The following is a 72,089-nucleotide window of genomic DNA, read 5'->3' as shown; positions in this document are numbered from 1 at the left end:
ATTTTATCACATATTTTAGATCTAAAAGTGAAAAGTTAAGAAAACAATTTTTCTCATATTTTTATGGTAATTATTGATAAATCCGATAAACCGCAACATTGTTTTTCTCGATAAATTTTCGAAATTTTTAACCTACGTTTTTGAACATTATGAGTGTCATGGTATTTTTCCAAAATGTTCATGAGTTTAAATTTCAAATTTATTTGAAATTTTTATGATTTATTTGAAGTTTATGACATAATATTGTTTTTTTAGTCCATTTATGAACAATATTAAGAAATATAAGTTAATTATTGTCAATATGTTAGTGGAGACTAATTTTGAGTCCTAAGTTTGTTAGGGTAATTAACTTGTACATAAATATGAATTTATATAATTATTTTGATTATAAAAGGTTAAATCACGTAAATCCGTAAAAACCGATTAATATACGATATTGGCTCCTTAAGGCGATTTAGCATAAATTGGGCATGTTCATACATATTATAATGCTGCATTTTATTTATGATTGTCATAATTTTAATTTTATGTAATTTTTGAATTATGTAATTTTACTTAGTATGGCCTTAGTTTTAGTTGGTATTACCCGAAATGTATGGGAATATCAATTCGGTTGTAATTTATTTGTGATCTCGTATCACCATTTTGTAATTTAATAGATTTATTTTACTTTAATTAAAAATGTATAATAGGAAATTATGTAATTTATTAATTAAATTTATTTATTCCGGAGTTCCTTGAAGACGGTGCCACTCGAGAAGGCGATCCATTAAAGAAAGTGTTGCCTTGAAATGTGTGCCAAGAACGAAGTTCAAGGGACCAAAAGAGTTGGTTTCCGAATTTGTAATAGTTTATGAGATTTACTATTCTAGGAAGGCCATACTAGGATTTTATTTATGCTTTGCATTTTATTTATATGTTGCATGCATCGCTAAATCGGCATAACTAAACATGCATTTTTATCGAGTTTATCGACCGTGTCGATAACAATTATCGTAGTTCACCGCTTTAGTTCACTTAAAACGTGATAGATAATAAATTGACATGACCTCTCGCTAAAACAAACAATTGAGACTTAGCCTTGCCAAAAAGTAGAAACCATGAAAACCTATTTCGTGAGGTAGTGCACTCGGCCACACCGGGGTACAAACCTTGTTACGTAGAGGAAGTGTGTGATAAATGTCTATCCATCGAATTCATGTTGATGAGGGTTTCATCGGCCACACTGTGCCCAAGTTAATGTGGGTTTGGATCATGGACACATTTATTCGAAATTTGGATTGAGCTCAACGGAAGTATTAGTGACCGTAGTCGCATGTGTTCCGGGCTAAAGATAAATATTAATGTAATTTTATCGACCAAGAGTTCTAAAAGTAGAATCGATTAAAGAGTTAATCCACCGAGTTATATTGATAAGGGATTCATCGCCCACACCGTGCCCAAGTTAATATGAATTTGGATCTTGGAATCATTTATCATAGTTGGGTAGAGGTCACTATGTAAATGCTTTACTTGTTATTTACAAGTATTAATAAAACGATAAATGTTAAGTTTTCCACTATTCCGTTAAGATATTGTTCTATTTCTTTACCGCAATTCATATACGATATCATTTCGATTTTTGATTCAAATCTCCATTAAAACATCGTAACTAAAGACAAATTTGAATTTTCTTCTAAAAACCTCATATTATCCATTGTAAAGATCTCTTGTGAAGAGTATAGATAAAAGTTATTCGTGATCAAAAGGGTTTTTGATTCTTGACTAACATATCTACTTACAATGAATTGTTTCTCATATGCTTAATTGAGTTAAGTACTTTGAAATGCTATATCATTTTGGTAACTAGATTTGTTGGAAATCAAAATTGACCAAAATATCGCAACCACTTCAATGAAAGTTTTAAGACTAAACGAACGAATGAAGAGTAGTCTTCATGAAATTCAAATTTTGCTTCTCTAAGCAAAGACTCATTGAAATGAGTGGGAGCATTCTCTTAAACCGTTAAGAAAAGGATAAGGTTCTAAGAAGTAAAATTAGAATGGAATTGATACAAGGCAATGTTAAAAGTAACGTATTGAGAATAACAATACTAAACCTATCAATCCCGACAGATAAAGTTTCCATTGTCTTAAATGTTAGACACTAGAAAAGAAAGTACCCCAAATTATTGAAGAATCAACAAGTTAGTTGTGGCACATCTAATGGGACCTTCTTCTTTAAATGTTTATTCAATTAACATAAGTTTTGCTAGTACCATTTCGTCAATATTAGAAACCCATGGTGGTTTTCATCATTGTATGCGATACATAGGATGATTAGAATATGACGACTAGCATCAAATAATATCGAGAGATAGAGTCATTGTGTACTCAATCTAGTTTAGGGTTTATAGTTATACTTAATTATGACTATTAAGTGCATAAACTCTAAATAAGAATATGAACTTGTTAAGATACAAAAGAGGTTTCACTTTTGTGACCCTATACACCATGATTTGATGTATGGCTAGCCCATTATCAAGGTGATTATATTCTAAACCAAACTAGAATGATACATCATGAAGATGATGCAAGACTCAAATTGGTAACCCAAGATTAAACCTTAGATTCTGGAGTGATGAACGCAAAGAGTTATCGAGTACTCTTGAAACCATTAGATCTTATGGTATATGCGTATCTTATATTCAAAACAAGATGTCTCGTGCCCTTTTTTGGTTGAAAAGGAGATCGAGGCTGTAAATCATTGATCCAAAATAGGTTGATCATTTTCTTTTACCAACAATTTAAGTTGACGCTAATGTGTTTACTTAATAAGGTAAATAGAGAAATCCTTGAAGAAATTCAATGAGTTCAAAGAATCACGATTTAGTCGTGATGTGATTATCAAAGTGAAGACCTTGATGTAAGCCAAAGGAAATGTGATATAGTATCACAAATTAATCTCTCTTAGCACGCATTATGGGATAATGTGTGGTTGGATAAAGAAATCAAACGCTATTCAATATGGTTTGGACTTCGATCAAGTTACTTTGAGTTACTTGATCCTCTTTGGTGTTTTATCATTTTGTCTAAATTATTTTTCCATTAAATCTAAAACGAATCATATGAGATATGAAATGGTAGGGTACCATGTTTGTAAGTTTTCAAACGAAACAAATGCTCATTTTTCCTTACTATAACCACGAGTACAACGGGATTGTGGCTCGTGAAGCTGTCTTTCTAAAATACAAGTTTATTTATATAAGACAGAGTGGGAGAAATTATTCAAGAGTCACAAAGAATGTTATGAAGCATGAAACTAGTCTTTCCTGGCTACATGAGACGTTTTGTGTAAAACGTTGTTTATTCAAAACCTAGGAGGTTAAATTCATCACTTGTTGAAGATGATGAATCCATGTTACTTTTAAGAAAGTAAAGAGCTTACAACTTACAAGGAAATTGTTTGATTCAAGTTACTTCTGGAAAGTAATGAACATATGACTTACATGAGAGTTTTTAAGTCACAACTCAATACAAGGCTTAGAGCCATGAAAATCCGAAATTAATTCCAAGTGAATTGTTATCAAAGCTTGATTGGTGGCAAAGGGTTTTGCACTAGTTGAAATGCTTAAGTCTATTTGGATCTTTTAGGGATTGTGTTTCATTATGATGATATACATATAGCGAGTGAATCTAAAACCCACTTCTTCAATTAGAAGGAATGTATTCAATACATATCTTGAGTTTTGTATATTCTTGCCATCCTAAGTTAATGTGAAACTTAAGAGGCGGCCTTGAGTAGGACATCAATGAGTTGGAATCAATGATTTGATCATGGTATGAAAATTTTCCCGATAAGTCGAGAAGTTGTGTTTATACATGAAGTTTAGTGGGAGTTACGGAAATTTTAGTAGTCTTATATGTGGATGACATATTGATCATTGCGAATGATTTAAGACTTTGGAGAAATATAGTACATCTTTAATATCCGGATTTATGGAGATAAATCCACATGATATTAGCTTCAAATAAGGAGTCTTATGTTAATAAGATTCATGACTAGTTCAATCAAATTGAACATATTTGATTGATTCCATTTGCTTCCGCTGCCGAATCAATTAAATAGGAAATGATGTATAACACTTCATATACTTTGAGTATGATGAATTGTTTCAAATCGAATTTAAGTAATATTTACCAAGTAAGCCATAAAGATTACCCTTAAGTACTTGCAGAAGCATTAAGGATGTAATGCAAGGTGTTTTTGAAGCAATTTTGTGTAAGGGTGTTATACAAATGACAATTGACAATTGAGATTGCACATGGTTTCTGACAATACCATAATCAAAACACATTAGGAAGGTTAAGATACCATTGTGGCTATGTTATCTAAGAAATAGATTTTCTAGAATCGTTCTAGGCAATAAAGAACAATGAGAAATATTTACAACGGAAATTGAGTACACTTGCAATCATGAGATGTGAAAGAAGGATGAGTCCCGCACACTGTGAAAACAGTGGGAGCTATTCTAAGGCTAGAGGGCCTATGTCTTTATTGGATCTCGACACGTACTCAAAAAGTTTTGTAATGCAAATGTATACATTAAAAGGAAAACGAGTATGTAGTAAGGTTGAGTAAGGTACAAGAAGTTGATAAAATCTACTAACCAAAGCCTTCTCATAGGCTTAACATGATGAGTCATGACATTTCAATTGAATTGAGATGAACAACTACATACAAGATCAAATTAGATTATAGAATATGGAATAATAATCAGGCATTGACTATTCATATGTGATAATAGTATTTGTCGTTCGAGTTTTATTTTAAAACTCTTTTATTATACTTTTTTACATCCAAACGAGTTGTATGACGATATTGAACCCCGTTAAAGTGAACCCGGATTAACATAGTATTCGCCCATAGTCAATTGTATGAGGTGTCGTCTCGAAGTGACTAGAGTGTGATGCGATTGATGGCAAGTTCAGTGCCATACAGTCTTGTGAGATGACTAGTCGATCACATAGGCAGACTGTTAGGAACACTTTGTTGGGCAGTGACCGCTTATAGAGTTCTGGCAAATTTATATAGCCTGGTCGTGGCGAGAGCTACTATAGTATTCTAATGAGTCGATTCTTTTGACTAATGACTGTTCGTCTAAGATGGCACAGTTTCAGATTAGCTTTGATTTATGTTACTACGACCTTCGTAAATGGGGTCAAATGGGAATATTTTGGGTTCTGATAGCTATGGCTAGTCGAAGGGAATAGTGCGATAGGAATTGTCTACCCCCTTGTCAGGGTTAAAACAATATCTCAGGGCCACTCGAGGAGTAATGAACTGGAAATGCGTGGCCACGCTCGGAAGGTTTCAATGGTAGAAAATTATGGTCAATCAGTTCTTCTCCAGATCGAGGAAATCACTCTCGATATGATCACTTGCAAGTACGACCCGAAAGACACCTTGCATTGAGTGGGAGATAGTAATTGAACAAAAGAATTGGTGACGCACACTTGTCGAGGACAAGTGGGAGATTGTTGGAGTAAGTCTCCTTGACAATAATGGGATCACAATTGTCGATCATAGTGATCACATATTTAAATCTCATATCAAGAATACGAAGGGATGATACATAACATATATAGTCAACTATCCACACATATCGGTAATGATTGGCTGGCTAGAGTTTGACATTACTGTCGTGCGACGGTAGTGATCAGTTGATCCCTTGAGGTCACACCTAAAGGACGATTCCTTTAATTGAAAAAGGTTAGTCAATTGTATGTCGATACAGATTAATTAATTCCTTAAAATTGAACAAATTATTATCATAAGAGAGAAAATGACATATTATTATAATGTGATTAAATAAGAGTTTATTTAGTAATTTAAGAAGTTATATTACTAAAATTAATCGGTGTTTGCGAAACACGCGAGATGAGAATGATAAGTTAGTTATAATTACAAGATGTTGTGAATTATACTAACTAGTATTTATATGAGAAACTAATTTTGAATTACTAGTCAATTTGTTAAATGTGATTTATTTAATTTGTAAATGATATTTAATTTGTTAAATTTGCATTTTAAATTAAAACATGACATACAATTGTACAATTGACAAAAATAAAATGGACTCTATATTAGACATCAAAACCGAAATTGGTGGGCAAATTTTAGAAGTTTTGTCTTATTCATTTGTCTTATTCATTTGTCTATGACACTTGATAGTGACATGACTATGGACAAAGGCTTACACAATTTGTCTTGTGAAGACAAAAAGGAAAAAGGAAAATGGTCCATAACCACTTAATCCCACCGGTGATTGGTGAGAAATATAGAGAGATTTTTCTCCATAATTCATTCTCTCATGTTTTATGAAAACCCAACAACCTTCTCTCTCTTGTTCTTCATAAAATCAAGTCTTATGAATCAAATTTGTACAAATCAAACACTAATAATACTAGTAGTAGTATATGAGTATTAGTAATCGATTTTACGGTAAACGACATTACAAATATCTAGTACATGTTAGTTTGTGGGATGTTGGGATAGTCTTGGGTGATACTTATTGGAGGGCTTCTATTTTGAAGTCATGGATGTTCATCCATTATTGGAAAGCTCAAGAACTAACAAGAAGGAGATCTTGTTGGTGCCCATAAAACCGAAATCATATAGTAAGAACAATGATTTCTTCTCTTCTCTTATTTATGTTTGCATGCATAAGATCTAAAATTTATTTTATGATTAAATAAATTGTTTCATATATGAATATGTAAATTAATGAGATTAATATTTGTTAACAGTAGGCTACTTGCCTGCGCAATCCCAAACATTCTTCTGTTGTGTGCCCTATGTCCATGTGGAATTCACACCATCTTGTAGTGTCGTTCCTTGAGTTGGGGTTGTCTGTCTTCTTTGGCCATTTGACAATGTCTCCCATGTTGTCAAGTCTTTTGATCAATCCTGCAATATCAACATCGAAGTTATATTCCTGGATAGGGGGATAAGTATAGGAATTACCTCGTTGTTCTTGTACATAGTTAACTTCTAATATGTTAGTCCTTGTATAAGGAGATGGCCTGGAACTGCTCCCTCTGTGGTTGTAACTTTTTCTGTTGACTTTGTCATATCCTGAGTTATTGTCAGTGTTATCTAATTTAAAGCCCTTATCTTCTTCCAGCCGAATATAGCCTATGGCTAATGCCTCGACATCTTCAAAGGTATGACAGGGGTTCATAGTCATTGCATCGTAGAAGTTACTGTCTAGGGGTAGCCCTTGCCTGAATGCTTCCACGGCTATTCCAACATCACATCTGGGGATTGACACCTTTTCTTTGTTAAATCTCGTCATATAGGATCTAATTGATTCACCAGGCTTTTGCTTCATCCTGTATAGATCACTGGATCTCTTCTCAAATTCCCTACTGCTCGCAAACTGATGGTTGAAGGAGTTGACCAGGTCAGCAAAGGATTTGATGCTTCCATTTGGTAAGTTTATGTACCATTGTAGGGCAGGCCTATACAGGCTTGTCCCAAATCCCTTGCACATGCAGACTTATCGTAGTTGACTCGGGATAGAAGTTGCCAACATCCTCTGTTTGTAGTAGGCTACATGATTTTGTGGATCTGTAGTCCCATCATAGATTCTCATCGAAGGAACCACAAAATTCTTTAGCAAATCTATCCTTGTTATCTCATCCACAAAGGGTGAGTTAGCATAGCTTTCTGGATTTGCCTCTTCAATGGGAGTGGGTACTCCAGAGATCTTTTCGAATTTTTCATAGAGTTTTTGAATTTCCAGGAGCATGGCCATCATGATTGCTGTGTTGGTTTGATCCGGTATAACTTCTTCATTGGGAATTTCTTCTGAGACTATCTCCTGCTCTGGACTTTGATGGATTAGGAGTACCAAAGTTGGAGAAATCAATGTTCCTCATGATTGAGGAGAATGGTGTGCTAGGTTGAACCTTCAATTTTGATCCCGGAGCTTTGTCTCCTAGCCTAAGTTTCAGGCTGGACTCTGATTCCTTTAGTTTTGCGACTTCAGCTTAAGCCTGGGCCATTTTCTATTTCAGCTGTTCCATTTCCAACAACTGTTGTTCGACGGCAGCCAGTTGTTGTTCAATGCTGTCTCCAGTCATTTTTTGAATTTTTGTGCTGCTTGGTTTTGGGTTTTGATTATTTTTAAGCTAGATGCCCCACGGTGGGCGCCAATTGTTTTAGCAGGGTTTTACTAAATAAGAATGTCCTACCAGGGATGATTTGAGGGGTGATCTAACTCAATTTAACTCGCCTTACTGATGTATCTAAATAAACAAATGAACAAAAAGTAAAGACACAAAGATTTATACGTGGAAAAACCTTGGGAATAAGGGAAAAACGAAGGGCACCAAGCCAGGAGGGATTTTCACTATGATTTTAAGTATCCTGACAGGGAATTTGTATGTCAGGCGTGCCAAGCTAAGAGTGTTGCTCAAAATCTATGTCTCTTCTCTAGTCTTCTCTTCTTATAGTAGCTTCAAAATGGTCTCCTCAAGTTTCTTTAGGGTTTCTTGGTAAATAGGACTCGTGCCCTATTTACCCGGAAGTGGTTGATTGACCCATTCTTCATTCCAGCCGTTGCCCTTGATCCTTTCCTCTATGTTCTTCCTTTGAATAGGTCTTCCTTGTTTATATGGATTTTTTTTTATACGGCCTGATTGTGTTTCTCTTGTCTCCTGTCCAGCTTTGATGATACTACCCTTGTGACTGACGTGGTGTCTTTTCAGGTGTAGATACCCAGTATCTGCACCTTCCGAAACCACCCGATGATGATCGGACTGTAACGTGTTTTTGATATGCGTGCGTGGATTGTCTATACATGAGACGGTTTAATGCACTACTTGGATATGAAAAATGATTTCAAAAGTTTTCTAAATTCATTTGCATAAAAATAACACTATTTAGAGTTAAAACCGTCTTCCGACCCAAAACCGATTCAGGAAACCTGCAACTCGAGTCAACCTGAGTCAACCCAAATCTTGAATGTAAAAAATAATGCCATGACTATCTTCATCATGTCATTTCCATTAAAATGACCCTAATTAGAGTCAAAACCGACACCGGGCCAATAACCGACTCGAAATTCAAATCCCGACTCACGCGGGTCAAACCCGAGTCAAACCCGAGTCAAGCACACAAAACACCTACCTCAAGTAACACCCAAAATCATCTTATTAGATGCCCATAATGTTACACGACATCTTATATGAATACCACAGATCAACAATGGATGGAGAATAGGCCACGTCCAAATTGAAAGGGACAATACACCCCATTGTATCACGAGGTAGCTCGCTCCTCAATGGGGTGTCTGCTTAACCTCCAAGCAAACACAACCGACCTACCATCCCACATTTCTCTATAAATACCAACCTTCACACACCACAATATTCACGCGAGAGTCCGTCCCCTCACATCTCCCTTAAACTTCTATACTCGACTTCCGAAGTCAACAAATCGACACGTGTTTACGACCTACCGATCGTAAACACAAGCCTTACACATTTTGTTTGTTACCGTCGCCGTGCATTCGACCGACCCATTCGACCAACTCAACTCATTAATCAACATGTTTTAATTAACATATTTTCAACTCATTTTCAAAACAAAATCCTTTTTTAAGGCACTCTTTTTAAACTTCTTGATCGTGAGTAGTCGCTACAAGAAAACTTGTCTCTAAAGTCGTCAACGTCGCAAAATATCAATACACGTAAGTTTGTGGGTGTAAACAACTCACTTTATTTCATGTATTTACTGTTTTTATTAGTCTATAAGCATGAACAATGCATAACACGATTCAAATATAGGTTAGACGAGCCAAAACCGAGTTTTGGCCCGAGACAGAAGACCTTTGGTATGCAAAGAGGCTCGCGCCTCATGTGGGTTGTCGGGTCAGACTCAACCGTGTTTGCTCTCGTCTTTCCTCTTTATTTCATTTCTTATTTGTAATCGGTTTTTACCATTTCAAATGTTTCAAATCATTTTTATGACAAGCTTTTTAGCCATAAATCAAAATCACCCTTGGTTCCTTATACCATGACGGTTAAATCCGTGACTCGGTGATATTAATTGGTTAATTACATTTTAAAGGAATTTCTATTCTTTTATTTACCATTTTAATTCATTTTTATGATGAACATATTTTCACCATTATAAAAATCATCCTTGGTTCTTTATACCACGGCGGTTTATTCCGTGTCTCGATAATATTATTGGTTAATTACATATTAATGGGTATTTTAACACCCTTTTCTTTTATTTAGCATTTTTCTCATTTGTTTACATTTGTAAACATATTAGTCATAATTCATAATCATCCTTGGTTCTTTATACCATGTCGGTTTAATCCGAGTACGATGACAAACTTGACTAATTACAAATAATTGAACTTAACATAATTAGTTCAAATCAAACATTTTCCTTTTACACATTTTATTATGCTTTTCAAACATGCAAATCCGACAATGAATATTACTAACATAATAGTAATTATTCCGAGTCATGGAAATCATATTTGCAAATATTTCATCATAAATACGGTTTTAAACAACCTTTTCAAAAACCAGGAGACGCCCCCTTGGGTCGGCTCATGGCTCGCGCCGCAAGGGACCTCCTGTTTTCACATTTCAAAACCAGGGCAGAGCCCCTTCCATCGCCAATAGGCTCGCACCCCAATGGGGCTGCCTGGCGCTATTCTGCCTCATTTTAGCACTTGTCTAGGACGATCCCGATTATGGTTAATTCGAATACGTGACGGATCATATTGACAAGTTTATGTTTTTACAATTTGTCATTTGACACCCTTTTTCAATAAATGGATCGTGTTAAGCATCATAATCCGAATTTGGTAAATGGATGTTTAATTTCCGTTTTCACATGCAAATCAATCTAAATGCAACTTGACATATTATGCTTGATATTTGGATTAACAAACCGACTTAGAAAGCTCACATGTTAGGTTAAGACTTTTGGATGTGCATTCATGCATATACACCGTTTTATCAACTCTTGCACTTAAACAACCACGATCGATCAGTAGAAGCCGCTAACGCGGGCGGGATTGGGTGTCCGATTAAAGGGCTTCCCAATACGTACCCTCACCCCTTATTCAGAACCTTTGGATAGTGGATGGTCTTATCCAGGGCGCACGAGAGTCATTTTAGGCATAGAATGCTAAAAGGGGGACGAGTCCTTATCTTTAGTACCTATGTCAAGCACCGCTTTTTGCCTTGATTGACCTAGGTATAAAGTGAATTTGAACGGGTTCCAAGCATCCCACAAAAGATTGGTGGTGACTCCGAACATCTCTACATCGCTTCGCGGCCCTTGCCGAGTACCGACCGATCTAAAGTGATCCGGTCGAAAGCAGTTTACGCCGCCGAGCGTGGCTTTCAAAGAGATCTCTGCATGTCCACAGATTGGCTTGGCGTGCAGGTGGCTCGTGACCGCGGATCGGCTTCCGGCCCAAATCCGCAGACCGAGACGTGGCCCATGTCCACAGTTTGGCGACTCCGCTGGGGAAATCTAGGACACTTGTGTCTGTGTGATCCTTAGAGGTGAAACTCGAACGAGGTCGTAGTTAAAATTGCATTAATTGATATTACGGTCATAAGTCGGGTTCCTTGTCCGGGCCCACAACCTAACCTTTTATCGACCAATTGGCTCGTCTCGTCGGCGTGAGTTTTCTCATCCCCGCGTTTCGAATCCCTATTGAGTCAAGCATACTATTGACGTTTCACATTTCTGTTTCGTCAAAGGGCTTTCATCACTTTCGAGCACGAGGCTAGGGACCCTCCTTACACATTTTTGTTTCGATTGGTATGCCTCTCCCAAATCAGGGTTTTATCGTTTGGTGTGTAACCCACCCTTTTAAGCCAAAACCCGTGTCAGCATTATGCATAATATAATGAACTGTGAGTGCTTATGTGTTATGTGATCATAAGTCCTTCCGTGTCATTTTCAAACTTTCAAAAAACACCCTTTTGCGCCGTTATAATGGCCATTTCAAACCTCGGTCTTTTGCTGACTGTTGCACGCCTTTTTAGGCCGTCGTAATGACGATTTTCAAACCCGGTTTTTTCAACCGTTCAAAACACCTTTTTGCGCCGTTAAAATGGCCATTTCAAACCTCGCTCCTTCACCGACCGTTTCACGCCTTTCTACGCCGTCGTACTGACAATTTTCAAACCCGGTTTTTGTAACCATTTCAACACGCCATTCTAGGCCGTCGTAATGACGATTTTCGATCCCGGTTTTTATAACCGTTTCTATGAACCTTTTTAAGCCGTTATAATGGCCATTTAAAAACCCGATTTTTATAACCAATTTCAAATGCACCTTTTCATACCGTTGTAATGACGATTTCAAACCTTGGTTTTCACAAACCATTTCGAAATACCCTTTTACGTCGTCGTGGCCGTTTCAAACCTCGGTCTGTCGATGACCGTTGCATTATCAAGGCGCCTTTTTACGCCGTCGTAATGACGAATTCTACATTCGGATTTTTAAAATTCGAAAACAGTTTTCAAACAAAAACGTTTTTCATACCGTCGTAATGATAATTTCAACCCGTGCAAGTTTCCAAATTTCAAATCTCGTTTTCGAAATAAAATTTGGCTTTACTAAGCCATCGTAATGACGATTTCAATTATCAGAATTTTCTATTTGGATACCGTCTTTCAAAGGTTAAAATGGTTTTCTAACCCGTCGTAGTGACGAATTCAATCCTCATGATTTCCAATTTCAAATCTTGAAAACGAATTTAACTGTTTTCAAATTCCATTGAAAATCAAATCATTTGAAAACGAATTTAACCGTTTTCAAATTCCATTCAAAATCAAATCATTTGAAAACGAATTTAACCATTTTCAAATTCCAATTCAAATCAAATCATTTGAAAGCCCATTTAATCGTTTTCAAATTCCATTCAAAATCAAATCATTTGAAAACGAATTTAACCGTTTTCAAATTCCAATTCAAAATCATATCGTTTGAAAGCCAATTTAATCGCTTTCAAATTTCAATCAAAAATCAAACATTTGAAAACAAATTCAACAGTTTTCAAAATTCAAATTCAAAATTAAATCTTTGAAAACAAATTTGACCGTTTTCAAGTTTCAAATTCAAAGTCAAATCATTTAAAAACAAATTTAATCGTTTTCAAATTTCAAATCAAAACTCAATCTTTGAAAAAAAATTTAACCGTTTTCAGATTTCAATCAAATTTCAAATTCTTTGAAAACAAATTTAACTGTTTTCAAATTTCAATTCAATTTCAAATCTTTGAAAACAAATCTTACCGATTTCAAATTTCAAATCCAACTTCAAACCCTTTGAAAATAAATTTAACCGTTTTCAAATTTCAAATCAAACCTTTGAAAACAAATTTAACCGTTTTCAAATTTCTAATCAAACCTTTGAAAACAAATTTAACCGTTTTCAAATTTAAATTCAAAATCAACCATTTGAAAACAACTTTTAACCTTTTCAAATTTCAAATTCAAAAATCAAATCTTTGAAAACAAATTTAACCGTTTTCAAATTCCAATCCGATTCCAAATTATTTTAATACAAATTTAACCGTTTTCAAATTTTCAACCGAATTCAAATATTTGAAAACAAATTTGACCGTTTTCATGGCCATTGTGATGAAGATTCCAAATTATTTGATTCTCGATTTTCGAATCCCTGATACGGAATTTCAAAAACCGTCTTCGGAAACAACACTTTGTTTTCAGAGTCGCCGCAATTTTAACTCAAACCGTCTTTTGAAAACAAACTTAAGACAACTCTTCAACTGATCGACTTTCGGAGATCTCTACTCTTCGGAAGCCGTCCATAAAACGACAAATGAATCTTTTTGAAAATTTCTATTTTCGAAAATTTCAGTCTACCTTTCTGATTCAGCCTCGAGTCGATTAGAATTTAGTCGATTTCGAGTCAAGTCGTCTAGATAACGTCGAGTCTCTGCCGAAGTTAGTACCTACCTTTCGGGCTAGGTCGTGTCGCCCAATTGTCGAGACATCTCCAATTATGGCGTTAGGAGAGTCAAAACCTCTCGGGTATTAAACCCATCTTTCCCCTAAATTACGGGTCAAAGGTCAAGTTTGTGTACATGTCTCGTCCAATGGCGTCACGCCATCAACACACATCGAAACTAAGTCAAGAGTCGTCTGTCTGGGCATCACTATGCCAAAGTTGACACTAGACTCTCAATTCAAGTCATGCACCAAGAGTTCAAACACAAGAGGTCATTCACGATCTTTAATGAACTCATAACCTAGTCACACTGTCGCGTCTTCACAGCAAAACTGCCTTTTGTGCATATGTGTGGTACTTGCCTTTGTTTGTGCCATCTCTAGCCAAGACAAGTTATAACGCCTATCGTTATGTCAAATTGGAATCCCTTGGGTGCCATCGATTGCCAACCAGAAACTCAAGAAGCTGATCAATCCGCATCCGCCATGACTTCCACCGAAAACAACAACATGGTCCTTCGACTCCTAGCTACCGTGGAAGAATTGAGCACTCATCTCTCCCAAGTTGAGGGCAAAATGATAACTGGGAATTTTCCCTCTTCTGATATTGAGCAAAGGGTTAAGCTTCTTGAAAGTCGGCTACTGGCCAACGACCAAACCAAAAACAGACGACCTCATAGGTCCTTCCCTGATCTGGGTATGCCTTATGCCACAGCCTTGGAAAGGCTAACCTCCCAAGGAAAACTTCAACCAATTAATCCAACTCCAGACCCTCTACCAAATAAACGAGGTCGAAGATGGGATAGAAACCTCTTTTGCCAATGTCACGAGGGCCATGGACACGATACTGAAATATGCCTCCCCCCTGAAAGGTGTCATCCTTGATATGATTAAAAAGGGAGAATTACCACTACCTCCCTCAAAAACCAACAAAATCAACCCTCCAGAAAACCCAGTTGGACAAAGTCAGGAACCTTCCTTAGACTGCTCTCACCTCATCTCTCCTGACGATGAGAAAATTTATGCTATTGACGAAGATGGCATAAAAAGCGCTATAATGATGCTCTCCGTCTCTATCTATAACATATTCTCAAAGCTGCAAGTGGCTATCGATGATTTGAACACTAAGGTAGCTAATTTGGAGAAGAGTTTTGGTGGTACAGAAAATGAACCTGACCACCATGGAGAAAACCAACCCTCCCTTCACCAACCAACAGCTGTTGAAAATGAGGAGTTATCCGATGGTTCCCTAACCCACGAACCTACCGACAAAGAACATGAAATGACCTCACCAAAATACCCTTCAAAATATCAAGCGACATCCCAAAAAATACCAATGTTGGAGTCATTGGAAAACATCAAAAGGTATTCAAAGATCTGGGAATAACATATGGCACCGCTCTGGAGTTACTTGCTTCAGAAGGAATGCTCCAACCCATTGGTCCGGCTCCGGACAAACATGAACATAAAAGATCCCGATTCTGCGATGATAATGCCTATTGCCAATATCATAAAGGCAAGGGCCATGGCACCAAAACTTGTTTCAAACTCAAGCATGCCATTCAAGATATGATTGAAGCTGGCAAAATCATAATTGCACCTCTCAGTCAGGACAATCCTCCTGAATGTCTCAAGTCAAACAGCAAGGTTGAACGTTCTCAAAGGACATTCACCAACCTCAACACAACCTATGCCGCAGCTCTTCAAAAGCTCATGACTGAAGGGAAGCTACAACCAATCGGACCCACTCCGGACCCATCTGAAAGCAGGAAATTCCGTTTCTCGGACGACAGTGCCTATTGCCAATATCATCAAGGGAATGGTTATGATACTGAAACATGCTTCAAACTGAAACATGCTATTCAAAATATGATCGACAATCATGAACTGATAGCTTCATCCCTATGCCAACCAAGTGATGAAGACAACCCTAATGAACATCTCTTTCTGCAAGGAGATAAAATCCTCATGGACTGTTGTCCTCATATCATCCCAAACAACGAGAGTGAAGTGCTCAAGTGGGCCAACGCTCAAGACCTGACATTCAAGCCGCTGGATGCTGCGAAGGAGACCTTCAAGGAGGAAAATGATGATTAGGAGTTCGTATCTACGATTGAGTCTGAGTCTGAGTCCGAGTCTTAGGCTTTCTCATATTTATCCTAGTGTCTGTCCTTGTATTCCTAACTGACAACTGGGGGCTGTCCCAATGAGTCACATGTACTCATCAAGTCTGTGCTAACCTCTTATTTATCTAAATAAAAGCACAATTTCCAGCTATCATATATTCTCCTCTTTACCATTTCCCGTTGACAACGAGAATTGATTTGAGAATTGATTTAAAACGAACAATATGTTCCAATTCAATGTGAGTACACTCGAGTGACGTTTCGTACCGAGTAAGCAGAGGACTCGAAACTCCGTGTCCATTTCTTTACCTATTCCATGTCTAGCAATAGAAATCTTTCATTAGCACCCGATTTAGAACGAGCTTCTATCAAAGGGATCCTACGACGAACCCAGATAACAAACATGAACATCTCCTTGTTCATGATCAATGACGGAAGGAAAGCCCATTCCCCACAAAAACATCCCATCACCAAGTATCAACCTCTCACCAACGGGTACATCCCCATCCGCACCTTTACCTGCCTCGAACGAAGGACGGCAAAGAACCAATAAATCAAAAACCAAGCCAAAACAAAGGCGAAAACCAAAGCCAAAGCAAAAGCCAAGGCTAAAGTCAAATCACAAACACAAAATAGTGAAATTCAAAATCGCTATTTTCACGAATTTCAAACGACGAGATCAAACACCGTCATTCTCAAACCACAAAAAAAACAGAATAGTGAAATTCGAATTCGCTATCTCTCACAAATTTCAAACGACGGAATCAAACACCGTCTTTTCCCAAACAAAAAAAGAAATGGCGAAATTCAAATTCATTATTTTCTCTCAATTCCAAGCGACGGAAATAAAAACCGTCCTTTCAAACCAAATACAAAATAGTGAAATTCAAATTCCCTATTTTCACAAATTTCAAACGACGGAAATAAAACCGTCAATTTCAAATCAAAAACAAGATAGTGAAATTCAAATTCACTATATTTACAATTCCAAACAACGGAATTAAAAACCATCCCATTCAAAAAACGAAATAGTGAAATTCAAAATTCGCTATTTTTCCACAATTTCAACTGAAGAAATTCAAAACCGTCACTTTTCAAAAAAAAAATGAAATAGCGAAATTCAAATTCGTTATTTTCCCACAATTTCACTTTTCAAAATTCGGACCAACAAGTCTGACACTAACATCCAAAGCCCAGGACCCATGAATCCAAAACACCCAGTCCAGGACCAACAATTTCAAAGCCCAGGACCCATGAGTCCAAAACACCAAGTCCAGGACCTACAGGTCCAAAGCCCAGGACCCATGAGTCCAAAACACCAAGTCCAAGACCTACAGGTCCAAAGCCCAGGACCCATACCAAGTCCAGGACAAACAAGTCCAAAGCCCAGCACTATTAAGTCCCTCCAGAGACTGTTACAAGGAGACCTATCTAGGATCCTTGGGATTCCCCTCAAGATCATAACCAAAACTGCTTCACCCCTAAGTCCTTCTAGAGACTGTTGCAGGGAGACCTATCAAGGCTTCTAAGGATTTCCCCTTAAGCTCGTAACACCACACCTTAACCTTTAAGGTTCAGACATGGAAATCTGATCCCATATTATTTACCAACCATTTCGTGCTCAGGCCACATCAAGCCGGAGACCCCATTCCACACCACACTACAAGCCGTTACCCTTCGGCCTAAACACCACAAAATTCTTGCTCCAGATTTTTATCTGTTAAGCAAACCCATTATTACCAAGCTCCACATTCCCTAATGTTGAAGCCATTTTTCACCACAATCCCCACGGAGTCCTCGAATGCTTTGCTATCGAGAATGGGACATACCTAATCTACCCTTAGAGTCCACTTTTTAGTGTGCTCAAATGATAAGGAACATTTTCACAAATTACACCTCTTCGATTCATGATCAAGAGGTATTTATCTCCAATCAACCTTCGAGTCACCAAACGGAATTTTCCGTCGTGACACTCAACTCCAGATTTTTATTTGTCAAACAAACCATTATTACCAAGCTCCACATTCCATAATGTCGAAGCCATTTTCACCACAATCCCCAGGAGTCCTCGAATGCTTTGCTATCGAGAACGGGACATACCCAATCTAGCCTTAGGGCCCACTTTTTAGTGTGCTCACATGATAAGGAATATTTTCAAAAATTACTCCTCTTCGATTCATGATCGAGGGGAATTCTCTCAAATCAATTTTTCGAGTCACCAAATGGAATTTACTGTTGTGACCCTCACACTTTAAGGTCCTAACAACTCGCTTAGGCACACATTCAGAACTACGATCTGGTTTGATTTCACATCACATGAATACGTAGGCAGTCCTTCAAGGACACAACCATACACCTCAAAATCATTTTAAGGTCCTAAAAGTTAACTTAGGCGCACACATTCAGAACTACGATCTGGTTTGATTTCGCAAACACGCGAATACGTAGGCAGTCCTATTACTAGGACACAACCACACCCCCACACACATTCAATTTTCACACTTTCAATTTGCAACCCATTGCACACACAGCTCAGAACTACGATCTGGTTTGATTTCGCAAACACGCTAATACGTAGGCAGTCCCCCAACAAGGACACAACCGCACATCCGTTTGAATCTCAACCATCAACATCAATCCTCAAAAACAGCCCACCCAGCTGTAAAAATACCTATTTACTGGGGGCTTCTTCCTTAAGACGTCGCCCATTCCTTATTTTGTCAAATTCCCACCTTCTCACTCTGGGGGCTTCTCTTTGAAGGCGCCACCCGTCCTTTATCCACAAGCATCTTTTGAGTCTTAACTACAGTCTAAAACAATACCGCCCATAGCCTAGTGCTCGGTTCAGACGATGACAAGGTCTTGGCTCCGCTCTCCGAATCATCATGCCTCAGAGAAGGATCTCAAACAAGCAAACGGTGGCAAAGATGTCTGGAGAAGATAATCAATTCATGTTCCCCATCCGAGCGGACCTTCTACCTCAGGGATTTGATACGCGCTGTGACCCTTTCTTGTCTAGGAGTTGCACTTACATGTGCAAGGTCTCTCAGAGTCATCCCCGTGTCGTGTCGATACTAAGTCTGTACCACGTTCACGACTGCCCATTTGTCAGTTAGTCAGTATACGTCTATGTGAGTCAGTGTCCCAACGGTCACGTGTCTCCAATCTATCAAGTCACAGATCTACGAGTAATAAGACTCGCCTTTAAGCTTCACAACATTCAAAATTTCTATCTCCCCTCGTGTGGGATATTACGTGCTAGTTGCTTATATGCTAACTGCTCACATGCTTATGTGCTTACGTGCTTATATGCTTACATGCTAGTTGCTTTTATGCTAATTGCTCACATGCTTATGTGCATACGTGCTTATATGCTTGCATTCAACGTGCTTGTCTATGCGACTGCGGATTTGTGTGGTCACTAACCATGTAGAGAATCTTGAGAAGACAAACTCACTCCAATTAAGTACTGGGTTCTTCCCAACAAACGGCGACCCATCAAGTCCAAGGGCTTTAACCCCGTCGATTACATGGCATACGCTACCTCCCAGCGAGCAGCAACTCATATCTCAGGCGAGTCCTGAGAAGTTTCTAACTCCCCGCGAGTGCCGATTTTAAAATGGATCTCACACATGCTATTTCCCACAGTCGATCTTTCGACCACCATGGCTGGCGAGCCTTTGTCCGCAAACAAGATACAACTCAAGGACGTATCCCGAAGATGCCTCGGGTACAACTCCTTTTCACAAGCTGGCGAGCCTTTGTCCTCAAACAAGATACCACTCAAGGACGTATCCCGAAGATGCCTCAGGTACGACTCCTTTTCACAAGCTCGTGAGCCTTTGTCCGCAAATAAGGTACAACTCAAGGACGTATCCCGAAGATGCCTTGGGTACGACTCCTTATCACAACTGGCGGGCCTTTGCATGCACACGAGATACGACTCAAGGACATATTCCGAAGATGCCTTAAGTATTACTCCTTCCTATGGCTGGCGAGCCTCAAAACGCACCACCTTCAACTCCGGCTGGCGAGCCTTTGCGCGCAAATGATTGAAGGACGTATCCCGAAGATGCCTCAGGTATGATTCCTTCTTATGGCTGGCGAGCCTTTATACGTAGTCTAATAGACTTTAAACGACCCGAATCGTAAGTAGACAGACTCTAAAATGTTCCCGATGGCAGGTCATTGACTCGAGTCCCCGAGTCGCCTCGACGTCGCCCTTCCCGGCGGCAGGTCCTTGGCTCAAACCCTTTTGAGTCGCCTCGACGTTGTAATGGTCTTCAGGTTATAATCTTCGATTGACCTGGAGATCATACTTTGACTTTCGCCCTGTCCAAGCGTCAGTCAAAGTGGGGGCTCTGTAGATACCCAGTATCTACACCTTCCAAAAACCACCCGATGATGATCGGATTGTAACGTGTTTTTTATATGCGTGCGTGGATTGGCTATACATGAGACGGTTTAATGCACTACTCGGATATGAAAAATGATTTCAAAGTTTTCTAACTTCATTTGCATTAAAATAACACTATTTAGAGTTAAAACCGTCTTCGGACCCAAAAGCAACTCAGAAACCCGCAACTCGAGTCAACCTGAGTTAACCCGAGTCAATCCAAATCTCGAACGTCAAAAATAATGCCATGAATGTCTTCATCATGTGATTTCAATTAAAATGACCCTAATTAGAGTCAAAACCGACACCGGGCCAAAAACCGACTCGAAATTCAAATCCCGACTCACACGGGTCAAACCCGAGTCAAGCACACAAAACACCTACCTCAAGTAACACCCAAAAACATCTTATTAAAAGCCCATATTGTTACATGACATCTTATATGAATACCACATATCAACAATGGATGGAGAATAGCCCACATCCAAATTGAAAGGGACAATACACCCCATTGTATCACGAGGTAGCTCGCGCCTCAATGGGGTGTCTGCTTAGCCTCCAAGCAAACACAACCGTACTACCATCCCACAATTCTCTATAAATACCAACCTTCACACACCAAAATACTCACGTGAGAGTCCTGTTGGGATATGTGTCCTCAACAATAGTGCGATCACATGATTTAAATATCATTATTAAATCTCATACTAAGAATACGTGAGGGATGATTCTTTATACAGTCGACTGACCGTCATTAATCGGTAATGATTGGCTAACTAGAGTTTGAAATTACTGTCGTGTGACGGTGGTGGTCAGTTGATCCCTTTAGGTCACACCTATAGGATGAGGCCCAAATAGATATTTAATTAATTGTATGCGATACGAATTAATTAATTCCTTAATTATGGGAGTGCAATTTTGCGTCTTATTTTAATGTGATTAAATAAGATTAAATTTAGTAATTAAGTGTTTTATTACTAAATTTGGTGAGGTATTATATAAGTTTTGAGGTAAAGGTAATTAGTTATTTAAAGTTACAAGAAGTTGTAATTTTAACTAACTATTAATTATGGGACCCATTATATGTTGATATAATGGTAGTATACTACTCAAAAAGTGGAGTGTATATTATATTATTAATTGTAATATTTAAGTATTAAATGATTATTTTAATAATTAAATATGTAAGATAATTAAACATAAGACTTATAAGCATTTGTGGGACAAATGACAAAAGGCAAAAATGGACCATATAAGACCAATATTTCGGCCAACATAAGAGCACCTAAGATGCTCTTTTGTCTTGTGTTGATGTTGGTTATTGTGTGATTATGACACATCATGCTAGCTCTAATCATGCCTACATCTTACACACTCTACCTACAATTAACAAACAAGTAAAAACAAAAGGCAAAAGATTCATCCTTTGCCTTATGCCAACCGGTTTTGGCATTACAAAAGGGCGTTTTGGTTGCTCATTTTGCTACTGCTTGTTTTGCTAGCTTTTGCTTATATCTCTCTAACTTTCCTCACATGCAATTGCAACAAAGCTCTCCAAAAATACTAATACACATCATATATTACTTGAGATAGTAATACAAGATCATTAGTATTATTAAGGTAATATTTCTAGTAAATATCTAGTTAATATTAGTAGGAATTTTTGGGATTAATCTTGGGTGCAATTTATTGGAGTGGCTTCTATACTTGGAGTCTTAGGAGGATCATCCATCATTATAAGCTCAAGAACAAGTGAAGGAAGGTGACCTTACTTGTGCCCATAATTTCGAACCAACCAACAATGTAAGGAACATTGTTTTTTTCTTATAAATCTTTCATTTTGTTATGCATGCACTAGATCTAAAGAAAAAATAATTAATAAGTTAATTAGTTCACTATTAGAGGATTGCTCATTTTAAGGATTTTTTGGTCATTTTATTACATTTTTATGACTAAAATGGGACTTAAAATGCTAAAAATATTTAAAATTCGTTTCTGACCTTGAAAATTTTATATGACCTCACATGCATATTTTACAAGTTGTGTGTAAAAGGACGTGTTAATTTGATTAATATTGCATGATTTATGATTTTTATGAGATAAAAATGGATTAAAAGAGGTAAAATGGTTAAAATTAGTTAAATCTCGAATTAAGCCATGATCTTTTAATATGATGTCACATGCGAGATTTACAGAGTTTATGTAAATTTCTAGATTAAAAGATCTTTTTAGCATGATTTATGGATTTTTGAGTAAAAATGGCATAAATAGTGACTATTTTAGCAAAAAAATTAGCTAAAACGTATTTCATGGCTTGAGAAATTTTTTAAAAGTTGAATTAATATCCCACTAATCAGATCTAAAGTTGTAAAAATTATTGGTTTAATTTTCGTATACTTTATACATTTTATGAGATAAAAACGATTAAAATGCAACTATATTTGCTCAAAATTAATTCAAAAATTTTAACCATGATTCTTGACATTATGAGTGTCATGGATTTATTCCAGAATGTTCAAAAATTTAAAATTCAAATTTTGAAACTTTTATGATTTAATTTAGATTTATTTCATAAACATTGTGTTTTTAAGGTAAAAAATGAGCATAAAATTAAATCAAGTTGAATTATTGTCAAAAATTTAGTGATGACTGATTTTTGAGTCCTAAAATGTGTTAGGATAATTAACTTGAGCTTAGATGTGATTTAAGTGTTAATTAGTGATTTTAAAAGGTTATTATCACGCATTTCCATGAAATCGGGTTATATGTACGACATAAATTAAATAGGGCGATTTGGCACACGATTTTGCATGATAAGTACATATTATAATGCTGCATATTTCAATTGTTGAATGTCTTTTATTTATGTAATTTTGAATTATGTAATTTTATCTTAGTATGGCCGTAGTTTTAATCGATATTACCCGTAATGAAAAGGAATATTGATTCGGTTGTAATTTAATGTGATCTCGTATCACTTTTATTTTTATTTCATTAAGTTTTCCATTTTACAAATGTATAATAGGAATAATTTTGTATTTTTATTATTATTTGTAATTATGGAACATCTTCAAAGACGGTGCCATTCGGAAAGGTGATCCGACAAAGACGGTGTCTTGGAAGGTGTGACATTTGATGATTCAAGGGACCAAAGGAGTTCGTTTCCGAATATGTAATAGATTATTTGATTTTCTATTTTAGGAAGGCCATACTAGGAATTTTATTTATTGCTTTGAAGTTCTTTTAATATGTTGCATGCATTGCCAAATCGCCATAACAACACATGCATATCATATCGAGTCATCGACTGTGTCAATTATAATTATCGTAGTTCACCGCTTTAGTTCACTTAAAACGTGATAGATAATAAATTGACAAGACCTCTCACATATAATAATTGAGATAAAGCCTTACCAAATAGTAGAAACCCATGAAGTACCAATTTCATAAGGGAGTTAATCCGGCTTCACCGTAATACAAACCTTGTTACGTTGGCGAAGGTGGGTAATAAAATGTTATTACATCGAAATTTGGATTGAGCTCAACGGAAGTATTGTTGACCGTAGTCGCATGTGTTCCGAGCTAAAGATGAGAATTAGAGTAATTTTTATCGACCGAGAGTTCTAAAAGTAGAATCGATTAAAGAGTTAATCCACCGAGTTATATTAATAAGGGATGAATCGGCTCACCGTGCCCGACTTGATATGAATTTGGATCTCGGAATCATTTATGTAGTTGGGTGGAGGTCACTATATAAATGCAATGCTTGTAGTTAAATTTACGAGTATTATTGAAACGATTGATGATAATTAATTTGTTCATTTCCTATTTTGTAGTCAAATTTATTTTATCAACCGCATGGCAACTCCAATCGCGTCCGCATCCAATAGTTCCACCATGCATACCAATGTGTCATGGCTCCGATCCTTTATGGATCGATGTAAGTTAGAAAAGAATGGGTCCGATTTCGCCGATTGGGACGCGCAACTTCGCTTGGCCGCGCAAGGTGACGACAAGCTTCGTTACCTTACCGAGGCATCCCCCACCGAAATTACTACTAGGTCCACCCCCGCCGCTTGGTAAACCTATGAGGTTTACCAAAGAGAGTCGGCCACGATCAAAAATGTGTTGATCTTTGCTATGGAGGCCGAACTCCAACGAAGTGCTATAAAGATTAGCACCGCTCATGAGATCTATATGAAGCTTGTGAACATGTTTTCACGAGCTCCTAGGGTCATTCAATATGAGGCGGCTTCTGCATTTTTTGATCTTAACATCAAAGAGGCCCAAAAGGTGAGCCCACATGTGCTCAAGTTGATGGAGCATGTTGAGACCTTGAAAATGCATAAGGTGGAAATTCCCAATGAACTCGTAATTGATCGAATTCTTCATTCCCTCAGCAAAATCAAAGCATATGTTCAATTCCGGGTGAATTTTAATTTGCAAGATAAGAAAGTTTCTCTTGATGAGTTGCACAAAATGCTTGTGCAAGCCGAAAGGGACATGGGGCTAAGTGTTAGCACCACCAAAGATGTGCTCAATGTCAATCATAAGAGCAAATGAACTTTCAAGAAGAGCGGGAAAAAGGGAAAGAAGCGAACTCCCAACAGGAACATAGCTAAGACTTATGAAGCAAGCTCCTCCAAGCCCAAGTACAGTGCCCCCTCCGGGGACAAGTGCCACTAATGTTGTGGTGTTGGACATTGGAAAAGAAATTTTTCCAAATACCTTGGCGACATCAAAGCTGGAAAGGTTATTCCAGTAGGTATATGACTATCCTTATCTTTTATGTTTCAATCTCAATTAGTATGTGATACAAGTTGTGATGATTACCCTTTTTATTATAAATAGGGCCCCCTCCTAGCAAGGACAAAGGCAAGGAGAAGCAAGCCTAGAGGATCATGAGGGAAGCTAGAGTAGCCGACCATGGTGATGGATCAATGGAAGCTTGGCTTTTATTTGCTTTGTCTTTAATTTTATGATGTATTTCATGTTTTTAGAACTATTTTGATTTCCTTGTGTGACTTGGAAATTGGCTTGTATCCTTTAAACACGGGTTGTATTTTGGATATTGGTGATTTGGTTTTCAACCCAAATCACTCTTTTTATTTTGTTATTTGTTTTAAAATCATCATCATAAATTACATGCATAGAGAAACATTTGACTAACAACTTAAATTGATTACATAGACGATTATGATGATGGGATCATTATATGTCCATAAGCTATGAATTTGATTCTCCTTAAGTCATTATTACTAAAAGTAACAAGTTACTTATCAATTATAAAGTTGTAATGAGTTTTTGAACTCATCAAGTAGGGAATTTACGAAACCATATGGACACATTATTCTAAACGGATGGTCAACCATGACATACCTAGAATAGAAAGTCTATTAAACCAGATTACATGGATCAGACTGTCATATAATCAAGCTGCCATGTTAGGATGGCCTTTTGAAGGCTAATACATTGTCTTAGATAAATCCTAATACTCCGTTAAATATATATGTTTGTGCCTCACAAAGCTATCTCTCAAGAAGTTAGATGTATTTCTGAGAGATAGAGTGGGTGTAGAATGTATCGTCACAAACATCTCTTATAGTTGAAATGTTACTTTGTGAAAGTAATAGAATTATAGAGTGGGAGTTGGTATTGAACTATTACCTATAAAGATAGTATGAGAGCATAGTTCAGTGGGAGTTTATCGCACATGTCTTATTGTTCAAAAATATTACTTTGTGAAAGTGATAGTATCATGACCTTGTTACATTCGAGCCGAAGCATTACAATCTGAAAATTGTTGCTCATGAGTAGATTTACTTTAAAGTGAGGGTCTCTTTAAAGGTAAATAAAGCTTTAGAGTACACAAATGCATAAGATTTACATAAAGATGTTGATCAAGATAAATTGTGTTAGGAATTGCCGCATTTCATTTTAATGATGAATGACAAATAAAATTCGCTTTTTTGAAAATGGGAATTTAGAGAAGGAAGTGTTTGAAACACAAAATCTTAGATGAAGATCTAAAAATCCTAACATATTATGCGTAGGTTTCTTCAGTGATCATTAGAATGATCTTAAGCAAGCATTATAGGATTTTACTTTTCGTTCATGTGATTATAGTGAATTGTTTCATTGACATGATTGAAGAATCATGATATACATGAAGTTAAGTGGGAGCTAAAATTATTTTTTCATGTCTTATACATTGAAGACATATTACTTATTGAGTATTATGTACCAATGCTCTCTTCTGGCAAGAGTAATTGGAAGACTTGGAAAGGGATGCAAAGTATTCTAGATTTTGAATTTATGTGAGAGTAAATTGGCATAGAGTTGAGAGTCTTATGAAGATAAGTTCTTTCGTATCTGTTTAACATCAACAAAGTTGAATGGCTTATTTATGATGATGATGAAAGTGGAATTACTATGATGGAATCATAGTCGTTCACTGAACCCATTAAGTTGTTGATTCCATGAAATCGATTGCTAATGTTTCCGCTATTAGAACGATTATGTATGCCAACAGACGCACATGCTGTGATGTACCATATGCTAGGTACATGATGAGTCAATAATAAGTTAATTCATAAGATGGGCTTGTGAAAGCCTTAAAGTACAAGTGATGACTTGTACACATGTTTGGATGATAAACTAAGTTAGGTGTTGAAGGGTTGCACAAACTTTAGTTTCCAAGCATAAAAGGATTTGATGAAATCCTAAGCTAATGTTATTGACTAAGGAGTAAGAAACTAAGAAAAGTGTTTTAGTTTCACGCATTGCAAATTCTACAAAAAGGATTCTAAGTAAATAGTGATTAAATAGTCAACATAGGGATTAAGGGTGAATCCCTCTACAAATGACTTTATCACAAGTTATGCGATAACAGTGGGAGCTTCTTTCAAGTTAAAGAGCTCAGCTCTAGTATGAAATCTAGACATATACTTAGCGAAATTCTTGTCATTAGAGATAACATTGAATGGAAGGAAATAGCAATTAACAAAGTTGGATTATATGGATATCAGGTATATCCACTTGCCAAGCTTGTATTGCATTTTAACTAGTGTTAATAATACACTAAAGATTATAGAATATGAAGTAGTAATAGTGTATTGACTATTCATATGTGATAATCACATTTATCGTTTGAGTTTTATTAAACTCACCCGCTACCTTGTCGTATCCGAATGGGTTGTAGAGACAAATTAAGCCCCATTAAAGTGAACTGAATTGACATGGTATTCGCCCCTAGTTAATTATATGAGGTGACATCTCCAAGTGACTAGAGTGTGATGCGATTGATGGCAAGTTCAAGTGCCATAGAGTCATATGGGATGACTAGTAAATCACATAGGCAGACTGTATGGGACAATCTGTCGGGCAGTGACCGCTTATAGAGTTCTGGTAATTCATAAAGCCTGGTCGTGGCAAGAGCTACTATAGTATTCTTATGAGTCAATTCTTTTGACTAGAGACTATTCGCCCAAGTTGGCGCAACTTCTGATTATCTTTGATTTATACTCTATGATTTCGTAAATGAGGTAAAACTGGGTATATTTTGGGTTATGATGGACTGTGGCTGAACAAAGGGAATTGGGCGATAGGAATTGTCCACCCCTTGTCAGGGTTGTTTGAAATCTCAAGGCCACTCGAGGAGTAGTTAACTGGAAATGCGTGGCCACGCTCGGAAGGTATCTTTGATAGATAATTCCGGTCAGACAGTTAATCTTCATATCGAGAAAACCACTCAAGATATGATCAAATGTAAGTACGACCTGCAAGACACCTTGCATTGAGTGGGAGATTGTAATAGGACAAGAGAATTGGTGACGGATACTTGTCGAGGACAAGTGGGAGATTTTTGGGAAATGTGTCCTCAACAATAGTGCGATCACATGATTTAAATATCATTATTAAATATCATACTAAGAATACGTGAGGGATGATTTTTTATACAGTCGACTGACCGTCATTAATCGGTAATGATTGGCTAACTAGAGTTTGACATTACTGTCGTGTGACGGTGGTGGTCAGTTGATCCCTTTAGTTCACACCTATAGGATGAGGCCCAAATAGATATTTAATTAATTTTATGCGATACGAATTAATTAATTCCTTAATTATGGGAGTGCAATTTTGCGTCTTATTTTAATGTCATTAAATAAGATTAAATTTAGTAATTAAGTGTTTTATTACTAAATTTGTTGAGGTATTATATAAGTTTTGAGGTAGAGATAATTAGTTATTTAATGTTACAAGAAATTGTAATTTTAACTAACTAGTAATTATGGGACCCATTATATGTTGATATAATGGTAGTATACTACTCAAAAAGTGGAGTGTATATTATATTATTAATAGTAATATTTAAGTATTAAATGATTACTTTAATAATTAAATATGTAAGATAGTTAAACATATGACTTATAAGCATTTGTGGGACAAATAACAAAAGGCAAAAATGGACCATATAAGACCAATATTTCGGCCAACATAAGAGCACATAAGATGCTCTTTTGTCTTGTGTTGATGTTGGTTATTGTGTGATTATGACACATCATGCTAGCTCTAATCATGCCTATATCTTACACACTCTACCTACAATTAACAAACAAGTAAAAACAAAAGGCAAAAGATTCATCCTTTGCCTTATGCCAACCGGTTTTGGCATTACAAAAGGGCATTTTGGTTGCTCATTTTGTTACTACTTGTTTTGATAGCTTTTGCTTATATCTCTCTAACTTTCCTCACATGGAATTGCAACAAAGCTCTCCAAAAATACTAATACACATCATATATTACTTGAGATAGTAATACAAGATCATTAGTATTATTAAGGTAATATTTCTACTAAATATCTAGTTAATATTAGTAGGAATTTTTGGGATTAATCTTGGGTGCAATTTATTGGAGTGGCTTCTATACTTGGAGTCTTAGGAGGATCATCCATCATTATAAGCTCAAGAACAAGTGAAGGAAGGTGACCTTACTTGTGCCCATAATTTTGAACCAACCAACAATATAAGGAACATTGTTTTTTTTCTTATAAATCTTTCATTTTGTTATGCATGCACTAGATCTAAAGAACAAATAATTAACAAGTTAATTAGTTCACTATTAGAGAAGTCTATTAATAGGTATATGAACCTAACAAGTCCGCCCCCTCACATCTCCCTTAAACTTCTATATTCTTCTTCCTAAGTCAACAAATCGACACGTGTTTACGACCTACCGATCGTAAACACAAGCCTTACACATTTTGTTTGGTACCGTTGTCGTGCATTCGACCAACCCATTCGACCAACTCAACTCATTAATCAACATGTTTTAATTAACATATTTTCAACTCATTTTCAAAACAAAATCCCTTTTTAAGGCACTCTTTTTAAACTTATTGATCGTGAGTAATCGCTACGAGAAAACTTGTCTCTAAAGTCGTCTACGTCGCAAAATATCAATACACGTAAGTTTGAGGGTGTAAACAACTCACTTTATTTCATGTATTTACTGTTTTTATGAGTCTATAAACATGAACAATGCATAACACGATTCAAATATAGGTTAGACGAGCCAAAACCGAGTTTTGGCCCGAGACAGAAGCCCTTTGGTATGTAAAGAGGCTCGCGCCTCATGTGGGTTGTCGGGTCAGACTCATCCGTGTTTGCTCTCGTCTTTCCTCTTTATTTCATTTCTTATTTGTAATCGGTTTTTACCATTTCAAATGTTTCAAATAATTTTTATGACAAGCTTTTTAGCCATAAATCATAATCACCCTTGGTTCCTTATACCATGATGGTTAAACCCGTGACTCGGTGATATTAATTGGTTAATTACATTTTAAAGGAATTTCTATTCTTTTATTTACCATTTTAATTCATTTTTATGATGAACATATTTTGACCATTATAAAAATCATCCTTGGTTCTTTATACCATGGCGGTTTATTCCGTGACTCGATGATATTATTGGTTAATTACATTTTAATGGTTATTTTAACACCCTTTTCTTTTATTTAGCATTTTTCTCATTTGTTTACATTTGTAAACATATTAGTCATAATTCATAATCATCCTTGGTTCTTTATACCATGTCGGTTTAATCCGAGTACGATGACAAACTTGACTAATTACAAATAATTGAACTTAACATAATTAGTTCAAATCAAACATTTTCCTTTTACACATTTTATAATGCTTTTCAAACATGCAAATCCGACAACGAATATTACTAACATAATAGTAATTATTCGGAGCTGGAGGAAGATCACAAACCTTGCAAACAGGGTCAGCGCCGGCTGAATTAGAAGATGCAAGATGTTGTGATGGCTGAGGTAATGAAGCTGCTCGACGTAGGTATTATCTATTCTGTTGGTCATTCTAAGTGGGTGAGTCCATTGCAGGTGGTCTCGGAGAAAGGAGGGACTACCGTGGTTAGGAATGACAAAAATGAGTTAATACCCATGATGCGTGTCCTAAATATGTTGTTTTACATCCTATATTACACGCATTTCAGAGCTCATTTGTGTAGCTTAAGCTACTATTTTCCCTATTTCCGTCTACTTTTATGTTTTTGTATAATATTGCAGAAATGTGAAGAATTCAGCGGAAATCGAGCCGAATCCGTCCCCAAATACCTAATGCTGCATTTGACAAGAAGTATTTACTTGGGAAGCGAGCTTGGTGCGCGTATCGAGTCCCGGAAAACCAATTTACGAAGCTTTTGTAGCAACTACCTGATGAATTAGTCGATAGACCGGTGTCTATGGTCGATCGACCAGAGCACGAAGATCAGAAGCTACTGTACAGCGAGCCTTGGTCGATCGACTGGGCTGTATGGTCGATTGACTAAACCATGAATCTGACGCAAATTTCGAGAATTCCAAAGCCCATTGTAATTAGGTTTTAGGAATAAGTGTTACGTTATATTCCTATATAACGTAACTTGATGTTTTCAGAATATCATCAAGTCTTTTATCATCAGTTTTTAGGGATCGAATAATTAGGGTTCGATATTGAGTTTGGCATTAGTATTCACATTAATTTAATACAATTTATTTTCCGTTCGTACTTTCGGATTCTTTTTCCTGCTTTCTACTGGTAATTTTGTTTCCCTATTTCAGTTTACTTTGTTCGTTCACAGACTAGAAATTACTAGAGTAGTTTTCCCAAAGCCAAATTATCGTTTCATGTTAATTGTTTATTTAGTTATTTTAATCATGAATTCGTTTACTTTATTATTTAATTTTATTGTTGTTATTATTTCCAGTATGAGTAGCTAAACCCCTTGTGCTAGGATGTAGGGAATCTGTAGTGTAGGTGGCATTAGAATTGGTAGACCTGAGTCGCGCCATGGTCGATCGACCGCCTACCCTGGTCGATCGACCGGCCACGTGAGAATTAGTTTCATTTTAATTAATTTAATTGCTATTTTTGACGAATCTAGTGCACGCGACTAGTTGTATTTTTAGGAATTGACCGACTCGATAAGATCGAAAGATAGGAGAGGAAAATAGACTACCTAATTAAGACGACTAAATTAATAAGATCGAGAGATAAGTTAATCACTTTTCAGGACGAAAGTTAGTATTAGTGATATGAGGGACCTGTAGCTTGATCGAAAGATGCTACCTGTTAAGAATGGACCGAGAGGACTTCTTATTTTCCCGTCTCACGTGATTATCTCAGACTTACCTAGTATACTGCCGCCGAAACTAGAGTGAACCGACCATCTTAGTACCCTTATAATATTTGATTTCATCCAATTCTTTTATCATTCATTTATCTACTTTAGTTATAGAACAATCCAAAACAAACCCCCACACTTTTGTTACTTTAAGACTAAAATTAGACAACTAATAATTGCATCGCCTCTCTATGGTTCGACCATAACTGCCACTATCTATATTAGTAGTTTGGACTATAAATATTATCTTTGGTACTCTACGACGGTATCAAATTTTGGCGCCGTTGCCGGGGAGGCAATTGTTTAATTTTTAGTTGTTTTTATTTTAGTCTTTTTCTTAGTTTAAGGGACATCTGTTCCTTAAACTATTCTCATATTCTACTTGTAGTTTCCTCTTATGCGCATGTCACAGGGTGGTGTACCGAGACCATTAGATCTTGAGATCGAAAGGACTTTGCGCGAGTTGAGACGATCATCTAGAGTATTGCCGACAGAGGAAGAGCTGAGTACTCTGTCTAGTTACTACGAGAACGAGCTGTTTGAGGAGGATCCACCTTCATCACCTGTTTCTACTTCCTCAGCTGAGACCGTCACATCTCCAGACATGGCTGAAGAAACAAGTATAGCCAGTCACTTCGAGCCAACATCTGAGAATCTCTATAAGGGATTCGCATTACCAGGGGCGGGCAGAAAGTTCGAACCGAAACTGTCTTATATTAACTTGGTTGAGAGAAACCAATTTGGGGGAGCTACAAATGAAGATGCAGCTAAACATATGGAGACATTCATTGACTACTGATGCTCCATACCCTCACCAGCAGGTGTGACCCAGGACCAGGTGAAGGAGACGATGTTCATATTCTCGCTTCGTGATGCTGCTAACGGGATCACTGATTGGAATTCGCTGGCCCTAGCATTCTACAAGAAATATTTCTCTGCCTCGAAGACCAATGCCACTAGAGCTCAGATCACGAGCTTTAAACAGGGTCCTGATGAGAATTTTCATGAGGAATGGGTCCTTTTCAAGAAGCTGGTGCGAACTATTCCGCACCATAGGTTCGAGCAATGGAGCCTATGCAATCAGTTTTATAATGGGCTTTATGACAATCAGAGGGCTATCATAGATGCTGCAGCTAATGGCAGATTCCAGGAGAATGTTGGAGAAACTAAGGGGTGGAAAATCATTGATGATATGGCCACCCATAAAGCAGAGCATGGAAATTCCAGGGGAAATCAAAGGAGAGCTGCTGAATCCCCTTCTGTAGCTGTATTAGAGGCTCTTACGACGAGATTTGATAAGTATGACCTTGGAAGAGGATTCAAAAGGGAGTTATTTACCAAGTTAATGCTGTTTTAGATGGTCCCTTTACATGCAAAAGATGTGGAGCTAAGGGGCATGTTTCGGATTTTTGTCCTAGTTCGAATGAAGTATGTGTTGCCTTTCAACATTATAGACAGACTGGTACATATCCCGATTCCTCTAATTTCCACCCCAATTTGAGGTGGTCTAACCAGAATGTCCTTAATCCGAGTCCACAGCAGCAGCAGCAGCAGCAAAGTTATGTGCCCCCTCATAAGCAACAACAGTTTCAAAAGCCTCCCTATGTGCCTTAACAACAGCAATTTCAAAGTTCTGACATTTCTGAGTTGAAAAACATGGTTAAAAATCTGTCGGGTTTGCTGCAAAAGAAATCTCAAGCTAGAGAGACTTCTACAAAAATGTTGGAGAGTCAAATTGCTCAACCGGTAAGCAAAAGTGCAACTCGAGCTCTGGGGCAATTACCGTCGCAGCCGGATCAAAAAGAGACCCTAAATGCTATCACTTTGAGCAGTGGGTCTACCCTTGATGGGCCCGCTATGGTCGAGGACGCTACTGGAAAAGATGAGGCGGAACCAAGTAAGAAGAAGGCAGTAACGAACAGTAGCAAGAAAAAGACGATCAATGGATATATCGATCGATCGATCGACATACCTTGGCCGATCGATCGACCCGCGAAATAGAACATCTTCTGGTTCTGTAGAAGTCGATCGATCGACTGACATACATGGTCGATCGACTGAAAACGCTGCTGATGTTGAACCTTTTCGTCCTCCAATGCCAGATAACTTGAGGGACCACTTATTTCGGGGTACGACGACTCCGAAATTATTGAGGCAAGATCCAAATGCTAATGGGTCTGTTCCGGTTCCAAAGTATGACCCAATGACGATTAATGGTTCATTCTTGAGACGGTCTGAAGAAGGTTCGAGCTTCAACAAGGAGAAGGTAGTGGATTTTCAGCCTAAGTCCACTGATGCCGGTATGAGAGACCTAGAGGAGAGGGCTAAGTTGCTTCTTACAACCCCTTATCCAGAGAGATTGGTGCCGATAAAGGAACAAGTATCGTTTAACAAATTTGAAAATGTTATTCGTAGTTTAAATGTGCAAGTTCCTTTCCTTGAATTAGTTAATCAAGTGCCTGCTTACACGAAATTTATGAAGCAGCTTTTGTCTAAAAAGAAGTCACTTGATACTTTGCAATCTGTCGCACTAACTGAGGAGTCATGTTCTTATTTGACTCACACTACACCTCATAAGCTAGCAGACCCCGATAGCTTTTCTGTTCCTTGTAATATTGGTACCTGCTCAATTGAGAAGGGATTATGTGATCTAGGAGCTAGCATTAGCGTTATGCCTTTGAGTCTAGCTAAGAAATTGAAATTGACTAGGTTTGCAGTTACTAACATGATAGTACAGATGGCTGATCGTTCTGCGGTCCAGCCTATAGGAGTCTTAGAGGACATTACCGTGCAAATAGGAAAGTTCTTTTTCCCAGTTGACTTCGTTGTACTAGATATACCAGAGGATGCTCACATTCCTATCATTTTGGGTAGACCATTTCTGCACACTGCTGGTGCAGTTATAAATGTTGGCTCAGGGACATTGACCTTTAAACTAGGGAAACAGTCCATTGTTTTTTCCCAGCCCACTAAGAAGAAAGATCCTATGTGGCCAGTCACCTGTAATACGATTTCTGAGAAGAAATCTTATTTTGTGCTTTCTGATATGCCTGCCCCTATGCCTACTCCTGTTGTAATACCTCCACCCCAGATTGGGAGCAAATTGGAGGAAGATTCTTCTGTTTAAGATATTGCAGGAAATGGTTTGGGGAAGGAACAACCGCATGTTGCTCCAGCTGTGAAGGAGCCAATTGTTCAAAGAGGCGGTCTAGGATGTCTTAGCTATGGCACTGATGAGGAGCCAGTTAAGGTGAAGGAGTCCGATTTGGATTTTGACGAGCCAGATGAGATCATTGATTGGGAGGATGTTCAAGATGTCGATCCGTTGAATTCGGCGGATGTTGGAGTTGCTAGGAGTGCCGCTGAGGAGATGAGCACTGTGGAGGCTACCTCTTGTAGCCAGAAACCGAGCAAGTGGGCCATTCCGTGGCCATTCTTGATCAATTATCAGTTGGTCAAGACTTTTTTTGCACAAACATTCATTTTTTTTGCTTTTGTTAGACTTTTTATTGCTTTTGTGTGCGCGAGCCTTCGCTTTAATAAGTTTGCTTGGGATTTAAATACTTTAGTCTTTACCTTTGGGTTTTGCGCAATTTTGGCCGCGTTATTATGTGTATTTGCAGGTTCATAAACCATATTAGCTCAATTTATTGAGCTAATTCAAAGAAAATCAGAACTTACAGCAGGTTTTCCGGTCGATCGACTGCCTCCTATGGTCGATCGACTGAGCCGCGACACCAGGAGCTTCTGTTCCTGTTCACTCTGCTCGGTCGACTGCCTGCTATGGTTGATCGACCACTCCCGCTGCTATACCTGTTCTCGACCATTCCCCTGCTGTGTTTGGTCGATTTGCGGAGTTGAGGGAGTCTTTTCTCCACTTTATTCTCCGATTTATTTCTGTTTTCTTCCGTTTTCTTGATTTGCACATAATTTTGCGTTTAATAAATTGTTTTATCGGAATTACGCGCGGTATTTTGTTTCTTTTCAGGTACTTATGGTAGCATTGCTGGCTACTGAAACCTCCTAGCTCACGCTGGTTTGGGGAGGTTTCCTTTTGTTGCGCTTAAAGTCTTGTGAGTTTCCGAGTTTCTTTTATGTCAATTTTACTTATTATTTGTCGCAGAATCCCGTTTACCTTTTATTTCATTACATGATTTTGCACAATGAGGACATTGTGTGATTTGGTTTGGGGAAGGGTTTTGCATTGCATTCACATGTTTTTATTGCATTTCTGTTTCACGTTTATTGCATTTCAGTTTGCATTGTTTATTTTATTTCCCTTATATATACGAAATTCAAAAAAATAGAAAAATTTCAAAAATTCAAAAAATTGCACCTTTATTTTAGCATATAGGTCAAGTCGGAACGGTAGTATTTCAATAATGACATTGCATTTTCATCTGTTAATTCTTGAGCCGTGCTTAATTGACATGTTATTAGTAGAATCATATCTGCATAGTCTACGAGTTTTCGTTAAATTTCTTGCTCAACTTTAAACTTGACTTAGATTTTTGGCAAACTACATCATTTTCTGAGATTTAGAGCCTATAACTGGTGTCGTCCATGACCGATTTATCTAGGAATGTGAGTAGTTACTCCTTATGAGGCATGTTACATTAATACGCATAAATATGAACTTTATCTGCTTAATACCTGTACGCATTCGGGTTCGTGGCTAGTTGACACATGTGTAAGAGGTCACCCCTTTATTCATTTTTCCCATAAGCTCCACACTGCCAAAAATAGCTTTTTTTTGTCCAGTTAACTACGTCCTACACTTAGCCTGCCCTTGTCAAGCTAGTAGTTTATGTTCTTGGGATTGTTACTTTGTTTTTGGTAGTTAATGCTCATTTTGAGATGATGTTGGGAAGATGAAAAAGGAAGGAAAGAAAGAAAAAAACTAGAATTGAAAAAAAAAGAAAACAAAAAGAAAAAGGGAAAAACAAGTTCGATCTATGGTCGGTCGACTGGACTCATTGGTCGATCGACTGAAGCCCGAGAAAAGAAAAGAATCAAAATCGCATAATTCAAAGTCTTTATTAAATGGCGATTTTTGCTCCCCTGCTGTATTTGTATCTTATGGGGAGTTGACTAATTATGGAGATTGTGAGATTTGTGCTTACTATTAGCACCGTTTCGATTGAAATCTTGAGCAAAAAGTTGGAATGGTTTATTAATTTTGTTCCCTTAGTCACTTGCTTGGTTTTTAACTCTGTTTTTATCCAAATTTATCTTAGCCCCTTCCTGCCCATAGCCTCACATATCCATATTTACCTCGGCATGTGTCATGGTCATTTGTTTGGTTGGAATGCATATGTACGGTTGTAGAGATTATTTTCATATTAGATTGCAGGCATGTTCTTATAGGTCGTAGTTAGGTGAGAGTCTGTATGAAATTACTTCTTTCTATCTTTACATATATTCACCTGCGCTTATGTGTGATATGAGCGACCCGTGAGAGTCCATAATGATAAGCCTCTATAGTTTACGGTTCAGCAGTTTTTGACGACTACATAACTCGTTTGCATGATTAATATTACTAATTGATTGTTAGTTGATGCATTAAATTGGTTTAGGCTTTACAAGTTGCATTTTGCTCTGAGATTGAAATAGTTCCATTAGGTTTTAGGATCGAGTCTTGTTCTTGCTTGGGGACAAGCAAGGGTTTGGTTTGGGGAAGTTTGATGCGTGTCCTAAATATGTTGTTGATGTGACCATTATTTGCACATATTTAGTCCCCTAATTGAGCCTATTTTGCGTACTATTATAGCATTCTTTGGCCATTTTATCCGTCAAAACCTTCCTATTTGCTTTTCTATCGCATTCTATATGTTTTGTAGGAAATAAGAGAATAAGGCGGAAATTCCTGTCTTTCGTGCGTATTCGGAAGCTATTTGACGATATTTGATAGACTAGTATGAGGAGGAAGCAAGAACTAGAGACCAAGCCTACAAGAATAAAATGGAAGTGAAGGAAAGGGAGGAATAGAAGAGAAAACGAGAACTGCAGACCAACCCGTGCGGATTCTCTGGAATCCGGCCGTCACCATTATACAGAACCCGACCGTCTTCACCCCAATCCGCCCGTTTTCCCCTTCACCAATCTGCCCGTCTTCACATCAATCCGCTCGGATTCCAGCCCAGCACATTTTCGTCTTCTTCAAGCTTCAAAGAAAGAAGCCCTTCCTTCAAGAAATACCGGCTCCTCCCTGCTCCATTTAAAAAGTGTAATTACTAGTTTAGCCCTTAGTTAACTCTAATGCATCCACTTAATTTCTACTATAAATAACCCACTTGTAAATAATCAAAGGGGATCCTTTTTTTTTATCAAGTTTTATTGGAGATAAACAAGTTTTTAGAATAGAAAATCCTTCTTTAGATTAGATTAGGAGTAGATTAGAATAGATTACTCTTTAATCTTTCCACAAATTACACATTAATCTCTCTTTAATTATTGTTCAAGTTTATTATTCAAGTTTATTATTGGGTAATTGAAGATTATTGGGTTATTATTGGGAGATTGACAACCTTCCATCAATCATCAAGTTCTTCTATTATTCTTTGCTTTATTATTTGGATCATCTTAAGTTTGGTATAATTCCTTTACTCTTTAATCTTTATTGTTCATTTCTTCATTCTATTATCATGTTTATACTTGTTGTGATGATTGACACCATTAATGACATGTTTCCCATGATGATGAGTGAGTAGTTACTTAGCTAGGATTAGTGGGTAATTAAGGGAAGTCAACATGGGATTGATTCATGCTTAATCTAATATGTTTTCATGATTAAATTGCTTGCTTGTTGTGATGTCAACTTTATGCACATGTTATGTTTGATGAAATGCCAAGCCTATGAATCCTTGCATTTGCAACCATCTCTTATCTACTCAACTTGACTTGTAAGATATAAACCAACTCGAATCTTGTTAGACCATGCATAGAAGTTGAATAGGAGGAAAGTAAGTCGACTTGTAGGTGTTGTACAATCTAATCGATTTGGCTCCGGGACCCAACCCTTCCTATGAACCGTAAGACATAAACCAACTCGGTTCCTCCACAACATTAATTGCTTGCTTATGATTGTAAACATGTTTGTATGATCAAAACTATGAATCCTCTATGACCCCATGATATCCTAGCACTTTTAATCATTTGCTTACACCTTTCCTTTTATTGCTTGTTTTACTTTATTGTTTGCATTAGTCTAGACACAACTACAAACCCAATCAATCGTGACACTAGCTTAAATTGAGATAGATAGACTTAGAACCCAAAGCACACCGTCCCATGGATCGACCTCGACTTACCGCTAACTAGTAGTTTGTTGAGTATTATAAATGTGTTTGATTGGATGAGTGACGACATCAACACTATAAAAATGGCGCCGTTGCCGGGGACGCTGCTATGTGATTAAGTTCTTACTTGTTTGTCTATTTTGATTTTTGCTTCCACCTTGAGGAACTTGTTCCTCAAGGATTGTTCTTACCGTTTTTGTGTAGTTTCCATGCTTGTAGTTGTTTACTTGTCTTAACCATGATTATGACTCAAGACTTGACATATGGAGTATGTGGTGGATCTTTTGAGCATGACTATGGGTATGGGGAGTTTGAGGAGCAAGTCAACACAAACCTACCTTACTATTTGTACAATGAAAATCCTAACCACTACCCCAATTTTTCCCACCAAAATCACCACATCCAATATCCACAACAACCACCCACTCAATACCCACTTCATAATGACTTTCAATTGTCACAATACAACCACTTTCACACCTACCTACATCAAGAAAATGAACCCATTCAATTAGTGATTCTCCAAATGATGGGAGATCAACAAAACTTCTTCAAACAAATGCTAGAAGAGAGCCAAAAAAGGGATAATGTTCTTCAAGGCAATGTTGTCCAAAGAGAGGAATTGGAAATTCAAATTGCCCAATTAAAAGAATCCCAAGCAACCACTCCCCACCGTTCTTTGGACATTGAGCACGAATGCGAATTTGAAGTAGTAACCTTTGATATGGAAAATGGGAAATGGGAAGAGCCAATCTCCTTGAGCTCTTGTGACTATGAAAGTGTAGTGTTTGATGAGGAAGACATGAGGTTGAGTAAGCCAAACACTCTTAACCTTTGTGAGTATGAGGGTGTGTCCTTTGAAGTGAATATTGGGTTGTTGGAGAAAAAGTTTCATGAATCACCCATCTATGATTCATATGAAGATAGCAACAATGATGATGAACCTAACGGATGGACTCACAATATCACCTTGCTTGAGGAGCCTATCCTTGAGACGTTTGAGGTATCCTATCATGAAGAAGAGCGTCCTTCCTTTATTCCTCATGAAGACCACTTGACACCTATCATGGAGCCAATGATCATTGAAGAGGATATGATAGACCTCCTTCAAAAGGCCAAAGTTTCTTACAAGAGCTACTTGGTGAAAAAGCTCAAAGAGAAAATTGCTCGCGAAGCTACTTGTGAAGATTCGGCACCCACAATCTCAACTCCTAAGGTATCCGATCATCAATGCCATGAAAGTTCTCCTTCTACCTTGGAAGGATTGAAAAATCAAAATGCTATCATCATCACCAAAATTGAAGAAGAAGTTGGTAAGTGGAAGTTTACGGATGAAAATGAACCACACTTCATGCTTAGTGTTGACAAGAATCATGGGCTTATTTATTTGAAGCATCGGGAAAGCTCTAATGCTAAGGACAAAGCAAGAAAAAGAACATTTTACAAGCTTTCTTGGCAAAATTTCATATTCAAATTAAGCAACCCATACTTGTGCTTATTTGGAGCTTGTTCACAAGCTTTTGATCTTTTATTAAGAGCCTTGAGCTCTATGGATAAGAATTTCTACAATTTGAATTAGTTTGGTGGAGTCCTATCTCAAACCACCATTTGTAAGATATTTCTTGGACCCTTTACTTTGTATAATATTGTACATTATTGCATTTGCATTTAATTTCTTACATAAGAGTAGAGAGAGAGAGAGAGTCATCTTACATGTTTAAATGAGCAAATTTCAGAAAAAGATAAGGAAAAAGAGAAAATCGGTGAAAAGGGTATGTTTTTGCACGAAAAAGAAAGAAAAAAAAGAAGGAAAGGAGCAGAAGACGCCCGGATCTAGAGGAAGACGCCCGACCAGGGCCCACGGCGAAGAAATGATTAAAGCTGTAGAGGACGACGTGCAGATTCGAGCAAAACTGCCCGTCCTGGACAATACGTCCGTTTTCTTCACGTGACGCCCGTCCCGTATGTCACCCAGAAACGAAATTTTGTGCTGCACCTGAATACGGGCGGATTTAATCTAAGACGCTCGTCCCGAACAAGCCGCGCGTCCCAGGTCCAAGACGCCCGTTTTTTCCCACCTCTCAACCAAGAAAGATCGCTGTGTTAGAATCCGTACGGATTCAAACAAAGACGCCCGTCTTCTTCTCTCGCAATCTGCCCGTCCCAATGGAAATCCGCTCGGATTACCCTGTTCTTTCGGATAAAACGGATATCACCCACCCTTATCCGTTCGGATCCCCCCTTTCTTCTATATAATCACCCCCTTTCTCCCTCATTTCCTCACCTTATCAAACCCTAAAACACTCATCTCAACCCTAAAAAACACACCCATTCTCAAATAAACACTCCCATCACTCACATCAAAATGGCACCATTGATGAATACCAAGGGAAGGGCCAAGAAATTGGTGGAATCCACCGGAAAGAAGCGCAAGGGATCAACATCTTCAATGCCACGGGAAGTAGTATTACCAAGGAGCACCCAACCCCTAATTAGGGGAGGAATTGAACAACTCGACTACTTCCAAGAGGTACTCTTTGAATCCGATGACCACCGCACAAACTTTGTCAAGTTACTAGGTAAAAACTACGAACCAACTCAATTCGTAGATACTAGGGTGTTGGAAATCCTTAAGATAAGGTACCCTACCGAGATGTTCTTTAACGGCCTTGGCATTGGGAAACTTTTCCATGCCCATGAAGAGACTTACCTTAGTCTCACCCTTGAATTCTTGAGTAGCCTTCACATTGTGACAAATACCCACACCAGTGTGGGCATGGAGTTTAGGTTATGCAACCTAGACCATCGTCTTTCGCTTGAGGAATTCGCCTATGTTTTCGGTCTTGAAGTACCTACCAGCTATACCAAAAAACCAGATAATTTCGGTGTGGATCTTCTTTGGAAGGCTATCTCCGGGAGGAATTTTATCCACCCAAAGCATTACCACACCTTCGCCATCAAATATCCGGTGATTCGATTCACCGAGCGCTTTGTGGCCGGTACCATCAATGGGAGGTACGAACAAGATAGGTGTACTCTTATCGACTTAACCTTTCTTGAATCCTATTTGAACGTTCGAGCGGTGAGGCGTTATAACTTCAATACGCCACTTGAGATACTTACTAGGTTCCATGATTTTGCTCAAGGAACCACCCAACTCAAGACCTTCGTGATGGGAGGTCTAATTACTATTTTGGCCCACCACCTTTGTCCCGGATTCAATGACCGAGGGACCTATACTCCTCTTGAGGGGAGAACTTTGATTGATGAGCACACCATCTTCAGCCGTCACCGATGGTGTAACTACACTCGAGATGGGAGTGTAGAGTGGCACACCAAAGGATGCACTTCAATGATCCTTGAAGGTTGGAAGATACCGGGCATTGACCCAAGATTGAGCCCATACTCTCCTCCACCAAGCTACCTCCTTGATATCCAAATTCTTGACAATCCCCCTCAAAGGGAAGAGCCGCACCGCCAAATCCCTCGTGGAACACCGGGAAGGCCTTTTCGCCCACCCTCCTACGTGCCTATCCCACCATACCCTACTCCCTACACCAAATTTGAACCGGAAATCCCCAATACCCCTTGTATTAATGACTTGATGGTACTCATGAATAGAGAGGACCTCGGGGTACATGAAGGGAGGGTCGACAACTACTTGGCCCTTTATCCCCAATACTATAACATGGCTCAACAAGGGTATGTTGACCCTAATGGCCCTTTGCCCACTTGGGCACAACCGGAGCTCTTGTTCCCTAATCAAGAGAACTGAGCTTGGGGTCGCGGCGACGGAGGGCACTCTAGCCAAGGTGGAGGGTAGTCGGGTCAAGGAGGAGAATTTTACCAAGGAGGGTATTGGGGTCAAGCAAGCGGGTATGACCAAGCCGGGAGTTCTCATCGTTATGGCTATGATCAAGATGAGGATGACGAGTGAAATAGGCCTACCTCACCACCTCCATTTGTATGATACCCATCTTCTCCTCTCTCTTTTGTATATACATTGCATTTAGTGTAAGTTTTCGCATGCATTTGTATTATATTCCATATTGCATTTACATTAGTTAGTTCATATAGTATAATTACATTGTAATATATATCACATGATTTATATAGATAGTTACATATAGATTAGAATTCATGCATAGTTACTATTGGACAAACCTATTCATTTCTACACTAGAAATAATGTTTAAATCGGTTTAGGGATGTTTGATCATAATTGAGCATAATTTACTAGAAATCATGCATCATATAATATAGTTTAGATTGCATTCATTTGTTATATATGTCATATAGAATTGCATTTAGTTAGAGCATGCATTCATTCATATCATATCATTGCATTTGTACTTTATTCCAAAAAATTCAAAAATCCAAAAAACATGTACGTTCTTTTTTATTCCTGCTCCTACATGTACATTGAGGACAATGTCCAAAATAAAGTTATTCCAAAATGCATAAAAATTGAAAAATTTCGAAAAATCCCAAAAATATGTCTTTTAAGTTCATAAAAACAAAAACCATAAAAATTTGAAAAATTGAAAAATCCAAAAACAAGTTCATTTCCTTTATAGTGTAGTCTTGTATATATTGTCTTGTATATATTGTGTTTGTTTTATCCTTGTTCACATTGATTGACTACGCCACATCCGAGACATGAGGATATTGAAGACCGCATGGTATGATCTTTCCAATCTCCTTTTTCCTCTTTATGTTAATGACTATGTGGCTTTATTTTGATTGATGCGGTATAAACAATGTGAACTTAGGACTTGCATTTAGTTTATATGACATATTAGTTGGTAGAAACATTTGCATTAGGATGTTTATATGGTAGTTGCATCATGGCATGTAGTTTGCATGTTAGAAAATTTTTGCGAAACCGTCTACTTGGGAAGCTTGACAAGTGTATATAGGCCCTAGTAGATGCCTTTTCTTCTTAAGACTTTGCTTGTTAGAATACTTGTAAAACACCCTAGGATGTGTCATGCTAGTATCCTTTGATCCATGGATTAAGGCCTAGTCAAGAGTACCTTGTGGTGTGATTACTCCTTGGCTACCGTTTATTCCAAGGTGACCCTTGAAACCATGCATCCATCCATCATCCATGTTCTACCATACATTTTGTCATCAAAGGGAATGGGCACAAAAAGAAATCAATTTGAGTTCAATGAAATAAAATGTGAAAGAAAGTTTGCAAAAATGCATCAAATGAAAAGAGGAGCAAAAAAATAGAACTCCTAAAGTTTCAAATATAAGCCACCCTCACTACATATGGGGTGACTTTGAAAATGTTCAAAAAGAAAATGCAAAAAGTTGAAAGTTTTCAAGTGTTGAAAAGCCAAAAATCAAAAGAAATGGCAAAGAAAGTGTTCTCAAATGTCAAATACCACAAGAAATTGGGGGGAAAAACAAAAACAAAAGCAAACTCCCAAAGTGAAACTCAAATATCTATTGATCCCTTTATCCATCGTATCCATTTGTGTGCATGGTAGAGAGGGGACGACCCTTCTTCTTGTCTAGGCAAGAGGGGGAATTCCGCGATCCTCCAGTGTTTCTAACACCATAGGGAGTCTATTCTTGACAAAATCATTTAACGATTGAGGACAAAGGTACCCTAGCTTGACACAATTTGGAGGTGATTTATTGGTATCCTTCTAGGCTTAGTAGTTTGAAGAAATTGCATCTATGAAGGAGTGTGTACCCTTGAATTGCTTCCCTTGTAGATAATTTCCGCCACTTAGATGAGGAAAGTGGCTATTCTTTTGTAGATGCATCCATTACTTGATTTTGTGTGCTTAATGATTGGATGTGTCGCCATTTTGGCAAGACCCAACTTGCCTTGCAAGAAGGCATCCTACCTCATGGTTGTCTTGTTGTGAGTTGAAGGGGCGGAGTGAGACCCGCTATTTGTCTCATATCGGCTATATTAGTAGGATAGTTTAAATAAAGGTCTAGTTTTTGTCACCTCTTTACTCGGGACGAGTAAAGGTTCGGTTTGGGGATATTTGATGTGACCATTATTTGCACACATTTAGTCCCCTAATTGAGCCTATTTTGCAAACTATTATAGCATTCTTTGGCCATTTTATCCGTCAAAACCTTCCTATTTGCTTTTCTATCGCATTCTATATGTTTTGTAAGAAAGAAGAGAATAAGGCGGAAATTCCTGTCTTTCGTGCGTATTCGGAAGCTATTTGACGATATTTGATAGACTAGTATGAGGAGGAAGCAAGAACTAGAGACCAAGCCTACAAGAATAAAATGGAAGTGAAGGAAAGGGAGGAATAGAAGAGAAAACGAGAACTGCAGACCAACCCGTGCGGATTCTCTGGAATCCGACCGTCACTATTATACAGAACCCGAGCGTCTTCACCCCAATCCGCCCGTTTTCCCCTTCACCAATCCGCCCGTCTTCACATCAATCCGCTCGGATTCCAGTCCAACACATTTTTGTCTTCTTCAAGCTTCAAAGAAAGAAGCCCTTCCTTCAAGAAATACCGGCTCCTCCCTGCTCCATTTAAAAAGTGTAATTACTAGTTTAGCCCTTAGTTAACCCTAATGTCTACTATAACTACCCCACTTGTAAATAATCAAAGGGGATCCTTTTTTTTATCAAGTTTTATTGGAGATAAACAAGTTTTTAGAATACAAAATCCTTCTTTAGATTAGATTAAGAGTAGATTAGAATAGATTACTCTTTAATCTTTCCACCAATTACACATTAATCTCTGTTTAATTATTGTTCAAGTTTATTATTCAAGTTTATTATTGGGTAATTGAAGATTATTGGGTTATTATTGGGAGATTGACAACCTTCCATCAATCATCAAGTTCTTCTATTATTCTTTGCTTTATTACTTGGATCATCTTAAGTTTGGTATAATTCCTTTACTCTTTAATCTTTATTGTTCATTTCTTCATTCTATTATCATGTTTATACTTGTTGTGATAATTGACACCATTAATGACATGTTTCTCATGATAATGAGTGAGTAGTTACTTAGCTAGGATTAGTGGGTAATTAAGGGAAGTCAACATGGGATTGATTCATGCTTAATCTAATATATTTTCATGATTAAATTGCTTGCTTGTTGTGATGTCTTTATGCACATGTTATGTTTGATGAAATGCCAAGCCTATGAATCCTTGCATTTGCAACCATATCTTATCTACTCAACTTGACTTGTAAGATATAAACCAACTCGAGTCTTGTTAGACCATGCATAGAAGTTGAATAGGAGGAAAGTAAGTCGACTTGTAGGTGTTGTACAATCTAATCGATTCGGCTCCGGGACCCAACCCTTCCTATGAACCGTAAGACATAAACCAACTCGGTTCCTCCACAACATTAATTGCTTGCTTATGATTGTAAACATGTTTGTATGATCAACACCATGAATCCTCTATGACCCCATGATATCCTAGCACTTTTAATCATTTGCTTACACCTTTCCTTTTATTGCTTGTTTTACTTTATTGTTTACATTAGTCTAGACACAACTACAAACCCAATCAATCGTGACACTAGCTTAAATTGAGATAGATAGACTTAGAACCCAAAGCACACCGTCCCATGGATCGACCTCGACTTACCGCTAACTAGTAGTTTGTTGAGTATTATAAATGTGTTTGATTGGATGAGTGACGACATCAACCCTATCAGTTGTTTTACATCCTATTTTACACGCATTTCAGAGCTCATTTGTGTAGTTTAAGCTACTATTTCCCCTATTTCCGTCTACTTTTGTGTTTTTCTATAATATTGGAGAAATGTGAAGAATTCAGCGGAAATCGAGCCGAATCCGTCCCAAGTACCTAATGTTGCATTTGACAAGAAGTATTTACTTGGCAAGCGAGCTTGGTGCGCGTATCGAGGCCCAAAAGACGAATTTACGAAGCTTTTGGAGCAACTACCTGATGAAGCAGTCGATAGACCAGTGTCCATGGTCGATCGACCAGAGCACGAAGATCAGAAGCTACTGTACAGCGAGCCTTGGTCGATCGACTGAGCTGTATGGTCGATCGACCGAACCGTGAATCTGACGCAAATTTTGAGAATTCCAAAGCCCATTGTAATTAGGTTTTAGGAATAAGTGTTACGTTATATTCCTATATAACGTAACCTGATGTTTTCAGAATATCATCAAGTCTTTTATCATCAGTTTTTAGGGATCGAATAATTAGGGTTCGATATTGAGTTTGGCATTAGTTTTCACATTCATTCAATACAATTTTTTTTCCGTTCGTACTTTCGGATTCTTTTTCCTGCTATCTACTAGTAATTTTGGTTCCCTATTTCAGTTTACTTTGTTCGTTCATAGACTAGAAATTGCTAGAGTAGTTTTCCCAAAGCCAAATTATCGTTTCATGTTAATTGTTTATTTAGTTGTTTTAATCATGAATTCGTTTACTTTATTAGTTAATTTTATTGTTTTTTTTATTTCCCGTATGAGTAGCTAAACCCCTTGTGCTAGGATGTAGGGAATCTGTAGTGTAGGTGGCATTAGAATTGGTAGACCTGAGTCGCGCCATGGTCGATCGACCGGCTACCCTGGTCGATCGACCGGCCACGTGAGAATTAGTTTCGTTTTAATAAATTTAATTGCTATTTTTGACGAATCGAGTCCACGCGACTAGTTGTATGTTTAGGAATTGACCGACCCGATAAGATCGAAAGATAGGGGAGGAAAATAGACTACCTAATTAAGACGACTAAATTAATAAGATCGAGAGATAAGTTAATTTAGACCTTTAAATCACTTTTCAGGACGAAAGTTAGTATTAGTGATATCAGGGACCTGTAGCTAGATCGAAAGATGCTACCTGTTAATAATGGACCGAGAGGACTTCTTATTTTCCCATCTCACGTGATTATCTCAGACTTACCTAGTATACTGCCGCCGAAACTAGAGTGAACCGACCATCTTAGTACCCTTTTAATATTTGATTTCATCCAGTTCTTTTATCATTCATTTATCTACTTTAGTTATAGAAAAACCCAAAACAAACCCCCACACTTTTGTTACTTTAAGACTAAAATTAGACAACTAATAATTGCATCGCCTCTATGTGGTTCGACCCTAACTGCCACTATCTATATTAGTAGTTTGGACTATAAATATTATCTTTGGTACTCTACGACGGTATCAACCCACTCGAGTAGTGACTGGTTGGCGGATGTGTATAGATTACAGACAGCTGAACGCCGCCACGAAGAAAGATCACTTTCCCCTTCCTTTTATTGATCATATGGTAGAAAGGTTAGCTTCTCATAAGTTTTTTTGCTATTTAGACGGGTATTCAGGGTTCTTTCAGATCCCTATTCACCTAGACGATCAAGTTAAGACTGCGTTTACTTGTCCTCAGGGCGTGTTTGCTTATCGCAGGATGCCTTTTGGTTTATGTAATGCCCCTGCCACCTTCCAAAGGTGCATGATGGGGATATTTTCAGAGTATATTGAGTCTATTATGGAAGTTTTCATGGACGATTTCAGTGTTTATGGAAGTGATTTTTCTAACTGTTTATCTAACCTTGATAAAGTGTTGCAGTGCCGCATTGAGGTTAATCTCGTGCTCAATTGGGAGAAGTGCCATATCATGGTCAACGAGGGTGTTGTCTTAGGGCAATTAGTTTCTGATAGGGGAATAGAAGTTGATAAAGCAAAAGTGGAAGTGATTCAGCAATTACCTCCTCCTGTTAATGTTAAAGGAGTGAGAAGCTTCCTTGGTCACGCCGGCTTCTATCGCCGGTTTATCAAGGATTTCTCAAAAATTGCTAAACCACTTACACATCTGCTACTTAAGGATGCCCCTTTTGTGTTTACTGATGAGTGTCTTTCTGCTTTTAACAGGTTTAAGCAGGCTTTAGTCTCTGGGCCGATCATACAGCCTCCCGACTGGGACTTGTCGTTTGAGATAATGTGTGATGCCAGTGACTATGCACTAGGAGCGGTGCTAGGCCAACGGAAAGACAAAGCTTTAAATGTAATCTACTATGCGAGCCGAACTCTGGATGAGGCTCAAGTAAAGTACACCACCACTGAAAAAGAACTGCTAGCTGTAGTTTATGCCTTAGATAAATTTCGTTCTTATTTGATTGGGTCAGAAGTTACTGTTTTTACTGACCATGCAGCTTTGAGGCATTTCCTTGCTAAGAAGGAGGCTAAACCACGGCTATTGAGATGGATACTCCTTCTTCAGGAGTTTGATTTGCAGATTAAAGATAAGAAAGGAGCTGAGAACGTTGTAGCTGATCATTTGTCGGGACTGTCGCGACAAGAGGGGGAAGATTCTCTACCTATTGATGAATCTTTTCCTGATGATTCTTTATTTGCTATATTATCGTCTATTGTTAACCAAGTACCTTTGTATGTAGATATAGCTAAATACGTTTTCAGTGGCAAGCTTCCGTCTGATCTTTCTCATCAGCAGAAGAAGCGTTTTCCGTATAACGCTATGCAGTATTTTTGGGATGATCCTTATTTATTTAAGGAATGTGCAGACGGTCTCTAAGAACGGTGTATTCCTTAGTGGGAGACCAAAGTAGTCCTAGAAGGCTGTCACTCCTCTTCCTATGGTGGTCACCACGGTCCATCGCACACCGTGGCTAGGGTACTTTAGTCTTGTTTTTACTGGCCTTCTTTGTTTGCTGTTGCTAAGTCTTTTGTTTCAGCTTGTGATGCCTGCCAACGATCAGGGAACATTTCAAAGAGACATGAGATGCCACAAAATGGTATCTTAGAGGTTGAGGTTTTCGATGTCTGGGGCATTGATTTCCAAGGACCGTTCCCGTCTAGTAAAGGTAACAGGTACATTTTAGTAGGTGTGGATTATGTGTCGAAGTGGGTTGAGGCAATTGCCTCACCTCATTGTGATGCCAAGACAATGATGAAAATGTTTAAAAAGGTCATATTTCCCCGATTTGGTGTCCCTAGGGTCGTCATTAGTGATGGGGGAATGCACTTTAAAGAAAAGAAACTAACTTCCATTCTGTCTAAGTTTGGTGTTCAACACCGGCGTGTTTTGGGGTATCATCCCCAAACTAGTGGTCAGGTAGAGGTCTCTAATCGCGAGATTAAAGAGATCTTGTCTAAGGTAGTTTCTAAATCACGGAAGGACTGGAGTTTTAAATTAGAAAACATATTATGGGCTTACAGAACTGCCTTTAAGACACCGATTGGTGCATCCCCTTATCGGTTGGTCTATGGGAAATCATGTCATTTACCTGTTGAGTTAGAATGTAAGGCTTGGTGCGTAATTCGTGAGCTCAACTTTGATTCTAAGTTGTATGGTCAGAATCGTCTTTTGCAGCTAGATGAGTTGGAAGAATTTAGGCTTAATGCCTATGATTGCTCGCGCATTTATAAGGAAAAGAATTTTACCTCGGGAATTTCATGTTGGGCAAGAGGTGTTGCTGTTTAATGCCCGAATTCGATTATTTCCTGGGAAGCTGAAGTCCAGGTCGAGTGGTCCTTATACGGTGACAGCTGTTACTAAGTTTAGTTCAGTTAAGCTAGAAAGCCCCGAGGGAAATCAGTTTAAGGTGAATGGGCAATATGTGAAGCATTATCACGAAGCAAATGAAGCAGACAATCATGTAGAAGTCCTTTACTTCGACGAGCTTTACGCGCCAGTTAATTGATGCCAGAAAGGTCATGTGGGTCCTCTTAAACCTGCGCTCTCCAGGAGGCAACCCAGACTTTAGACACAAAACTATGCTTTCTCTACTTTCCCTATGCTTCTTATACGTATTTTTCACGGGCAGTTACTCGATCGAGGGGTTTTTCAACTCGATCGAGCACTTTTGCCAAGAAATTCACTCAATCGAGTAACATCTGTACTCGATCGACAAGTTGTACAACCACGATCACTCGATCGAGTAATAATTAATCTCGATCGAGCCCTTTTCGACACCAATTCACTCGATCGAGCTATTCCAAGCCACTCAATCGAGTTGTTTTGTCTTCCAGCTGCTACTTTTTGTCTGTTGAGCTACTACTAGACTCCCTTTGACCTCCCATGTTCATGGTCGGTTTGGGGAGGTCCCTCTTCATGACGTTCTGTAAGTATTTTGACTCCAGTTATCCTTTTCTCCTCAGTTTGCATTTCTTTCCCTATTTTTGGTACAATGAGGGCATTGTACGGTTTGGTTTGGGGAGGTATGCATCCATATCTATGTCTGCATATTTTCTTGCATTTTCGTTTGCACGTTTATTTATTTTCGCATGCATTGTCATTTTTAATTCAAAAATCACATAAATTTTAATAAAAATTCACGTTTAATTTGAGTCGGAACGTTTGAACTTTGACGCTACATTGAATCCTTACCTCTGCCCTGCATTTTCTTGACATTTAGTTGGCATGATGATGTGCATGATCTACGAGTTTTTGTTTCTCTCTTATCTGAACGAATAGACTTGACTCATATATTGGCAAGCTACATTACATTCTGAGGTTAAAGCTTTATAAACTGGTGACATTCATGACCGGTTTCATTTAGGATGTGAGTAGTACTCTCTGTAAGGCATGTAACATCAATTTGCATAAACATGAGTCTAGTCTTCTTAATACATGTATGCATTCGGTCTTTGGATGGTGACACATGTTAGGAGAGACGGTTCCCTTTTACTTCATTCTACCCATGAGCCCCACATAGGCAAATTGCCTTTTTGTCCTATTAGCTACATTCTATAATTTTTCCTACCCTAGCCGAGCTTGTGATGAGTAGCTGTTTGGAATGCTTTGCTGCATTTTGGTTATATTTATCTGATTTCAGAAGTTGGTGGAAGAATTGAAGGGAATGAAAGAAAAAAATGATGAATGAAAATGAGAAAAAGAAAAAGAAGTAAAGAATGAAATTTTTTTTTGGAAAAACGAAAAAGAAGAAAAAAAATCATGTGCGAAAAAAAATGAGAAATTGTACAAATGATTTTCACTCCCATGTGTTATTTATATTTTATGAGGAGTTGATAAGTTTATGGTGTATTGTGAGTTGAGTGCATTGAATTTGCACCGTTTTGTTTTGTTATATTGGGTACGAAGTTGGGATGCAGTTCAATATTTGAATTCTTTGTTGCTAGCCTAGCTATTAACTCCACATATCTAAATTCATCTTAGCCCCTTCTTACCCATTACCTCACTTACCGAAATGTAAGTCCTCGTCATGTGTCTTGGTCATTAGTATGCTTGGAATGCATATGTACGGTTGTAGAGACTTTATTTATGTTAACTGCATGCATGTTCTTATAGGTCGAGTTAGGTGAGTGTCTTTACTTCTTTCTATCTTTCACATATATACTCACCTCATGCCTAAATTTGAGTGATGAGCGACCCGTGAGAGTCCGATACTTTTGACTCTTGAAAGGTCGACGGTTTAGTAAGTTTGAAACATTGATTTAATTCGTTTGCACTTATCATTTGCCACTTTGTTAGTTGTTGCATTAAACTGGTTTTGGTAGGTGATTTATAGTTGATACATTGGTCCCGTTCCACTGTTTATTCTTAGTTGCATTCATAGTTTGCTTGGGGACAAGAAAAGGTTTGGTTTGGGGAGATTTGATGCGTGTATTTTATATAAGGTTTTACCTCATTTTTACACGCATTTCTGTACTATTTACGTGGCATCTACCTATAAATACCCCCGATTAGTCTACTTTGGTTCGTTTTGTGTAGATTGCAGGTATGGACCGAAAAGAAGATAAATCAAGCCTAAACACTTCCCAATTGCATACATTTATGGAGAACAAGGAATCGGAGCTTGGAATCTGTCACTTTGAAGACGCGTGAGCTGGTTTCGGAAGGTGGCTTAGTGCCTAATCGTGCTGAAATAGCTCGATCGACTACTTTTCCAGTCGATCGAATGCTTTACATAAAGAAGATTACACGATCGAGCAGTTATAGTACTCGATCGAGAAGGAAATACAAGGAGTTACTCGATCGAGTGGTTTATTTCCACTCGATCGAAGGGTTTGTCGCTTAGTTGCTCGATCGAGTGATTTATTTCCGCTCGATCGAGTAGTTTGGCATGTAATATAGTTTTTCCGCCTGATTTCGTATGGGCTTTTGTAATTAGGCTTTGGATTAGGTTTAAGGGGGATATTTTCGTATGCTGCTAAAGGGAGTAGACTGCCTAACTCTTCCTCATTCACTTCTACATCATCTTTCACTTCTTCACTTTCTTTTACACTTTTCTACTCTAGAACTCGGATTCCCAATTTTTAATCAGTATTAATTTTCCCTTTTATTTCTTAATCGTAATTATTTTTTTGTTTCTATCTTTCTCTCATTACTTTCATTATTGTTTTATTTGATCCTTCATTTTCATTATTGTTATGTTTAATTCTTATTATCTATATGTTATCGTTGTTGATTCGATAGTAATGTGTAACTAATTCCCCCTTGCTAAGACTAGGGAATCCATGATTATGAAGGAATAGTAATTGCCATATTAGGTCTTGTGCTTTTGTGGTCTCTGTTGTTAATCGCTGCATTTAACTGTTTCTGTCTAATTAAGTCGACGCAATTAGTCATTTTATCGTAGTAAACCTTGACCTAGACCGGAAGGTTGGAAAGGGCGAGACTCGTAGCGAACATTAGGGCACCGTAGTGAGGCCGAAAGCTAAGCTATTTGTGCTTTAGGGCGAATTGAGACCGGAAGGAGATATTCACTTCTCCTCAGACCATATTTGCATTGACCTGAGACTTAGATTGCTTGACCGAATAATCATGCTGAACCGACTGTCTTAGCTGCTTTCTCTATTTGTGTAATCCTTATTCTCTTGCCTTTTCTTCTTTATCTTTCTCACTAGTTTAGAACAACCCAATTAAAACGCCCCAATTTGGTTACCGTGACGAACTTAGACAAAGTTGACATTCTTCCCTTCTCCCTGTGGAGATCGACCCGACTTCCCTAGCTATATTATTTAGTGCCATTTAGTTATTTTTGATAGGTATACGACTGCCCTGTCATCAGGATTGTTAAAAATCTTAGGGCCACTCGAGGAGTAGTGAACTGAAAATGCGTGGCCACGCTCGAAAGGTATCTACAGTAGATAATTCCGGTCAGACAGTTACTCTCTAGATCGAGGAAATCACTCAAGATATGATCAAATGCAAGTACGACCTGCAAGACACCTTGCATTGAGTGGGATATTGTAATAGGAAAAGAGAATTGGTGACGCACACTTGTCTCGGACAAGTGGGAGATTGTTGGAGTATGTGTCCTCAACAGTAGTGCGATCACATGTTGAAATCTCAAATTAAGAATACGAAAGAGATGATAAATTAAATAGTCAACTGATCAACATTAATCAGTAACGATTAGCTTGCTAGAGTTTAAAGTTACTGTCGTAGGACGGTGGTGGTCAGTTGATCCCTTAAGGTCACACCTATTGGATGATGCCCTAAATCAGTAAAGTTAATTAGTTGTATATTGATACAATGTAGTTAATTCCTTAAATAAGAACAATTTATATTTATAAGAGGAAATATGTATCTTATTATAATTCGATTAAATAAGATTCGATTTAGTGGATTAATATATTAATTTACTAAATTATGTTGAGGATTTATAAATATTTCGAGGTAGAGGTAATTGCTTATTTACATTTACAAGAGGTTGTAAATTTAACTAACTAGCTATTATGGGACCCATTATATGTTGATATAATGATAAAATATTACTCAATAAGTGGAGTGAATATATGTTTATTAATTTGTCACATAATTGTTGTATGATCAAATTAATATTTAATTATGTAAGATAGTTAAACATAAGACTTCTAAGCATTTGTGGGACAAATATTATAAGATAAAAATGGACCCATATATATTCAAGTGTACCGTCCAAATGGTAGGATGCTTCAGTTTTTTGGTTTTGTCATATTGTTGTTGGAAAGATGTTCCAACATCTTATGACATACTGTAAAGCTAGCCTGTTACCTACTCAAAAGCATATTGCATAAGGCAAATTTAGAAAACCAAAATGCTCTACATAAGAACATTTTGGACGGTACATGCATTGTGATGAGAATAATTGTTCTCATTTTTTACTCTATCATACATGCAAAATCCATCTCTCATACTTATGTTTCTTTCTCTTAAAACTTGAGAAGTTTTAATCTAAATTGTTCATAAATACTACTAATATTATTAATGTAATATATGAGTATTAGTTGTCATTTTTAAGGTAGACTACTAAATAAATATCTAGCAAATATTAGTTAGTAGTGATAAGGGCTAATCTTGGGTGTATCTCTTGAGGAGCGTTTCTATATTTGAGACCAAGGTTGGAAGATCTTCCATTGACATTTAAGCTCAAGAACAAGTGAAGGTAGGAGACGTTACTTGTGCCCATTTCAAACCATTTAACAATGTAAGGAACATTGTTTTCTTATTTTAATCTCTTATTTAGTTATGCATGCACTAGATCTTTAGAACTCATATTAAAATGTTAATTTGTTTACCATTAGAAAAGTCTAATAATAGGTATATGAACCTAACAATCAACACCGTTTCACCATCAATTAAGTCAGCACCGAGGTGCCACACATGGTCACTCTCGTCTCATTATGTCCGATATATTTTTTCGGTCGTATGATTTCAGCGTTTAATCTTTAACCCGTGTAGGATTGAGTTGTAACATGAGCCATTTTCTACTTCCGACAATGGCCCGTGTTCAGCTTCGTCCAACAACGCCAACAATGATGACAACAACAGAGATCTCAAAACTGCTAAGGCTTAAGCTCTTGGAAGAGTCACTCCAAGCCCGTGGGAAAACCATCCACCTTGAAAACAATCGCAGGTTCGAGCCCATCGGTGATCAATTACCTAAAAACTTCACCTTAACCGATGTACCCATGTTCAAAGGAGTAGACGACCAACTCAACCATATCCGGGACTTCAAGGATTATATGCCAATCAAGGGAGTCAAATAGGAATCTTTACCTGGATCTTCCCGTCTTCTCTGGAACCGAATCCCCATCAATGGTACTATTCTCTTGGCCTAAAGAGCATCACCACTTGGAACGAAGTTGTCGTTAAGTTTGCTAAGCAATACGCCGATAATGTCAAAATCAGGCCAATACCCGCACCCTTTGAGTGCTAACCCAAAATGACAATGAGGGATTCACCGGATTCCGAACTCATTGGAGAAGGGTGAGCACCCAACTGGTAACCAAACCGAGCGAGTCAACCCCGGTGGAGAAATTATTCAACAACCTTCGTCCAGTGTATGCCAACCTTCTCAGGTATCAAAACATCAAAATCTTCCAGGATCTGCAAATCCTTGGGACCCATATTGGGGATGACATACGCAAGGGTGTCTTAGCCATAACCACGGGCAGAGGCTATCAGGGGTCTACATCAACTGGATCCCGTCCCTATGGTCAAACCAACAATATCGACGAGGTCAACCTCCTCGAACCAACTGCAAAGAAAGCCGAACGTCCAGAAAGGACATTCACCAATTAAGGGTCGACGTATGCCAGCGCCCTGAAGAGGCTCATGGAACAAGGAAAATTACAACCAATCAGGCCTAATCTGGACCTGCCTGAAGCAAAGAAAAGTCGTTTTTGGAACCCAAACGCTTATTGCCATTATCACCAAGGCAAGGGCAATGATACCGAGACTTGCTTCAAGATAAAGCACACCATCCAAGACATGATTGAGAAGAGAGAACTATCCTTGCATCCACAATCAAAGCCGAACAACAAAACCAACCCCTCGGGGATACACGCCATTTCAGATGATTAACCAACTCTAGATTGCTCACATATTATCTTACCTAATGAAGATGAAATCAATGATTTGGGAAATGACGCCCCGGAAGACATTTTTATGTTTATAGCGCCACCTCCATGCTTGCATTGTTTTGGCAAATCGAGAGAACTAATGTTAGTCTCTTTGAAAGGATCGCCCGGCTTTAAGATGCTTATTACCGACAAGTCTATAACCCACCAACACCCATGCCGCGTCCAAGGGAAGGTCCACCAAATATCCAAAACTCCCAATTTCAAGATCGACCACCTACGCAACCATTCTGGCGCACCCTCCAACATAAATTACAACAATCACCTTTACAAAAAACACCCTCACAAAATTACCCGCATAAAAATTACCCTCCGAGGAACATTTCCTCAAGGTTCATTCGCGACTCGAAAATCAACGCCATTTTGAGAGATAACATAGACGGCGTCTACATCATCCGGGGAAAGGGAAAACAAACTAATGAAATTGATCATCTTACCCGGTCCGGGTTCCCCTACCAAAACCTAAATCCTAAAACAAACAAAACGACAGTAATCGACGACCAAATCGTCCCCGACATAGATAGCCGACCAAGGGTTCCAGAGAATTCAATCCTCAAACAACTCCAAATGGCCAAGGCTGAAATATCCATCTAGCAGCTAATCGCCACACCCATTGAACACCAACAGGCTTTACTTCAAGCCTTGGGAAAATTAACACTGCCTTCCACCTCCTCACCTAAAGAAGTGGTAGCCGATATGACTAGGGATGTCCCTGATCTAAATAACTCCATCATCTTCACCGACGAGGATATCCTTCCCTTTGGAGCCAACCACAACCTGGCCCTTTACATCACCGTGCAATGCCTAAAAAACGTGCCCATGGTCTTTGTGGATGACGGATCTGCCATGAATGTCAATCCTCTAAAAATTTCTCACAAGCTAGGGATGAAGGAAGCTAATCTCGTCCCAACCAATCAAGGGGTTCGGGCCTACGATGACACTTGTCGCAAGGTCGCAGGTCTTATTAATCAAACTATCTCAATAAGCCCCTTGGAGAGACATGCTAGTTTCCAAGTAGTCGACATTGACGCATCATTCAACATGCTCCTAGGACACCCTTGGATCTACGCTGCCAAAGCTGTCACTTATACCCTTCACCAGAAGATTAGGATCCCCTTTAACGGAAAGACATTCATCATTACCGCATTCCCTATCAAAGTTGTCATGAAAAAGGAGATAGCCTCACAGGTCACTGAGAATCAACAATGAAATGTGGGGTTTCCAAGCCATGAATGCCCTAACCGACGACCCAGCACCATCCCATTATGACCCGTTCTCAAACCTCACGATCAATCGTATCTTTATGCGCCAGGGTTACTTCCAAGGCATGTCCCTCAGGCCGCTAAAAACCGCCTTGCCTCCCTTGAAATAGGCCAAGTTCCCCAACATCCCTTTTGGGGCTAGGTTACGAACCAACTGATGAAGACACCCGGGATATGGGCCTCCTCGTGAAGAAGCGCAAGAAGCAAGGAGTAATCCTCCACCCATAGCACCTGACCCTCAACGGATATTTTGTTCCCAAAGGAGAATTTGAACTCTACGATGGTTTTCCTGAGCCAATCTACGATCCCATATCAGTGGTCAAACATCCGGGAATAGAAGTCTTTCAAGACCGCTACTTCATCCCTGACAACAACACAAATGCTACACTAACAAAGTCTGAGTCGACCCCTTACCTAGACGGACAGGCTGTACACCTGCTTTTCACAGAAGACAATAGCAAGCACCTCAACCATGAGCAGATCATAGCTATCTCCATCAAGGACAACCAATTCATCCTCACTGCCTTGATCTCTGATGCTAACTGTTTGAAATCATATTTTACATATCACATATTTTAGTTTAAAGTTTTAGTCATAAAAACTTAAGGATCTTATGCATGCAAAACAAATACAAGAGTGAAGAAAAGTCGGTTCCTTACAATTGTATTTTCGGCTATATGGGCACAAGTAAAGTCTCCTACCTTCACTTGTTCTTGAGCTATGATGAGTATTTGGATGATCCTCCAAGGACCTAATGTATAGAAGCCACTCCTCTTGATTGCACCCAAGATTATTCCTTATCTCCACTAAATAGTATTTGCTAGATATTTATTTAGTAGTTTACCTTGAAATTGATTACTAATACTCATATATTACACTAATAATATTAGTAATCTCATTTGAACAATTTGGATCATGATTTCTCTAATTTTTGGAGAAAGATGAAAGAGTAGAGAGAAAAATGCATGTAAAATGAATGAACATGCATGAGTTGAATGAGTAGAGAACAAAAGTTCTCTAATGTAGAGAGGGGGCACAGTTATGGGGAGGTGGAGGACCAATATACGGTCCTTCCCTTTTTACTTTTGTTCTTATCTAAACCTTAGGCATGTAAGGCTAGGTAAGTAGTGTCATGATGGTGTTATTTTAGCTTATTAAAATAAACTACCACCATCAACTAAACCCTCTTTATTTCGGTCCATATTCATAAAATGGACTACCATTTTATTTTGTCAATTTGTCATTTGTCACACAATATGTCACATGTAGTATGTTTCATGTTATTAATTAATTTTAATACATATTTATCACATAAATATCATTTTATAAATTAATTAAATTACATTCAACAAATTGACTAGTGATACTTGATCACATAAATAAAATGGGTCATTTAATTATAATTCACAACATCTTGTAATTATAATTAACCATTCATTCTTATCTCTATCGTTTCTCAAACAATAAGCAATTTTAGTAGTAAAGCATTTTTATTATTAAAATAAATCTTATTTAATCCCATTACAATAAGATATCAATATTCTCTCTCACTAATTGAATTGTTCAATTTTAAGGAATTGATCAACTTGTATCGTTATACAATTAATCAACTTTACAGATTATGGCATCATCCTTTAGGTGTGACCTTAAAGGATCAACTGACCACTACTGTCCCACGACAGTAACGTCAAACTCTAGCAAGACAATCGTTACCGATTAATTTTGATCAGTTGACTTTATATAATAGAATCATCCCAAGCGTATTCTTAATTATGAGATTTAATATGCCATTGACAATCGTGATCGCATTATTATCGGGGACACTTACTCCAACAATCTCCCACTTGTCCTCGACAAGTCTGCGTCACCAATTCTCTTGTCCTATTACTATCTCCCACTCAATGCAAGGTGTCTTTCGGGTCGTACTTGCAAGTGATCATATCGAGAGTGGTTTCCTCGATCTGGAGAATAACTAATTTGACCGGAATTTTCTACCATAGATACCTTCCGAGCGTGGCCACGCATTTCCAGTTCATTACTCTTCAAGTGGCCCTGAGATATTGTTTTAACCCTGACAAGGGGGTGGACAATTCCTATCGCACTATTCCCTTCGACTAGCCACAACCATCATAACCCAAAATATGCCCATTTCACCCCATTTACGAAGGTCGTAGTAACATAAATCAAAGTTAATCTGAAACCGTGCCACCTTAGGCGAACAGTGTTTAGTCAAAAGAATTGACTCATTAGAATACTATAGTAGCTCTTGCCACGACCAGGCTTTATAAATTTGCCAGAACTCTATAAGCGGTCATTTCCCGACAGAGTGTTCCTAACAGTCTGCCTATGTGATCGACTAGTCATCTCACATGACTCTATGGCAATTGAACTTTCTATCAATCGCATCACACTCTAGTCACTTCGAGACGTCACCTCATACAAGTGATTATGGGCGAATACTATGTTAATCCGGGTTCACTTTAACGGGGTTCAACATTGTCATACAACCCGTTTGGATGTAACAAAGTACAAGAAAAGAGTTTTTAAAGTAAAAACTTGAACGACAAATGCGATTATCAAATAAGAATAGTCAATGCCTGATTACTATTTCATATTCTATAATCTAATTTGATCTTGTATATAGTTGTTCATTTCAATCCAATTGAAATGACATGACTCATCATGTTTAGCTTATGATTAGGCCTTGCTAAGTAGGTTTTAGCAACTCCTTGCTCAACCTTGCTACATACTCGTTTTCCTTTCGTAATACATACCTTGTATTACAAAACTTTTTGAGTACGTGTCTGGATCCAATCTAGACATAGGCTCTTATGCCTTATAATAGCTCCTACTGTTTTCGCAATGTGCGGGACTCATCCTTCTTGTACATCTCATGATTGCAAGTGTACTCAATATCCCTTGTAAATATCTCTCATTGTTCTTTATCGCCTATAACGATTCTAGCAAGTCTATTTCTTGAATAACATAGCCATAATGGTTTCTTAACCATCTTTATGTGTTTTGAATGTGGTTTTGTCAGAAACCATGCGCAATCTCAATTGTTAATTGTCATTTGTGTAACACCCTTACACAAATTAGTGAATTGCTTCAAAAACACTTTGCTTTACACCCTTACTGCTTCTTCAAGCACTTAAGGGTAATCCTTATGGCTTAGTTGGTCACTATTACCTAAAATCGATTTGAAACAATTCATCATACTCAAAGTATATGAAGTGTTATACATCATTTCCTATTTAATTGATTTGGCAGCGGAAGCAAATGGAATCAATCAAATATGTTCAACTTGATTGAACTAGTCAAGAATTTTATCAACATAAGGTTTCTTATTTGATGCTAATATCATGTAGATTTATCTCCATAAATCCGGATATTAAAGATGTATTATAATACTCCAAAAGTCTTAAATCATTCCCAATGATCAATATCCCATCCACATATAAGACTAATTAAAATTACCGTGACTCCCACTAAACTTCATGTATAAACACAACTTCTCGACCCATTGAGAAATGTTTTATAACATGATCAAAACATTGACTCCAACTCATTAATGTCCTACTTAAGACTATCTCTTAAGTTTAACATTGTCTTAGGATTGTAAGAATCTACAAAACTCATAACATGTATAGAATACATTCCTTCTTTGAGAAGTGTGTTTTAGATTCACTCGCTATATATCTCATCATAATGAAATGAAATCCCTAAGAAGATCTTAATAGTGCAAAACACTTTGCAACTAATCAAGCTTTGATATCTCGCTTTGATATCCAACAATTCCACTTGGAAATTATTTTTGATTTTCATGGCTCTAAGCCTCGTATTGAGTTGTGACTTAAACACTCTCATTTAAGTCATATGATCATTACTTTCCAGAAGTAATTTGAATCAAACAGTTTCATTGTAAGATGTAAGCTTTTTACTTTCTTAAAAGTAACATGAATTCATCATCTTCAACAATTGATGAGTTCAACCTCCTAGGTTTCGAAGAAACAACGTCATGTAGCCAAGAAAAAACAGTTTCTTGCGACATACAATTTTTGACACAATTCTTTTGTGGCTCTTGAATAATTTCTCCCACTCTGTCTTCAAGAAATAAACTTGTATTTTAGAAAGTTAGCTTCAAGAGCCACAAACCCGTTGTACTCATGATTATTGTAAGGAAAAATGAGCATTTGTTTCTTGTGAAAACTTACAAGCATGGTACCCTACCATTTCATATATCATATGAATCGTTTTAGATATAGTGGAAAAATAATTTAGACAAAATGATAAAATCCCCAAAAGGATCAAGTAACTCAAAGTAACTTGACTAAAGTTCAAACCATGTCGAATAGGGTTTGATTTCTTTATCCAACCACACATTATCCCATAATGTGTGCTAAGAGAGATTAACTTGTGATACTATATCACATTTCATTTGGCTTATATTAAAGTCTTCACTTAGATAATCCCATCACGACTAAATCGTGATTCCTGGAACTCTTTGAACTTCTTCAAAGATTTCTCTTTTTACCTTATTAAGTGAACACATTTGTGTCAACTTAAATCGTTGGTAAAAGAAAATGATCAACCTATTCTGGATCAATGATTTACAACCTCGATCTCCTTTTCAACCAAAAAGCACGAGACATCTTGCTTTGAATACAAGATACGCATATACCATAAGATTAACAATCTAATGGTTCCAAGAGTACTCGATAACTCTTTGCGTTCATCATTCCAGAATTTAAGATTTAATCTTGGTTACCAATTTGAGTCTTGCATCATCTACATGATATATCATTCTAGTTTGGTTTAGAATATAATCACCTTGGATAATGGGCTAGCCATACATCAAATCATGGTGTATAGGGTCACAAAAGTGAAACCTCTTTTGTATCTTAACAAAATTATATTCTTATTTAGAGTTTATTCACTTAATAGTCATAATTAAGGTATAAATATAAACCCAAAACTAGATTGAGTACACAATGACTCTATCTCTCGACATCATTGTTGCTAGTCGTCATATTCTAATTATCATATGTATCAAATACAATGATGAAAACCACCACCGGTTTCTAATATTGACGAAGTAGTACTAGCAAGATTTATGTCAATCAAATAAACATTTAAAGAAGAAGGTCCCATTAGATGTCCCACAACTAACTTGCCGATTCTTCAATAATTTGGGGTAGTTTCCTTTCTACCGTCCAACAATTAAGACAATGTAAACTTTATCGGTCGGGATTGATAGGTTTAGTATCGCTATTCTCAATAACTTTACTTTTACCATTACCTTGTATCAATTCTATTCTAATTTTACTTCTTTAAACCTCATCCTTTTCTTAGCGGTTTAAGAGAATGCTCCCACTCACTTCAATGAGTCTTGGCTAAGAGAAGCAAAATTTAAATTCATGAAGACTACTCTTCATTCGTTTGTTTAGTCTTAAAACTTTCATTGAAGTGGTTGCGGTATTTTGGTCAATTACGATTTCTAACAAATCTAGTCACCAAAATGATTTAACGTTTCAAAGTACTTAACTCAATTAAGCACATGAGAAACAATTCATTGTAAGTAGATATGTTAGTCAAAAATTAAAAACCCTTTTGATCACGAATAACTTTTATCTATACTCTTCACAAGAGATCCTTGCCATGGATAATACGAGGTTTTTAGAAGAAAATTCAAATTTGTCTTTAGTTACGTTGTTTTAATGGAGATTTGAACTAAAATCGAAATGATATTGTATATAATTTGAGGTAAAGAATTAGAACAATATGATTAACGGAATAATGAAAACAAAACATTTATCGTTATAATAATACTTGAAAATAATTTAACAAGTAAAGCATTTACATAGTGACCTCTACCCAACTATGATAAATGATTCCAAAATCCAAATTCATATTAACTTGGGCAAGCTTTGGCGATACAACCCTCATCAAAATAACTCGATGGATTAACTCTTTAATCGATTCTCCTTTTAGAACTCTTGGTCGATAAAATTACATTAATATTTATTTTTAGCCCAAAACACATCCGGCTATGGTCGAGAATACTTTTGTTGAGTTCAACCCAAATTTCGAATAAATATGTCCATGATCCAAATTCACATTAACTTGGGCACGCTTTGGCGATACAACCCTCATCAACATGAATTCGACCCACTTCCCCTACGTAACAAGGTTTGTACCCCGGTTTGGCCGAGCGCACTCCCTCACGAAATAGGTTTTCATGGTTTCTAATTTTTGGTAAGGCTAATTCTCAATTGTTTATTTAGCGAAAGGTCATGTCAATTTATTATCTATCACGTTTTAAGTGAACTAAACGGTGAACTACGATAATTGTAATTGACACGGTCGATAAACTCGATTTAAAATGCATGTTTAGATATGGCCATTTAGCGATGCATGCAACATATAAATAAAATGTAAAGCATAAAAGTAAAATCCTAGTATGGCCTTTCTAAAAAAGTAAATCTAATAAACTATTACAAATGCGGAAACCAACTCCCTTGGTCCCTTGAACTTCGTATGGCACGCGCTTCAAGGCAACACCTTCTTTGATGAACCGCCTTCTCGAATGGCACCGTCTTCAAGGAACTCCGGAATAATTAAATTACAAAATGAATTACATAATTTCCTATTATACATTTGTAATTAAAAATTAAATCTATTAAATTAAAAAACGGTGATACGAGATCACAATAATTACAACCGAATCGATATTCCCATACATTTCGGGTATACCAATTAAAAACTAAGGCCATACTAAGTAAAATTACATAATTCAAAAATTATATAAATTAAAAATATGACAATCATAAATAAAATGCAGCTTTAAAATATGTATGAACATGCTCAATTTTACGCTAAATCACCTTATAAGAGCCAATATCGTATATTACATCGGTTTTTATGGATTTGCATGATTTAACTTATTAAAATCACAATATGTTACATAAATTCATATTTATGTTCAAGTTAATTACCCTAACTATCTTAGAACTCAAAACTTTGTCCTCACTAACATTTTGACAATAATTCAACTTGATTTCTTAATATTGTTCATAATGGACCCAAAAATACAATATTATACTATAAACTCCAAATTAAATTATAAAAATTCCAAATAATTTCAAATTTTGAAATTCAAACTCATGAATATTCTGGAAAAATACCACGAAACTCATAATGTTGAAAACTTAGGTTAAAAATTTCGAAAATTTTCCGAGAAGAACATCGTTGCGGTTTATCGGTTTCATCAATTATGACAATAAAAATATGAGAAAATTAATTTTAACCAACTTTTCACTTTGAGATCTGAAATGTGGGATAAAATTCAACATATGATGTTTTTCTTAAGTCATGAAATATGTTTTAGTATTATATACTAAATAAAGTCACTATTTATTGAATTTTTACTCAAAAATTCATAAATCATGCTAAAGAAGTCCAATACCTCTAAGATTTTTACACACACTGAGTAAAACTTCATGTGACAATATATTAAATTTTCATGACCAGATTCGAAATATAACTCATATTAATCTAATAAAACCTTTAAATTCGATTTAAGCTTATAAAATCCATATTTCATGAAAAATAACTTAGTTTATCACGAGATTTAACATACCATCAGTAGATAATATATGTTAAAACATATCCAAAAACCACTGAAAAATTCAAAGTCTAGCAATTTTTCGTCCAAAAATGACATTTTTCTCATAAAAATCACATTTTAATGCCAATAATATATAAAATGAACAATAAAAATCCATAAATCGTCTTATATGACCTAAAATCCATTTAGGACCAGAAACTTTTAAAATGCAAAATTATTTCATGATTTATCTTCATAAATCCTAAATAATATGTTTTATATGTTAACTAATTAACTCGGAAAAACAAACCCAATTTTGCATGCAACAACCATAATGCTTTGATACCACTTGTTTGAAATCATATTTTACATATCACATATTTTAGTTTAAAGTTTTAGTCATAAAACTTAAGGATCTTATGCATGCAAAACAAATACAAGAGTGAAGAAAAATCGGTTCCTTACAATTGTATTTTCAGCTATATGGGCACAAGTATAGTCTCCTACCTTCACTTGTTCTTGAGCTATGATGAGTATTAGGATGATTCTCCAAGGACCTTAAGTATAGAAGCCACTCCTCTTGATTGCACTATCCCTTATCTCCACTAAATAATATTTGCCAGATATTTGTTTAGTAGTTTACCTTAAAATTGATTATTAATACTCATATATTACACTAATAATATTAGTAATCTCATTTGAATAATTTGGATCATGATTTCTCTAATTTTTGGAGAAAGATGAAAAAGTAGAGAGAAAAATGCATGTAAAATGAATGAACATGCATGAGTTGAATGAGTAGAGAACAAAAGTTCTCTAATGTGGAGAGGGGGCAGGGTTATGGGGAGGTGGAGTACCAATATATGGTCCTTCCCTTTGTACTTTTGTTCTTATTTAAACCTTAGGCATATAAGGCTAGGTAAGTAGTGTCATGATGGTGTTATTTTAGCTTATTAAAATAAACTACCACCATCCACTAAACCCTCTTTATTTCGGTCCATATTCATAAAATGGACTACCGTTTTATTTTGTCAATTTGTCATTTGTCACACAATATGTCACATGTAGTATGTTACATGTTATTAATTAATTTTAATGCATATTTATCACATAAATATCATTTTATAAATTAATTAAATTACATTCAACAAATTGACTAGTGATACTTGATCACATAAATAAAATGGGTCATTTAATTATAATTCACAACATCTTGTAATTATAATTAACCATTCATTCTTATCTATATAGTTTCTCAAACAATAAGCAATTTTAGTAATAAAGCATTTTTATTATTAAAATAAATCTTATTTAATCCCATTACAATAAGATATCAATATTCTCTATCACTAATTGAATTTTTCAATTTTAAGGAATTGATCAACTTGTATCGTCATACAATTAATCAACTTTACAGATTAGGGCATCATCCTTCAGGTGTGACCTTAAGGAATCAACGGACCACCACCGTCCCACGACAGTAACATAAACTCTAGCAAGCCAATCGTTACCGATTAATGTTGATCAGTTGACTATATATAATAGAATCATCCCAATCGTATTCTTAATTATGAGATTTAATATGTCATTGACAATCGTGATCGCATTATTGTCGGGGACACTTACTCCAAAACTAACACGGAGAAAACTGTCCAAGGCTGGAGGAAGACTTTCAAATGTGTCCTAGCATTCCCAACACCCATGTCAAAACCCTAGTCTGATGACAAGTCAGAGTCAGAGTCGGACTTGGGTCCTAACTGTTGGAGTTAGTGTCCTTCACAATAGTACGTTTACATAATAAATCTCATTAAAGGAATATCATCATATATTTAATTATTTTATCCTCGTTAGTTGATTAACGTAAATCAGTAACGGTTGGCTGACTAGAGTTTGACGTTATTGTCGTGAGACGACGGTAATCAACTGACCCCTTCGGTCACACCTAAAGGAATGAACCCCAATTGACAACTAATTAATTGTATGAGACACAATTTATTTAATCCCTTGATTTATAGACTAAAAGGTTAGTCGATTATTTTTAGACAGATTTCGAGTTGCGAACTCAAGGCACGACAGTTATTATTTAATTATGCGATAATTGAATAATAAATTTTGGGGAGACGGGTTTTAGTTAATTAATTGTTAATTCACTAAAATTGTACTAATTGATTAATGTGATTAATATTAGTACGTAAATAATATGTGTAATGGTACACGTATATTTACGGAGTGATTTGGACGAATTAATTATGGAAGTATTTAAACATGAAACGATGTTTAAAATAAAATTACACGTATTTGTGCGACATATATGAGAACCAACATGGACCCGTAAGTGGGCAAGTGGACCGTGTAAAATATCATAGTGGATGATTACACACATAATCATTTTACCTTACCTTATATACTACCCTAAGTTATCTTATATAGATTTTGCATGTGATGTAAGATTAAATAATATAAGACAATTTGTCCACTACCACACTCCACATCCACCCGCCACTTTTCCCTTCCTTATACTCCATACTTTGTTCATTTTTCTACACTACATCATTTGTATGGTTTGCATGTGAACATAAAATTTATCATCTCTCTAAAAATCATTATTCATCTTTACTAAGAAGTTAGTAATCCTTTTTATTACTAAGAAATGTTAGTAATATTACAAATAATATCAAGGGTATTATTTTGACAAGTTTCTAGCTCAAGAACAAACTAGTAAGGTGAACTAGTTTGTGCCCTTTTTACCATAAAATCAATGTAAGGAAATTGTTTTTCCTTAAACTTTCATTTTCATGCTTTTATATTTGCATGCATGTTACATAGATCACCTATATGATAAATTATGAGATAATTTAATTTTTATTAGAGAGTCTAATATGGATTTATGATCTTTCAAGTGGTATCAGAGATTAGGTTTGTAAATTGTATGTTTATTTTAAGCATTTTAATGAATTATGAGATAATTTATAAAAACTCAAAAATTGTGTTAGAAGAGGTTTTAGCACGAATATTTTTGGGACATGCATACCTACTGATCTTAAAAGGTTTGTGGTTAAGTTTGGTGATTTATGAAGTTATTTTGCTATTTTTAATGTTTTTTTTAGAAAACCGAGTCAAAATGCCGTATTTTAGTTAAAAATTGACTAAAAATAGTTATAAGTTGATTCGGTGCATGTATTGTTTATGGTATTTCATGCATGTTTTCTATTGATTGTATGCAAAAGGTTGAAGGTTGGTTCGAATATTTTGCATGTTTATTGATTTTATGAAATAAAAGTCGATAAAAGTGAATTAATTAATCATAATTTCTAAACTTTTGGTTCTTCCCATGATAAATTTATTTAAATTTAAAAATATTTTTTAAATGTCAAAAGTGAATTTTAATATGTATTTTCACCTTATTTTGATGTTTAGTGGTTTTAGTGGTTAAAAAGCGATAAATATCGATCTTTTTCTTCATAAATTTATCCGGAATTGTTGGGCAATTTTTCTGACATTTTGGGGTTCTTGGGAGTGTTCCAGAACACTCAAAATTTTTGTTTCAATTTTTTGGGTAATGTTTCAATTATTTTGGATTTTTACTTAAATATTATGATTTTACCGATTAAATTAGCAAAATATCACCAAATCAAACTAATTATTCATCATAAAATTAGCGAGGACTAATTTTGAGGCTAAAAACAGTTTGGAGAATTAGTTTGGACTTAAATGAGATTTAAGAGTTGATTATTGATTTTTACATGTTAAAAATCGATTAAATCCACAAAAACCGAGATGGATACCAACGATTGATAGATAGGACGATTTTGGCATCATTTTACAGCATTTTTAAGCATATTTATTTAAGTTTAATGAATTATTGTCATTTATTTAAAGTATTTATCTTGTTGTACCTAGTATGGACTAGTTTAATTTTAATCGTTATTACCTGAAATAAATGGGAATATCGATTTGTTTGTAATTAAATACGATCTCGTATCGTCGGTTTGTAATTAATTTATAGTTTTATTTATTTTATTAATTAATGTATAATAGAATTAGCTATGTAATTCAATTGTAATTGTTATTTTTACCGGCGTTTCCAGAAGACGGATTACATCGAGACGGAGTCTATTTTTGGAAGGTGTTCCAAATCCCACAAGGAAGAGCCACTTTTTGAATGAATAGGCAAGGGACCAAGGAGTTGTTTTTCGAAATGTAATAGACTAGTTTTTATTAACTAGGAGGCTATATTAGGATTTATTCAAATGCTTACATGTTTGCTTGTTTTATTTTCGCGCATGCCAAAATCGCCATTCACATACATTTTATTTTCGCGGTTGTCAATTCACGTCATTTACATTCACCGAATTAATTCACTTATAAGGAATTTATGACTAAATTGACAAGATCTATCACATAACTAAAATTGAGATTAGCCTTACCAATTAGTAACACCTATGAATCTCTTGTTCATTAGAGCCACGCTCGCCGAAGCGGGGTGTTCTCTTTTTACCTTAGGTAAGTAGGGTGGTAAACGGTTATCACACGCTAAAATTGGTTGGACTCAACGGGATATAAGACGGTCTTGTGTTCCGGGGCTAGTAGATGGATTTAAGGAAATTAGTCGACCAAGAGTTCTAGAGGTAGAATTAGTCAACGTGACTTACCGAATTTACACAATTATGGGATGTTTCGCCCAAGCGATGCTCATTTTTGTTTAATAGTTGGGTCTTGGAATCATTTATATGATTTAGTGGGAGATCATTATATAAATGTTAAAACTTGTTGAACATGTTTTTCACAAGTATTTTTAAAACAATGAATGTTAATTTTTCCTATTTTTTCGTTCCTTTTCATTAATGAATTTACTATGACATCGCACACTTCATCCTCCTTTCATCCTCTATTTATTATTGTACTCGTTTCGTTCTTTCATAGGAAGCGGTTTCTTTGAAGGAATTCGGTGGCAATGATTGGTAACATGATTTACTAATTCACCTATATAAGATTACAACAATTATTGCGATTATTATACAACTTAACATCCATACATATTTAAAAAGGGGTTTTCATGTTGTAAACTCATATTACGAGTTTAAAAAGAAGTCACATTTTATCAAGAGCGTCTTGATTTCGGAAGTGACACCTCCGTCATGAAGATGACATATTAGTTTTTAATTACTCAAGAGTAATTCAAATGTTTGCGAAAAGAGTTTTCAAAAACACAAATAATACTCCAATATAATACCGTCAAATGGCTCAATTCAATAAAAGCCAAATCGATTGTTTATGCGCTAAAGAATTTAGGCATATGATAATAATTGAACGGTTAGGTAGTCCAATTTCGCAAGAAGTTGAGATTTTGCCACATGTTTCACTCACTTTATAGTAATTCACTCTTACTAAGTGTATAAAATATCACAAATGACATGAAAAGAGGTCTTCATGAGATTCATTTTTGCTTGATTGAAGCAAAGAGGAATGTGAAAGTGAGTGGGAGTTAAGAAGTATCAACCCTAGATGTATGCGATAGAACAAAAGTTGAAATAGACATCTACTCAATGGATAGGCTAGTTCCACTATCTTGGTATGAGATACCAAGTACGGGTGATTTCTTTGTATAGAAGTTTACATGAATTGATAAAACATAAGACGTCTCGCATAGGACATTTTTGTATCGAAATGGTGCTAGAGTAGCAATGATTTCGATAGGGACAAATGTAACTAAATTTGGTTTTAAAAGAATGTAATCATCTATGTTTATACATAGAAGGCATCACTCATGTGATTTAAAACAAAATGTTGTACCTACTCCTATGATAACTTGGTGGTTGGTTTAGACCACTTAAGTTAGAGGAATTTTACATTCTTCACGAAAACTAAATATTATACTATCTTATAGATTTTAATGTCTC

The sequence above is a fragment of the Silene latifolia genome, chromosome Y, assembly GCF_048544455.1.
Source record: "Silene latifolia isolate original U9 population chromosome Y, ASM4854445v1, whole genome shotgun sequence".
NCBI classification, from domain to species: domain Eukaryota; kingdom Viridiplantae; phylum Streptophyta; class Magnoliopsida; order Caryophyllales; family Caryophyllaceae; genus Silene; species Silene latifolia.
The sequence above is the reverse complement of the archived record's forward strand: the minus strand, read 5'-3'. Positions refer to the sequence as shown.